This window comes from Myotis daubentonii, chromosome 8, assembly GCF_963259705.1.
Source record: "Myotis daubentonii chromosome 8, mMyoDau2.1, whole genome shotgun sequence".
In the NCBI taxonomy this organism is placed as follows: domain Eukaryota; kingdom Metazoa; phylum Chordata; class Mammalia; order Chiroptera; family Vespertilionidae; genus Myotis; species Myotis daubentonii.
In genome coordinates this window covers 86,209,980-86,269,746 of record NC_081847.1, presented here as the reverse complement: position 1 = coordinate 86,269,746, position 59,767 = coordinate 86,209,980, and the positions used below count along the sequence as shown (strand labels likewise).

Here is a 59,767-nt window from a genome sequence, read left to right as displayed (position 1 = left end):
GGCAGATTCCTGAAACCAATCTGCCCCAGTGATGGCAGTTGGTGGTTCTGGGAAGATGACCAAATCAAAAGATGCTAGTGACCTGGCTACGGAGAATGTTGTAATTTATCATATTCACAACCACATCTTTTATGTTACTGTGCAATACCTAAAGTGCTGAAGACTAATGTTTACACTGTATTTGAGTTATAAATGGGAACAAAGTAAAAATCAAATGAACTGGTAAAGTGCATTAAAAAGGACCTAAGACTAATCTTATAAGATTAGGCTGGTTGCACAGTGGTTAGTGTTGGCCCTCAGACTGAAGGGTTGTAGGTTTGATCCCCGATCCTGGTCAGGATGTGTGTGGGAGGCAACCAGACACATCAATGTTTCTCTCTCTCTGTCTCTCCCCCTCCCTTCCACTCTCTCTGAAAATCAATGGGATAAAATATCCTCTGGTGAGGATTAACAGTAAAATAAAATACATAAAAAGAATAGGTGACGATTGTCATCTGAAAGAACAATTCTTGAAGATGAGGTATTTAAGATTCAGGTAACATCATCTAGCACAGAGGCCCGTCTTCCCTGAGAAGGGCTAAGGCTAGGAGCCTGTGCTCTGAGAGCCTGGCCTGCAGGCCTTCTCTCTAGAACAGGTGGGGCGACAAAAGTGATTGTGAAGATTAGACATAATGATGCATGTAGGATACTTAGAACAATGCCCGGCACAGAGTAGGTGCTGTTCATAAAATGTATTTATCATTACTCACTAACTGCTTACCTAACATGTTGGTGATATTGCAATGATTACGTAGGAATCAAAGATTTGCTAGAATAAACACTTAAAATTAGGAAAGGGAAAACAATTTTTCTACAACATACTGAACACTGGGGAATAGATTTCTCCTTAGTCTTAAAACTTTAGAAAGTATGTTGCATGTGGGGAAAGCTTCCCAAACAGTGAAGTGGCAAGTATTTATTTGAAAAAAGCAAGATTAAATAACCATATGAAAGTTTATTGGCAAAAGATGCAAAGCATCCCAGTCATTTACCTTCATTTGTATATTTTATGCAATTGAACTCGGAACACCTTTTGTATCATACACGGGCTTACTTTTCTCTTTGAGAAGCATAATTTTCCTTGTCCAAGAAAGGAAAATAATTATTGTTTTAAAATCTAATCACTAGTTTATCTGAGTAACTCCTGGCAAGGATTAAAGGAATTAGGCACTAAGAGTCATGTCCTAATTAGTCCCGGTTGAATTTATTAAAATTTTGAAACAAAAGCATTTTTTTTCTTTGTTTAATGGAAACATCTTATGCTCACTTCTGATGAGCGGTAAATTTTCTGCAGTTGAATTATCTTGACTATTTTAAATATTAAGGATGTTACTTTAGCTTGTCTGTAGAGGATTTCTTTCATTTTAATGTTTAGATGCACATCAAATTGCAAATTGCAAATCACAAATCAGTCGAGAGCCGGATAGAATGTGACTGTCTATGGAGTCACAGTGTGCCTGCACCGGAACAGGTGTGATCCTGCCTGGGAAGGAAATATGACATTGGTTCTACTTCATTCATTAAGACAGTCCCTTCATCAGCGGTTCTCAACCTGTGGGTTGCGACCCCTTTGGCCCTTGAATGACCCTTTCACAGGGGTCGCCTAAGACCATCCTGCATATCAGATATTTACATTACGATTCATCACAGTAGCAACATTACAGTTATGAAGTAGCAACGAAAGTAATTTTATGGTTGGGTCACAACATGAGGAACTGTATTTAAAGGGCCAGAAGGTTGAGAACCACTGCTTTAAGTGGAACCCTAACAGAGAGCATTGGGATTTATATTAATGTTCTCATGTATTATGTATGCTCAACAGAGATGATTCCACTTTGGTGACTTCAACAGAACACTAGAGCTGTTCAACTGTATGAAGAAATTATCTTTGAGGGATACTGAATGGGTTTAGGAAAAAAGCTAGAGAAGCATTTGGATGAAGTATTTTTTTCTAAAGAAAGGCTTTTCCTATTCCCTTATCATCCCCTTTGGGCTTTCTTAGTTATCTCTCAGCAGTAAATAATGCCCCACACCCCTTAATAATGATTATGTGTTGCTATTAATTTGCTAGTAACTCCTTTGCAAAGGAGAATGCAAAATCTTATTTCTCCAATGCTGATAATTTAGAGAAAGAAAAGACAAAGGATAGGGTTAAGTCATAGCATGAGACAACCAAAAATAGAGAATAAACAAAGATTCATTTGATGGCTAATCTTTTATAAATGAAAACTGGTTGCTAGGTTTTAATAAGTACATTTAAAATCAATAATTTGAAATTAGCCGAAACCGGTTTGGCTCAGTGGATAGAGCGTCGGCCTGCGGACTGAAAGGTCCCGGGTTCGATTCCGGTCAAGGGCATGTACCTGGGTTGCGGGCATATCCCCAGTAGGGGGTGTGCAGGAGGCAGCTGATCGATGTTTCTCTCTCATCGATGTTTCTGGCTCTCTATCTCTCTCCCTTCCTCTCTGTAAAAAATCAATAAAATATATTTAAAAAAAAAAAAAAAAAAAAAAAAAAAAAAAAAAAAAATAATTTGAAATTAAACAGTATTCAAGGTATGCCTTTTCAGAAAAATGTTTAAAAGTTCTGTATTAATTTTTGCTCTTATAAACATCCTTTAAAAACTATACGTAACAGAAATAGGTGGACCCAATTCTTTGTAAGAACATAATTTGTCATCTTTTTCATGTGCAGTACATACTCTATGAGCACTGAACTCAAAACGCACACCACCTAGGACTCTGGAGCAATGCCATTCGGGCCTTCTCTGTACCAGCAGCACGGGCATCACCGGGCATCACCAGGGAGCTCGTCAGAAGTGCAGAATCTTGGGTCCCACCCCAGACCCAGGGCGTCCACAGGAGGAATGGGCCAGCTCTCCAGGAGACTCAGACAACCTGCTTTAAGGCAGTGACAGGGAGGGCAGGGGAAGCGTGCGCTGAGAACATACCTGCCAAGACCCTGCCCAGAGGCCCAGAGGAAAGGGACAGAGGCCTCCGCATTTTAAAGAAGCTTCACGGGGATTCTGAGGCAACTTTCTGGGTAAGAATCCATCCTTTAGAAAGGTTTTAATCAAAATCTTTAACACTTTCCCCATTTATCGTCAATAAACCTTACCCTCACTATTTATCCAATTTGTTTCACACCACAGGTGGTGCTGCCAGGTTAGAAAAATGTGTCATCACTTTTTCCTATTTAGTCATTTCTGACAGGCTAATCTACAGAATTTCTTTACTCAAAAGAATTAAAATGACTCTCCATTCCTGTTTTTCAAAACAATCACCTCCTTTCTAGGTAAATGTTTCCATAGAAATCAAATGTTTCAGCTTATTTTCTAATTTGATGCCATTATGCCACCCCCCCTCCCACCATGATGAGAATTCTTGCCTGTATTTTCTTAGCTTTAATATTAAAAATGGTTTCATTACTTTACACCCAATACTTATTTAAAAATACTGGTTGGTAAATAATACATAATGAGAATTAAGTAGCTTAGAAATATATACATATAAGATTTCTTATTTAAAAAAACAATATGCTATTTGGCCTTGTTTTTTTCCCCTTGAAATATTGATAATTCCCATGAGACCTGTACTAGAGATATTAATAAGTGAACATCTTAGTCAAATTACTAAGTAAAATTCAGCATGTGTTCCTACCTTCAGTAAGCACAAATCAGGTTTGTAATATTTATGTTAAACTAAAATCAAGATTTCAGAGAATATTTTTGGGAGTGATTGTGTTTTGACAAAGGTAGTATGAAAAACATAAACCTTTCATATTTAATTAAAGAAACAAATTGTGACCTAGTTGCTTATTTTATGAAACAGATTTATCTAACAGACTTCTGACTGTTAAACAAATTAACAGATTTTCACTTCCCCATATTTTAAATGGCAATGACATTTTGAGCATTAAAATGAAGAATTTACTCAAAATTATTGTGAATTAATCTCTGGCTATAGGTAGAGGAAAATATGAAAATAAATACAACGCCCTTTTTTTCTCTACAGAATGTTATATTTACCATATCAAGGACTGTGGAGAGAAATGTCAAATAATGTGCATGCTAAGTAGTTGTGAATACTTTTTTGTAGTAATATTGTAGAATGAGCATTTAAAAATTTAGTTCCTTCAAAGCATCCGTATTAGGCACATAGATAGCCATACTACTACTTCTTAAAATGATTCTGGATTTTCCTTTAGAACTCTCCAGTTTGTAAGCCATACAAAAAACTGGTCTCACTAGTCAATTATTATCCATTTTACTGGGTTGAAAATGGCATGAAAATGGACTATTAAAAACGGTCTGAACACCTACCTTATTTATCCCACTTGGCTCTAAATTAATTTTGATGGCTTTAAAAAATTAAATTCATTTTTAATGGAGAAAGAATTGTCACTAATGATATTCAAAGGAATGTCTCGTAGGAATGAATATTCCAAAATTATCTCAAGTACAGCATCACTATTGGAAGAGGGGTATGACCTCTTCAGTTAAATATGACTCAATTTAGATGTGAAACATCTGACTAATTTGTTAAAAGTCATGATGTTAATCATAATTTATGCATCTTATACCTCCCTCCTTAGAATCATCTCGAAATTAAGATGATGAAAATGTGTTTTTCATAAGCAAAGTTAAATTTCTACCTGAGCAATAAAATAGCATAATTGAAGCAATTAAATTGAAGTTATTATCTTTATTAAATAAAAAGTTACACTATGATTTTTATACACTGTTAAAAACAATGACTTTTTAAATGTTTTAATGTTGACATTATTACAGGCTCAATGACTATTTTTTTAATTTGTCTAAAGGCAGCAGTAGTTTCCATTTCTCTCTTACAATGTTATAGTAAAGCCTTAATTTAGTTTTAGGAAATAAATAATAGGGTATATTTTTCATATTTCTCTAACTCTATATACTGGAGAGGAATTTCAGAGCATGAAGAAGAAATAAATAAAAACATTTTAGATAGACAATTTATCCTTAGAATTTGGTTAAATTTGGCTTTTTCCTCATACTGTGTGTTCATCTCCACAGAAGTCAGTTAGTATATTAGTCACCCTCAAAAGAGCTCAGTGAAAGATTATTACCTACTTGAGGTCCAGTGCACAAATTCATGCACAGGTGCGGTCCCTTGGCCTGGCTGGCGATTGGGGCCTATCGAGCTGTAGGAGGTTGGCCGGCCAAGGGGAAGGGCCATGGGATGTTGGCTGGCTGCAGGAGATTGGCTGTGGGAGTGCACTGACGACCAGGGGGCAGCTCCTGTGTTGAGCATCTGCCTCCTGGTGGTCAGTGCACATCATAGCAACTGGTCAACTTGTCATTCGGTCGCGTAGGCTTTGATATATGTAGATAATAGTAAATAGCAAATTCTTGGGCAAGTGTGATCAAGAGCACAGGTGAAGACATTCAAAATATATTTTTAACATCTCTTTGATGTGGTATGAGCTACAAATCAGAATGAATGCATTATGGCCATTTGGTGGCAGGGTGCCAGTGGGCATTAACAATGTAGTCGACACATCTACCCACACAGAAGTGTAGATTCATGGGAAAAATAAGTCTGGCAAAGCAGTGGGGGACAATAAAACACAGAAAAAAAACCCCATAAATTTGAGAACATTATATTTTTGTCTGAGAAGAGGGGTTCCCTGAAGCACGGACAATATTTATTTGTGGGCGCTTCTATTCTGGTAGCACGGGAGGGCTTTGTCCAGATTCTGGCCATTCATACATATCTGGCAGCATGGAGTCATATTCACTTCGCCATATTCTTTCTCTAACATACTTGGCCTTGTCCTCAGGTTCTGGGTATCGGAAAGCCATTTTATTAGCATACAGGTATTCTGTAACCTGAAAAGTAAATAAGATTATATAACAGAAATGACCAGCGAGGAATCTTATTTAGAAAAAAATTTAAATATCTAGGAAAATAATGAGAGACATGCCACATTTGAGGTGAAGAAAACAACAGAATTATATTGAAAGACTTAAACCCAAAAAACCTTGAGTGGAGAGAGAGACTGAATGGGGATTTCTCAACACTGAAAGACTCAATTTTACCTATTTAATTTATAAATATGAAATAGTTGTATACATAGTTGCAGGGTTTTCTTTAAACTCAAAGAACTGATATAAAAATTCATCCAAAAGAATAAACAGTTGAGAACAGACAATACTGAAAAACCATAATGACAGAAAATATATAGTATCAAAGAATATACTTTATACATATTATAATAATTAAAACAGTGCATAATGATAGATAAATACGGTTAGGAACAGATTCCTAGTAACAGATTAAAAAATTTTATACTAATAAAAGCAGTAGTCTCGATCAACTGGTGGTGAAACAACTGGTTACCTACTCAAAGAAAAAGTTTCTGTCTCATAATATACACTAAAATAAACCTGTGTGATTAAAAAGTCTTATGTTATTAGAAAACACAGGTAGATATTTATATAATTTTGGAGTGGGAGAAGGCATTAACACTCACAAAAGATGAGAAACAACCTATAAATTAACAGATAATTTCATGAAAAAGCTTTTGAAAAATGGTACATAAAACAATTCTAAGTTTAGAATAATGACAATGGGACAACACCTGCACCACAGCAAACAGAAGGATCACTATCCTCTACAATAAAGAGCTAATATGCTAATTAAATGAACAGCACAATGACCATCCAGAAGACCTTCCGGACGGAGCTGGGGCTGCGAGAGCCGGCCGGGGCAGCTGGGACTGTGAGGGCTGAGCCCCCTGCCTGAATTTCATGCATCCGACCTCTAATCCTTAATAAAGAGCTCTCATAAGTCAGTATCAGCAAGTGGAAAGAGCTGGCTGGCATGGCTCAGTGGTGAGTGTAGACCTAAGAAGCAGGTTGTGATTTGATTCCCGGTCAGGGCAGGTGCCCGGGTTTTGGGCTTGATCCTCAGTGTGGGGCGTGCAGGAGGCAGCCGATCAATGATTCTCTCTCATCATTGATATTTCTATCTCTCTCTCTCTCCTCCTTCCTTCCTCTCTGAAATCAATAAAAATATATTTTTTAAAAAGGCAGAAAGGCATATAACATACAAACAAGCACAGGCCATGAATAGGCAGTTCACAAAAAAGTATGATTGCTCAATAAACACAAAATATTCTTCAATCTAATAATAAAATAAGTGCTTTAAATAAAAATAAGATAATTTTCATCTATTAAATATATAAGATTTAAAAATAATAATTCTAAGTATGGGCAAAGGTGTGGGAAAACAAATACACTCATATCTAATAGGTACTATGTAAATCAGTACTTTTTTCTGAAGAAATATTTGGCAATATGAATCAGTAGCCTTAGTGTGTTAACACTGTTCGTCCTTTTTTTTTTTTTTTTTAAATATATTTTATTGATTTTTTACAGAGAGGAAGGGAGAGAGATAGAGAGTTAGAAACATCGATGAGAGAGAAACATCGATCAGCTGCCTCCTGCACATCTCCTACTGGGGATGTGCCCGCAACCCAGGTACATGCCCTTGACCAGAATCGAACCTGGGACCTTTCAGTCCGCAGGCCAACGCTCTATCCACTGAGCCAAACCGGTTTCGGCTGTTCGTCCTTATGATTAGAAATTTATCTTAAGGAAAAACAATCACAAATGCACATAAAGACTTATCTGAGGATTTCACTACAGTATTATTTCTACCAAAATGAAAAACACTTAAATGTCCAAAGAGAAATGGTTAAACTAATTATGACATAACAAAAAAGAGAATTATTATTGATTAACAAGGGAAAAGACTTATAATACATTAAGTGGGAAAAAGTGCAGTGACAACCCAATTATAAAAATAGGCACTGGTGACTGAGCATGTGTGTGCTTAAAAAGACTAGAAGGCAACAAACTCAAAATAACAATGTGGGTTATATTCTGGTAGAATATCGGTGAACTAAAATTTCTTCTTTGCACTAAATGTTTTAAACTTTTCTTTAATAAACTTGTGTTACTTACATAAGAAAATTCTATTAAAATTTATGTGCAGAGGTATAAACTATTACTTACTTTAATAGCAATGTTAATGGAAACTTCCTGAATATTGGAAAAAGGGGGATAAAGTCTCCCTTGAGCTAGCTCTTTATCCGTCAACTGACTTGTCAATGCCTAAAGAGAAAAAGAGAACTTTACGTTTGTTTGTTTAAATAACACAGAATAATAAAGACCTACTGGAACATAGAAAGGGTTGAGGAGCAGAAATGCAGATAATATAATTCTCCTATTTCTAGCAGGAATACACTTAAACTACTGCAGAAATTAAAACTGTTCACTACTGAACAATAAAGAAATAACCAGATTTAAAGACTTATTAATATATTCTACTTAACATACAGAGTTTGGTATAATTACAACAGCTACTATGAAAATAGACATTAATATTTGTATTACTGTGAGTTCTTCAAAACTCATACTGCCAAGTTTGGAGTTGCAATTATTCCAAATAAATCTGTAATTGTCATGAAAAACTCACAAGGAGTTATATTTTATCTATGCTGTCAGAATATGTTACTTTCAGATACATATAATACAGGTATAGATGTGTTATAAATACAAAAGGATTCATAGCTTACCATCACACATTTGAAAAATCATGCTAAAAAATAATTTTATGCAAAAGTAGATGGGCAAATCAAAAGAGCAATGGGTGAGTAACTTCCTTTACATTCATAAGGCAGATTTAACCCCTTCTCTTTTCCTTTCTGCTTTTAATCTTTATAATTCATCCTTTATAAAATAACTATACAATATTAAAAATAATTACCTTTGCAGCTTCTAGGAAAACATGGTCACTAATATGCCGGGTGTGACAGAGAATAACAGCTAAAGCCACTCCTAGAATACAGTTTAAACAGTTTATTTAGTAAGGTCACTTTTCAAATTGTGAAAGGAGCCAAATAAATTCCCAAATTTAAAGCAAGTGAATGGCAAGCCATCCCCACTCCGAATACCCTCTCCAAAAAACCCCCAAGCAGCCAAGAAAATAAACACAAAAATCTGAGAGTTAAAATCCAATGATCTTTATTAACCACTATAATTCTTATTTACTAGAAAAAATACTTCAGAAAATATCAAAAAGCTTTCCCCAATATTGTTTTTACATTTATCAAAATTACAAATGCATACAATTTATCGACACTTGCTACAGAAAACACTATTCCCACACACCTCCAACCCTCCGTTTCTTGCTCTACAGAGACAACTACTTGCAATTCTTTTAGCTGATTGTTTCAATATTCATTTCTCACTCTTACATAGCTTGCTTAGAGTTCTGACTGACTTCTGAGTTTTAAATATCACTGCTTCCTTCCTGTGGGAAATAAGTAGTTAGCTTTCTGTCACATTTCCAGCCTTTTTTCTTCTTCCCATCATTTTGATTGAATGAACATTCAGTGTTTATTATGACTTCATAAATGCTATTCACAGCTGACTATCCACTAACACTGTATCATGATTTTTCCTCTTCTGTATAACTTTGTTTTCCCTGAAGTTACTATCCTATTTTTTTCTTGACTTTAGTGTTTTTTTTTGAATTTGAAATAACTTCATGACAAAACATTCATTCACTTGTCTAATTTTCTTCTAATATTTCAGCTACCTCATGTAGTCTCTCATTTCATCCTCTAGAATAAATGTGATCTGGCTGCAATCCACTTCAGATATGGAGTTGTCATGCTGGAAAATCCCTCTATCATCGGGATTCCCTTTGCTTCTAAGTTGAGTTTATTTCCTAAATCCCACTTCTTCCTAGTTTTTTGTTACTACCTCTTCCTGTTAGCATATATTCTCCTGTAGTTTCCTGAAAAACAGTATGTGGGAGGTATATTTTTTGAAATCTTACATTCCTCAACCATCTTTTTCTTTTTCTTCTTTTCCTACTTTCCATTTTGATAGTTTGAGTTTAGAATTCTAGTTTAGAAATAAGCTTCCAGCATTACTGGTGATGATCCAGTGTCAATGTGATCCCAGGTACTTTTTCAGTGATTATCGTTTTACCTCCTCTCTGGAGGTATGTAGGCTATGTTTGTGTGTGTGGCTAATGTTCTGTAATTTCATGATCTGCCCTGAGGTGCATCATTTTCACTGAGGTGTTTGGCACACAGTAGGCAGGCCTTTCCTATCTGGAAACTTGAGTCTTTCCATTTGGGGAAATGTTAATAAAGCTTTTGATAATGCCCTTCCGCCCGTGTTCCTGTGCTCTCTTCCTGAAATTTCTATTTCCTGCTATTGTACCTCGTGGACTATTCCTCTAATCCTCTCCTCTATTTCTATCTCTGTTCTTTGCTCTATTTCTAGGTGACTTCCTCAACTTTTTCATCTAATCCTTCTGCTACTAAAACTTTCATTTTCAAAACTTTATTTTTGTTTTATAATTTTAAAAAATAAGTCTTGTTTCAGAGATGCAATCATTTGTCTCCATGATGATTTTAATAGTTTTTAATTTTCCTTCTTCCCACATAGGACTAGTAATCTTTTAAAATATATATATATATTTTATTGATTTCATAGAGAGAGGAAGGGAGAGGGAGAGAGAGATAGAAACATCAATGATGAGAATCACTGACTGGTTGCCTCCTGCATGCCCTGACTGGGGATGGAGCCCACAACCCGGGCATGTGCCCTGACCGGGAATTGAACAATGACCTCCGGGTTCATAGGTCGATGCTCAATCACTGAGCCATGCCAGCTGGGCAGTAATCTTTGACCGTTTTTCATATGCAAGGGTTCGGAACTAAAAAATGATTGGTAGCTATGAACACAAGGATGGGGCTTGCCTACTCTGTCACTATTGAGTGATCTGGCTTTTAATCTCCCACTTTCTGGCACCTCTGTCCTCAACTATGTCTGTTGTCTCAAAGTCTAGAAATTTTGTTTTAAACTATTCAAAGACTATCCCAATAGAGTGGGGAGGACGGGAAGATCAGATGGTTAATAGCTTCCTTATTTTAATCCAGCCTCTGGAAAATATAGAAAATTTTAAAGAAGAGTAACCGGTCCATCTACATTTAATGCAGTTATTTAAATGTCTGGGGCAAAAATGACGTCTTCTTACATGGGTGGGACAAAAGTAGGTTTACAGTTGCTTATATGGAAAATAATAAAATAATTAAATAATAATACAAGAATAAACTATGTTTCGCACACTCACAACTGTAATTGTTGAATTATTCATCTGTTGAATTACAACTGTAAACCTACTTTTGCCCACCCCTGTATGAATAAATACATTTTCAGAGGAAATAGAGCAAGTTGGATCTGCTGAATTTCTTGAGTTTCCCTGTGCATTCATACCAAAATCCTGTAAATTCCATCGTTCATTTTAATCTTAAACTCTAAAGAATTTCATTAATGATTACTCTGAAACACACATAATGGTGACAATTACCTGGGAAAATATATGCATTGTTGCCTTGGCCTGGCGTGAACACTCGCCCATCACTTAGTTTCACCGGCTCGAATGGACTGCCACTGGCAAACAAACACCTTCCCTGCGAAGAAATGAAATGGCCTTGATTCTGTTACTTGATGTGCCTTAGAAAATCAAGGTAACCTCAAACAAGATTAAATCCTATAGTAAAGCAGACCAACATATTATTTGCAAACAGGAATAATTTACTATATAACATAATCTTGTCACTTAACTTTTATTGGAATGAAGTTTGTTTTATGCATACATTCTAAAGTTGAAAAATGTCCATTAATCATTTTTCAAAAACCTTACACCTTCCATTTCCTTTGAAAAATTTTAAAGATGTAGATGGCCAATAAATACCATCCTAAAATATTAAAGATTGATGTAAACATCTGTGAATGAAGGGGAAAACATCAAAAATTAAACTGCTACCATTTACTGTACATTTGCTGTCTCATACCAGGGGCTCTCTGTGTTAACTCAGTGAACTCAGCCTGCATGAAAACCTTAGAGGTTATCACTATCTTGATTTTACTGATAAAATAAAAAGAGAAAACTAAGGCTTAGATATTCCCAAGTACTCTATAAAACAAGCTTGTCAAACTTGCAGCCCATAGACGCATGTCGCCCACAACGAATATTTTTGCGGCCCAGCCAATATAATGATATGTAAGAAATGTTGATAAAAATGTTGTAACTGAAGTTTTACAATATCCTGTTATACATAACTAGGGGCCCGGTGCACGAAATTCGTGCACTGGGTGTGTGTGTGGGGGAGTGTCCCTCAGCCCAGCCTGCCCCCTCTCACATACTGAGAGCCCTCAGGCGTTGACCCCCATCACCCTCCAATCGCAGGATTGGCCCCTTGCCCAGGCCTGACTCCTCTGGCTGAGGCGTCCGGCCCGGGCAGCGGGGACCCGCAGCTGCAGCGACCCGCGATCGTGGGCTTCGCTTTAGGCCCAGGCAAGGGACCCCTAGCTCCCGGGACTGCCAGCTTCGACCGTGCCCAGCTCCCATCACTGGCTCCACCCCTACTTCCTGCCATCACTGGCCAGGGCGGAAAAGGCACCTGATTCTCTGATCATGGCTGGGGGGCAGGGCCAGCTCTTAGCTCCCCCCTGGGTTTCCGATCACTGTGAGTGGCAGGGGGCTTCTTCCTGCTTTCCCTTTCGCCTCCCTGCATTGTGCCTACATATGCAAATTAACCGCCATCTTGTTGGTAGTTACCTGCCAATCTTAGTTGGCAGTTAACTGCCAATCTTAGTTGGCAGTTAATTTGCATATAGCCCTGATTAGCCAATGAAAAGGGTAGCTCGTACGCCAATTACCATTTTTCTCTTTTATTAGTGTTGATTATTAATAATGAACTACAACGTTTGCTAATGACTGATGACTATAATCATGTTGCACTCATTTCCCTTACGTGCCTTATGCGCAGGCGCACCATTCTCTCCACTAAAACTAGCAGCGAATATTTTAGCAGCCGATCACCACATCACTAGTCTTGGACTGACTTGTTTGGTGTGTGCAACAGGAAATATATCACTTTCAGAACAAGAAAAATAGGTTTATTTGAGTTACGCTTGTTAATTTGTGTAATTATTCAGTGTCTGGTAAGTTAATGTTCAAGAAAAAATATTAAATTTTATTAAAATGTTCTATTATTGGGGAGAACCAAGATGGCGGCATAGGTTAACGCCGGAGTTTGCTGCTTTGAACAACTACTTCAAAAGTGAAACCAAAAAACGGAAGGGACATCACCCAGAACCACAGGAATGCTGGCTGAGTGGAAGTCCTACAACTAGGAGGAAAGAGAAACGCACACGGACACTCAGAGGAGGCGCGGTGCTGAGGTCAAGTTCTGAGGTGCGGAGTGCGCGGAGCGGGCTGGTGGCGGAGGGCGCGGTTGGCGTTTTCAATCGGGAGGGAGTCGCAGACTCTGAGCTCCAGATACAGGCGAGTCTCTAGGGACCCAGACTCAAACGGGAGAAGCGGGACTGTCTGGCTTCGGTCAGAGCTAGTGCAGCTTTCTCTCCCAGCTTTGCAGCGGGTGCTGGGACTCAGAGAGGCAGAGCCCCTGGGGACAGGACTGAGAGCCGCCATAACTGCTCTCTCCGGCCCACCCTGTTGATCCTGTGCGACCTGCCCCGCCCAAGCCCTGCACAGAGGCATTTGCTGGATAGCCTCAGGCAAAGGCTAGATTAGCACCTCCCTAGAGGACAGAAGTTCTCTCACTGCTGACACAGCTGATTCTCATAGCCACTTGGCTTGGAGGTCAAACCCTCCCTGGAATTAGCTACAACAATCAAGATTTAACTATAAGACTGCGCACAAAGACCACTAGGGGGTGCACCAAGGAAGCATAACAAAATGCGGAGACAAAGAAACAGGACAAAATTGTCAAAGGAAGATATAGAGTTCAGAACCACACTTTTAAGGTCTCTCAAGAACTGTTTAGAAGCTGCCGATAAACTTAATGAGATCTACACGAAAACTAATAAGACCCTCGATCTTATATTGGGGAACCAACTAGAAATTAAGCATACACGGACTGAAATAACGAATATTATACAGACGCCCGACAGCAGACCAGAGGAGCGCAAGAATCAAGTCAATGATTTGAAATGTGAGGAAGCAAAAAACATCCAACCGGAAAAGCAAAATGAAAAAAGAATCCAAAAATACGAAGATAGTGTAAGGAGCCTCTGGGACAGCTTCAAGCGTACCAACATCAGAATTTATAGGGGTGCCAGAAGATGAGAGAGAGCAAGATATTGAAAACCTATTTGAAGAAATAATGACAGAAAACTTCCCCCACCTGGTGAAAGAAATGGACTTACAGGTCCAAGAAGCGCGGAGAACCCCAAACAAAAGGAATCCAAAGAGGACCACACCAAGACACATCATAATTAAAATGCCAAGAGCAAAAGATAAAGAGAGAATCTTAAAAACAGCAAGAGAAAGAAACTCAGTTACCTACAAGGGAATACCCATACGACTGTCAGCTGATTTCTCAACAGAAACTTTGCAGGCCAGAAGGGAGTGGCAAGAAATATTCAAAGTGATGAATACCAAGAACCTACAACCAAGATTACTTTATCCAGCAAAGCTATCATTCAGAATTGAAGGTCAGATAAAGAGCTTCACAGATAAGGAAAAGCTAAAGGAGTTCATCACCACCAAACCAGGATTATATGAAATGCTGAAAGGTACCCTTTAAGAAGAGGAAGAGGAAGAAAAAGGTAAAGATACAAATTATGAACAACAAATATGCATCTATCAACAAGTGAATCTAAGAATCAAGTGAATAAATAATCTGATGAACAGAATGAACTGTTGATTATAATAGAATCAGGGACATAGAAAGGGAATGGACTGACTATTCTTGGGGGGGAAAGGGGTATGGGAGATGTGGGAAGAGACTGGACAAAAATCGTGCACCTATGGATGAGGACAGTGGGTGGGGAGTGAGGGCGGAGGGTGGGGCGGGAACTGGGAGGAGGGGAGTTATGGGGGGGAAAAAAAAGAGGAACAAATGTAATAATCTGAACAATAAAGATTTAATTAAAAAAATGTTCTATTATTTTATGTTAATGATTACTCATTTATTTCAGCCTTTTGCATTCAGCATGTCTCTATAGAAATAAGCCGACGTTTCTAAGAAAATTGAAGCTTTTGTTTTTTTGCGGTCCACATAAACTTAAACCTTGTTTATTTGGCCCGTGTTAGCCTTTGAGTTTGACAAGCTTGCTGTAAAAGGTCAACTGGAATCCAGGTATTTAAAACTCTGAAGCCCACAGTCTCTTTCTGTTATGCCATAATGCCCCCTAGTGAGGCAGTTTAGAAAAGAGGCATCGATACAACCACACTATCAATCCCAGAAAAAAATGGCATGTTGCCTTGTTAAAAAAAAAGTCTCCAAATTTGTCATAGTCATCCAGTCCAGTACTATGCTCTATAATAGCACATAACAAATGTTACGGGTACATTCTGTATTTCTAAGAGAAGAAAATGCCTGTGAAATTGAAAAGTATCTGAACATTAATTTATAAAATGAAGTCCTTTATATATAAAATCCCTCAAATACCACCACCCCCACCTTTCCTTGGAAAAAAAATAAGACAAAGAGCAAGAAGAAAACAATGGTTCTCTAGCAGGATAACCTATCTCGCAATAACCAAGGCATAACATATATATGTCCTGTTTTAAACAGCTCCTTGGATTAAGTTAAAAAGTAATTTACAGAAAACTGAACTATGTCCACATGGTAGGATGGACAAACTGCCACGAGTACTTGAACATTCAAAAGAATTATGTCTAATAACCTAAAATCCAAATTGTAACAAGAGTGTAATATCCAAGTGTTATTCTTTGAAGTATAGCAGATCCTTTGCATTAGTGGTTTAAACACAAGAATTTGACCTGAAGGTCCATGAAGTACAGTAATTACTACTTTTACAAGATATACTTTCAATTTCAAAAATGATACAAGGTTTATGGTAAGTGTTGAAGCAAGTCAGCGACAGGCTTAGTGGTAGGCTCGGGTGACTAGCTTGGACCTACAACTACATACAACATTTTCTACAGATAGCTATTATCATTCTCAACCTATTTTAGGTATAGCTACGTATAACAAAAGTTGTATTTGTTTGAACATTAACATTAGTTCCTGGCTAATGCCATACATGTTACCATAATAATAATCTATACTAATAATAGAGGAATATGCAAATTGTCTGAGACACTGTCACAGTAACAGTAATGACCAACAGCAGGCTGCGTGGGGCAATCAGGCCGGCAGGGGGGTTAGTGAGGGACGACCAAATGACTGAACAGCAAGCTGTGTGGGGCGACCAGGCTGGCAGGGGGGTTTATGAGGGATGACCAAACGACTGAACAGCAGGCTGCATGGGGTGACCAGGTCGGCGGGGGGGGGGGGGGGGGGGCGGAATTAAAAGTAACCAGGAAGACATGGGGGCAGTTGGGGGCGACCAGGCCAGCAGGGGGGCAGTTAGGGACAATCAGGCTGGCAAGCAGAGGCGGTTAGAGGTGATCAGGCTGGCGGGGGGGGGGGGGGCAGTTACGGGCGATAAGGCAGGCAGGTAGTGAGCAGTTAGGAGCCAGCAGTCCCAGGGATCAGGCCTAAACCAGCAGTCAGACATCCCCCGAGGGGGTCCCGGATTGGAGAGGGTGCAGCCTGGGCTGAGGGGACCCCCCTCTCGTGTACTAATTTGGTGCACCGGGCCTCTAGTCCATTTTTATATAAAAAGCCTGTGGCCGTAATGCCCAAAGATCGGTCACCAGGAGGTGCATGGAGCACCTCTCGTTCCTGCGGCCCACAGGCTCGGCTCTGATCACAGCAAGGCGGGTGGGTGGGGCAAGCGCAGCCAAGAGGGTGCGGGGGATGGGTGCCCGGCAGGTGGGGGCAGGGAGTGCAGCATGGGTCCCCAGGTGGCGAGTAGAGGTGCTCCTGCTGTGTGGGGGGGGGGCGTACATGGCTGGCGGCAGAGGTAGGCGGCGCATGGGGGAAGGGTGAAAGCTGGGGGAGGAACTGAGGCAGAAGGTAAAAGCTGTTACTAAGGGAAAGAGCCAAACAGTTCAGAGCAGCCAATGGCTCAGACACTCAACACTGGGGAGAGAGGAATGGGGACTAGCAAGGCACAAATGAGCTCGCGAGGCCCGTGGTGGTGGTGGTGGTGGTGGCGGCGGAGGGAGTCTGGGGTCCCGCCAGTGCGGCAGGTCTGGGGTCCTGCCTGCGGCGGCACGGCAGAGGGAGTCTGGGTCCCACGGTGCGGGGAGGTCTGGGTCCAGTGGCACAGGGGTCTGGGTCTTGCGCGATTTCGCATGCTAGGCCTCTAGTGTGTATAATAATAAATATTATGGGGGCACCATTAATTTTAATAGCTCCATAAAGTGGATTATACAATACTAGGGGCCCGGTGCACGAAATTCGTGCACTGGGTGTGTGTGTGGGGGAGTGTCCCTCAGCCCAGCCTGCCCCCTCTCACATACTGGGAGCCCTCAGGCGTTGACCCCCATCACCCTCCAATCGCAGGATTGGCCCCTTGCCCAGGCCTGACGCCTCTGACAGAGGTGTCAGGCCTGGGCAGAGGACCCTCATTTCCCCCCATCACTGATTCTGCCCCCAGCCCAGGCCTGATGCCTCTGGCCCAGGCATCAGGCCTGGGCAGGGGACCCCCCGACCCCTCCAATTGCTGGCTCTGCCCCTTGCCCAGGCCTGATGCCTCGGCCAGAGGCGTAGACCCCCATCACCCTCCGATCGCCTGATCGGCCCCTTGCCCAGGCCTGACGCCTCCGCCAGAGGTGTCAGGCTTGGACAGGGGACCCCCATCTCCCCCCGATCACTGGCTCTGGCCCCCGCCCAGGCCTGAGGCCTCTGGCCCAGCAATCATGCCTGGGCAGGGGACCCCCATCTCCCTCTGATCGCTTGCTCCACCCCCCGCCCAAGCCTGAGGCCTCTGACCCAGGCTTCAGGCCTGGGCAAGGGGACCATCATATCCCCCCAATCCCCGGCTCAGCCCCCCACCCAGGCCTGATGCCTCGGCCAGAGGAGTTGACCCTCATCACCCTCCGATCACTAATCACTGGATTGGCCCCTTGACCAGGCCTGAGGCCTCCGGCAGAGGTGTCAGGCCTGGGCAGGGGACCCCCAGTTCCCCGTGGTTGCAGGCTCCGCCCCTGCCCAGGCCTAACGCCTCTGGCTGAGGCATCCGGCTCGGGCGGCGGGGACCCGCAGCTGCAGCGGCCCCGTGATCGTGGGCTTTGCTTTAGGCCCAGGCAAGGGACCCCTAGCTCCCGGGACTGCCAGCTTCGACCCAGTTCTTAGCTCCCCCCTGGGTTTCCGATCACTGTCAGTGGCAGGGGGCTTCTTCCTGCTTTCCCTTTCACCTCCCTGCATTGTGCCTACATATGCAAATTAACTGTCAATCTTAGTTGGCAGTTAACTGCCAATCATAGTTGGCAGTTAATTTGCATATAGCCCTGATTAGCCAATGAAAAGGGTATCGTCGTACGCCAATTACCATTTTTCTCTTTTATTAGTGTAGATAGTTCTTTATGGGGAATGTGTTATATTCACATGACACCAGTAAATTTGGAGATTTAGAAAGATCTTGGGAATGTTCTCTAGAATGGTGAGATTCTACAGCAGTTCATCTTCTCCAAACCATCTGTTCTTCCTCCGTCATATTCTACCTATTGCTTAAGTGTGGCCAGATCTTAATGGTAACAGTACTGTCACATTCTGAGGCCCAAGCTGGCCTATTCTCTGTTTTACAAGAAACTGCTGCTTTCTCACTAAACATCGAGGGTGTTAGAGTAACACTAAGACATCTCTCCACTGAAAACAAAGGAACTAAAAATTTAAGAGGTAACTGCAAATACATAAATATGTCATTATTTTATGTAACACTAACAAATTACATAAAATTAAACTATAATGAAATGCTTTTTAAAAAATCATTTTAAAAAAAGAGATAGCAGTTTCAAAGTTATAAAAATTGTGAAAAATGTTTTATCTCATCTGGCTAGTGGGTGAGCATCGATCTATGAACCAGGAGGTTATAGTTCAATTGCCGGTCAGGGCAACATGGCTGGGTTGCAGGCTCATGGGTACGTGCAGAAGATAGCTGATCAATGATTCTCTCTCATCAATGATGTTTTTATCTCTCTCTCCCTCTCCCTTCCTCTCTGAAATCAATAAAAATATATTTAAAAAAATGTAAAACAGCACAAATGGCATAAAGGTATTAAAAAATAGAATTATGAGGTAATTACTTTCTAGAATTGTTGCAAGCAATAATTAATACCAGAATTTGATGATCCATGGATGAATGTTGTAATCTCCAGAGTAACCATGAAAATTATGCAAGAATGTATAACCAACAGGCTAATAGAGGGAAAATAAGACATAACTAATTCATTAAACTATTATTGATTAATACCTCTGTAAGTGTATATGCTTCTTCAGCTGTACACTCAGCCATTGCTGTAGGATTACTTAATGCAAAGATTATAGGCCTTTCGTTGATATCAGCCATGGTTTTGATTACTCCAGGAGTGAAAAGTCGACCAGCTCCTGCAACTCCTAAAATAAATAAGGGGAAAAACAGCCAACTTCATTACAGGTAAAATAAAGCAATTCTTTTTTTAAAAAAATAGTTTCATTGATTTGAGAGAGAGAAAGGGAGAGGGAGAGATAGAAACATGAGTGATGAGAGAGAATCACTGATTGGCTGCCTCCTGCATGCCCCACACTGGGGATGAGCCCACAACCCGGGCACATGACCTGACCGGGAATTGAACAGTGACTTGCCGGTTCATAGGTTGATGCTCAACTGTTAAGCCACACTGGCTGGGCTAAAAGCAATTCTTATAAACAGCATTTCTACAACAGGTTTAACATAACAAAAGCGTAGGTGAACGCTATTACAAAGATGGATTTTGCATTGCTGAAATAATGTTATACGAACACAATTTCAAATGTGAAAAGAAAAACAATAAAATGCTAAGTTTTCACTTAAAATATTTATTGTCCACCCCAGTCATAGTAAAGTGTGGGGGGGGGGGGTAAGGAGGAGAAGAGTATAAGATTATCTACATCACTATGTCTAATTAAAATTGCTACAACATGGATGACCCTTGAGGATATTATGCTAAGTGAAATAAGCCAGTCACAAAAAGACATTCTGTGTGATTTCACTTCTATGAGTTCTAATCAATGAAGAAGCTAAAAAGATGTACTTTTCCTGATCATAGACACTTACTGTTTGTGACTATTCTGCTATTTGGCATTCAATAGGGCTTGTACATGAAACAGATACAATTAAAAGAAAATGATAGATTAAAAATCTTATAGCTACATTGGAAAGAAAATAGCTCCCCTTTTAAAGACTGTTACATTTTCTGCTGTGAACTTTGTGCCATGTTGTCATAGTCTCATGTCAGCTATGCAATACCTGACTCAAAAGGTACCAAACACTTTCAGCTTTGTTGCTAGTGAAAATCTTGGACTCTGCATAGGATTTTCCTGGTACAGTGTGTCAAATGACCTTGGTCTTTTTAGGTTTTGAGCCCAACAGTCATACCAACTCTAAAAATAAAGTGTGATAAATCCCACAGCTTCTACACTTAAAAATACAAGCAATATACATTAACTGAACTTTCATTGCATGCTGTAATAAAAAAGCTATTATGAAAAATATCATATATGCTGAAAGCTAGATAAAATCTACCATTTCTTTTTTAGTAATCCTGATGTAAGTTATGATTGGCAAAATACAGTTAAGTAAGAGAATAACCTGCAACAACTTTACTTACCAATTATAGCTGAAGGTTTAAGTATCTTTACTGCATCTTCAAAAGTATCAGGTATGCTCTCTGGGGCTGAGTGAGCAAAGGATTCCTGATGACTGTCTATTTTAGCTTCCCGCCCCTGAATTATTACATAAAAATACAGTATTTTGGTAAATGCTTATTGAGGATTGAGTGAAAAGACATCATTGAGTCACAAATTGTTTCTACAATAGGAATGTATTTTCATTTACTTTTCTCTTCAATCCGTATCTTCTAATTCTATCTTCATAGTGTCCATAAACCCCAATATAAAATATAAATCAAATCTCCTTACAACCAGAAACTGTAATCCCTCTCAAAAACTCATTTACTCTGTGAAGTCCTCCTAAATTCAATATGGTACAAGTCCTACAATCCCTTTTCTGGGCTAGATGCAGTTTGGAAATCAGAATTTTTCATATTTTAGAAATGTATTATGGCAATATATAAAATATTACAGATGCCTCCCAATGGGTACTGCACAACTGAACAAAATTTATGACCAGTGTGGTTTTGCAGGTTCGATTCCCAGTCAAGGGCACATACATGGGTTGCAGGTTCGATTCCCACCCCTGGTTGGGGCAGTGTAGGAGATAACCAATCCATGTGTCTCTCCCACATCGATGTTTCGCTCTCTGTCTCTCCTTCCCCAGCTCCCTTCCTTCTACCCCCTCTAAAAGTCAATGGAAAAAATACCCTCACTCCTTGGGTGAGGATTAAAAAAGAAAAGTCACACCAAGCACAAAAGGTGAAGACTACAAATGACCTCTCTGGTTTTGTTACCAGAGAAGTTCAGGTCAGTCAGATGCGTTACTAACTGGATGCAGAACTTTTAGAATTACAGAATTGTACCTGGACTCCCAAGACTTCTGAAACAAGAGGAACAGAGACTTCTGGCTCAAGTTGGCTGACTGAAGAAACGTGCTTTCCTCCCCAAGTCCCCAGTCAAAATGCTTAGTAGTGTCAAATTCTTAGTAGTGTCACAAAGCCAGGAGAGGTACCAGTGACAGGAAAACAATGAAACGTTTCTCAATGATTTAAAACAGGCAAAACATGGATGAAAACTTAACCAGGCTGAGAAATCCATACCTTGACTTTGGCAAAAGAGAAGACATCCCCTGCAAATGTTTCCATCAGAGCTCCAGAATAACCCAGATAAAAACGAGCAGGGCTGGGAAAATTTGCACAGCACCGCTGGCTGGGAAGTGAACTAAAGGACCGAGATACAGCCTCACCAGGTGGAGGCTCTCAGAATAATGGCTTCGTATGCTATGTTTGTCTCCAAGAGAATTACAGCTCTCCACTACGATGGTTCAACAGGGCAGTCTCAAAAAGGAGGGCAGCGTTAGGGACACCAGGAGAGACTGGAAGCCTAAATTCATTAGGTCAAGCTACTTAGACTAAAAGGAAAATACACTCAGAAGCTGCAGATGAACAGGGAGGGGCTTCTCACTGTGCTAACCAATACTATATGCATTCTAGAGCTGACTTATCCTATATAATAAAAGCCTAATATGCTAAGTATCCAGTCGACCACTTGGCCATTCAACCAATCAAAACGTAATATGCTAATGATATGCTAAGGCCACTCAACCACTCAGTATGATGTGCACTGATCACCAGGGGGCAGATGCTCCAACCGGTAGGTTAGTTTGCTGCTGGGATCCAGCCAATCGGGACTGAGCAAGATGGGCCAGACATGCCCTGGAGCCCTCCTGCAGTCCCTCCCCGGCTGGTCAACCTCCCGTGTGCCTCCCCCACCCCGATCATGCACCAGTGGGGTCCCTCAGCCTGACCTGCGCCCTCTCGCAATCCGGGACCCCTCAGGTGATGTCAGAGAGCCAGTTTCAGCCCGATCTCGCAGGCCAGGCTGAGGGACCCCACTGGTGCACGAATTCGTGCACTGGGCCTCTAGTCTGTATATAAAGTGTCTGTCCGGGTAATGATGTCACAGAGCAACGCCCCGCTTCCTCTCCCTAGCGACTAGCCTCTTTGCAGTTTCTTTAGCCCAGGAACATGACTTGCTTTATAGCCAGATGCAAACATTTCACACTTTAACCAAATGTCTGTGAGGAGTTTTCCCATGCCTCATCTCATTTGATCCTCACAGAAGTCCTGGAGTACGTAGAGAGAAGACTTGGTGGAATCCTATTTTCATTAGCCAGGAAATGAAGGTTTAGAAAGTTTACAAACCTGACCTGACTGAAAAGAAGAAATGGTGGACCTTGAAAATGACTTCAGGTTTTCTCACTGCGCAGAATATAGTCAAACACTGCCGCAGCTAAATATTTTACCCTTTGTTCTCCCTGCATGATCTACAATAACAATCTGCTTCGTGTTGATATTTACTGCTGTGTTGCTGACAATTCCCTGAAAGAGAAGTTGGGGTGCTTCACTGGGCTGGAAAAAGTTTAGCTACATCAGAAAGCAGGTCTAATTAAGCAAGTTTATTCTATATCTATAGAAGGCTAAAAGTTGACTCGCGCATGCACGATTCAGATAAAGTTCCCGCTGGTGCCAATCGCACTCCTCGGTTTCGATCTGTCACTGTCAATCGTGAATTTGGTTGACACTTCTATTATAGAGAAAGGACGAATAGCAATACTAAAATATTTCTTCTAATTAATTTCCTTTCAACAAGGGCCACTAGTTACAAATACGATGAAGAATCACATTTGTGAAAACCAATATCACAAAAAGAAACACCCATCTACTGTGTACCAGTAAAAGTACATATCCTCCCAATAGCTTTCCAAAAGTATGTCTTATAATCCTTGCATCTTATATACAAGTTAACATAGCAGTTATAGTTTACTTGAGAGGGAACTTATTGAATGGTTAAGGGCACAGGCTTCATAGGCTACCGGGGTATGAATCCTAACTCCATCACTTCTAAGCTGATGTCCTTGAAAAAGTCACCTGACCTTTCTAACCCTCAGTTTCCTCGTTTGTAAAATTCCATAGGTTTGTGGGGTTTTTTGTTAATTCTCACTGGAGGATATTTTTCCATTTATTTCTAGAGAGACATCAATGGAAAAATGGAAGGGAGGGGGAGAGACAGAGATAAATATCGGTGTGAGAGAGACACATCGATTGGTTGCCACCCACACACACCCTGAAGAGGGCCAGGGATCAAGCTTGCAACCGAGGTACATGCCCTTGACTGGGAAAAACCCAGGGATCCTTCAGTCCGTGGGCCAACGCTCTATCCACTGAGCCAAACTGGCAAGGGCAGTGTTGTTGTTTTTGTTTGTTTGTTTGTTTTTAAATATATAGTTTAATTCAGTTCAGAGAGGAAGAGAATGGGAGAGATAGAAACATCAATGATGGGAGAGAATCATCAATCAGCGGCCTCACTCACAGCCCCCACTGGGGATTGAGCTGCAACCGGGCATGTGCCCTGACTGGGAATCTAACTGTGACCTCCTGGTTCATAGGTCGATGCTCAACCACTGAGCCACATAGGCTGGGCTCCATACAGTTTTTGAGATTAAATAAAATAATAAATGTAAAATTTTAGCACAATGTCTGGTATATTTTTAAAACAACTATTATTTTATTATGTATAATTAAACCACTCAAGACTTTTTACTCACACACTTTTTCATTTTATCTTTTGATAAAATGTACTAATAGAATATTGGTACTAGTTAAGAAGAAAAGATTACAGAATTGGAGCAAAGTACATTGAGATAAGCTTGCTCCAAAGATGTAAATGACAAGTAACTGCTATATCATTATACAAGGCAAAAGTACAACACTGTGTAGGGATAGGTTCAATTATGATATAGTTTACCTACATTTCAATGTGTTATAGATCTAAGCTATAAGGCATTTCTTAAACTAATAAAATGACAATCAACGCTAGGAAGGCAGGCATGTCAAAGGACACTAAGTCAATCTCAGATAGAAGCTCTTTATTATCCATGAATTGGCCTTAAGAATATATATAACTTGCCCTGGCTGAGTAGCCAGTTGGTTAGAGCGTCACCCTGACATGCCAAGATTATGTGCGGGTTGGATCCCCAGTCAGGGCACATATAAGAAACAACCAAGGAATGCATTAATAAGTGGAACAACAAACTGATGCCCCCCCCCAAAAAAAAAACAATTAAAAATTACTTGTTTTTTAAGTAGTAAAAAAAAAATGTGCCTTTTTCTGGGGAGAGGATCCATAGATTTCTATTAGATTGCTAAGGGGATTATGACCACCAAAGGGTTAACGAATTTTGTTCAAATAGCAGATGTTCTGCTAACAATTTAATTAGAATAGTCTGAGTTCCAATTAAAAACCTAGTCTTAGAGGGGTCAAGTACAATATTATTTGCATGATTATTTGGTCTCTTAAGAGTCTGGAAATCGAGAAAGGAGTAAGTCTGATGCCAACACAGACACTGATCTGAATACAAAGCAAGAGTCTTTATAAAAGACAAAGGTTTTAGACTGGAGGATTTCTGTTGAGAACATACTGTAAGATCCCCAACTAGTATAATTTGGATAGTCGAGATATAAATTTTTAAAAATTGATGTTTTAAAAACCAAACTAAAAATATCATTATAACAACATCGTTTTGCTTCTCCAAGTTTTAAATACCTTACCTTATATAATAAACCAAACTTGTCAACCATCCAAATTTTCTTTTGTGCCTCTTCTTCTGGGAGGCCACTTTCTACCATAGCCATAACTATAAGATTTGCAATTCCAAGAGCAGCCTGTCAAACAGAACAAAAATTTAAAAAGTAAACACAAGAATATGATGCAATGCTTGAATTATAATGTTTTGTTATGAGGAATATTTGGTTTATTCTTCCCTTACAAATCACACACAAGCTGATTCTTTGTAATATTCTCTAAGCATATTTTAAATTATCTACTTTACAACAGAAATTTTAAATTACAAAGATCTCCTTATCTATCTCAAAATTATAAGCTCATTATGCCCCATTTTCCAATTCTAAAGATGAGTGTTGGTTTTAAATTCAAAACAGCTTACAGAAACTTACCTCTCCTGCTCCAAGAAATAAGATTTTGTGTTCTGAGAGTGATTTACCAACAACTTTTTGTGCTGCAAGAAGACCTGCGAGAGCTACTGAAGCTGTCCCTACAAGAAAAACAAAGATTTTTAAAAATAAAAAAGTGGTCACATAAAAAGGGTTTAAGAAATAGAAATTAAAATCCTGAAGTTCTCTTTTTGCTTTACCTTGAATATCATCATTGAAGGTACAGTATTTTTCTCGATATTTTCTCAAGAACCTGAATGCATTATGATTTCCAAAGTCTTCAAACTGAATAAGTGTGTTCCGTCCATACCTAAAAAACAGCAAAACCCATAATGGTTGTGTTGAAAAGCCACTACTAAACAGCTTTCCTGTCTAATATTCCTTATGATAGCATTACAAAATATGTTGTTAGTTCATTTAATGCCATGTGGCAATTTTCAGAGTCTATGAAAGACTAGACTCAAAATGTAGAAATCCATCTCTCATTCAGAAAATTTACAGGGTGCTTCAAATGAATGTAGTACCAGGGTGAGCCTATGGAATATCAACCTGCATAAACTATTTCCAAGTGCCTATAAGGGTGCCCAGCACATAAATGCACCAAATAACTTCTTAAAAAAAGAGAGAGATTTTGTTTCTGAATCTCAAATGTATAATATTAGCTATGTATACTCATTACATTAACAGTTAAACAGCAATACAGGAAGTATATACATAAAAGGTTAAAAAATAGTCGAGAAGATTAAATGAAATAACAAATGTAAAGTTTTAGCATAATGTCTGCTATATTTTAAACAACTATTATTTTAAATTATGTATAATGGAAGCACTCAAGATTAGGAGGCTACTATAGCATGAGTTCATGAGCATTCAGAAAAAGATGCCAATCATCTTGGTGAAATGGGGTAATAAGGGAAGATTTACAAAGGAGGTGAGACTTTATTTGGGCCCTGAAAGAAGAACAGAAAGTCAAAAGGTAGGAAGAAGAGCAAGATATATTTTGGTGACTCTAAATTTTCAACAGTCTGTCTTTATATGAAAAGATAAGGGAGAAATTGGTTAAGGTGAGTTGGGCCAGATAAAGGATCTTGCATGGCAATTAGGGAATGGGGACTTCATTCTGTATCTGGTGCAGAATCAGTGAAGGCTTCAGGGAAGGAAAGAATTCATGTACAACTCCCTTTAGGAATGATGCACCTGCCATTAATATGCAGCACAGATTGGTGTGGGGAGAAAGGAGAAAGCCAGGAGACGCAGCTAGGAGGCTGCTCTAGCACGAGGACCAAAAGATTGGAAGCAGAAGCCATAGGAAGTAAAAAGGACGATTATGAGACATTAGAATAAACAAACAGAATTTGATGAGGAGGCCAACTGGGAAGTAAGGAGGAAGTTTGTTAAAATACTAAAGTAACCTGGATCACTTTGACTGTATAAGATAAAAAGTAGGGGAGATGGCAATTTCTAGGATAATGAAAAGTTTAGTTTTTTTAGATGTGTCAACTTTGACTGAAAAAATTTTAAATATCTCCTATGTACCAGTAATTTAAAAGGCAGGGCAGGGTTAGGTCATAAATGTAAAGAATTTGGACTTTGTCATAAAAGTAAAGAGTTTAGACTTTACCCTATGTCAATAGAAAGGCAATTAGAGATTTCAAGCAAAAGAATGACATAATGAAGTACATGTTTTAAAAAAATTTAATCTGGTGGTAACGTGGAGAAGAGCTGGAAAGGAGAGAAATTGGAAAATGGTTTAGAAAAACCCAGAAGAGAGATGAGAATGTGCAGAAAGACTGTAGCAATGGGAGAGAGGGGATCTATTTCTGAGGCATTTGAGTGGTACCACCAACTGGATTTGAGGATTGGAGAAGGAGAAGAGTCAAGGATAACACCAAGTTTAAAGGTTTGGCAATAGAGTGAAGGTTACTGCCATTAATAGAGGCTGAATACACAGAAGATAATAAGCAGTTTGGAATGGGAAGGCATTGTTTTAGACACGAATATGAAAGAGCAACAAAATGTCTGGTGGAGAATTCCAGGTGTTAGAAATACAGGCCTCAGAAGGAGGTGGGACTGCATAGATGGGTTTTCATGGGGGGAGGAGTCACATGCATAAAGGTTATAGCTTACCATGTACTCATTCACATGTAATAAAAATGAGCAAGAACCCATGAAGACAACTAAAGAAAGAAAAAGGTGGGTGAAAGACCAAGTTAGGAAAATCTTGGTAGTCAAGAGAAGAGGGAATTTAGAGGATTTCAAAACCTGGTGAGATGCTGCAGACAGATGGAGAGAGAAGAGGACCAAATGGTCAGGAAATTTAAAACATGAAAGCGGCACAAGAGTTTCACCAGAATGGGGAAATGAGCGTGATGCCAAGGGCTGAAAGAACTGGACAGTGAGGTTCTGATAGGAGCAGTGAGTGCAGACTTCCCTCAAGATGTCGGACAACTTTCCCTGGCCAATGTTGCTCAGTGGTTAGTGGTTAGAGTACTGGCCTGCACAACGAAGGGTCACGGGTTCGATTCCCAGTCAAGGGGTCATACCTGGATTGTAGGTTCAATCCCAGGCCCCAGTTGGGCCGTGTGTGTCTCTCTCACACCGATGTTTCTCTCTCCCCCATCTCTTTTCCCCTCCCTCCCTCTCTTCCACTCTCTAAAAATTAATGGAAAAATATTCTCAAGTGAGGATTAACAACAACAGCAAAATATATTGGGCAACTCAGGGAAAGCAAGGCAGAGTGGGTAGGTTATCACCATGTATCAGCACATCTGATCAGCAGGAAAGAACCAAAGTTCTCAAAATTTAATCTCCTACCTACCTTTATAAGAGGTGAACAAAACAAAACAAAACTGTGATTTTTTTCTTTAATTAAAGATGCTTTTATATACTCAAACTTAAAAAATACCTGTCAGTAATGGCCTTCATAAACTCATCAATTAGATCATCATAACGTTGTGATCGGTCTCGTTTCTGATATAAGCCCATGTAAAATGGATCTTTTAACAGTGCCTATAAAATAGACCAAATGTAAAAATAAAATTATTTTGTTACATAACCAGTTTAAACATATTTTTAAAACAATAATCACAAAATAAATTATTAATATAGTTTTTTAAACCTTACTGCCCTGCCCTACTTCAAGACACTTTTAATAGGCTAATTTACTATTATTTGCATAGATATTAAAAGTGGAGTTTGAGACAAAGACTAACATCTAATCACAAAATTTTCCTTCTTATATTATCTTCAAAAGAGGAATGAAATAAAAAATATCTAATATGGAAGGAGGGTCAGAGGGGGAAAATGGTTTTACTCACTGGGTTATCAGTTCCTACATCAATGCACACAGGCAGGCACTTGTCAGGCCGTATCCCTGCACAAGCTGTATACAAGCAAAGTTTTCCTACTGGAATTCCCATTCCATAGACGCCCAGATCGCCAAGACCCAGAATTCTCTCGCCATCAGTCACCACAACAGCCTTAATTACAAAAAAAGAATAATAATAATTAATTAGAAATGGTAAAAAAAAGAAAGGGACATTATAGAAAAGCATTTAAAAAAAATTTCTTGATATTTGTACACTCACTTTAAAAAATAAAATTGCTTCTTGACTATCTTCCAAAGTAAACCAACCAAGCATATTTAAAATTCTAGTATTTCTAGAATGTAGACGTCAAAAAGAGAACTAACTAGATTTGACTTCCTATCTTTAGGAACATAATGCTTCTGACTGGAGGATTAACCAAATGCCTCACAAAGACTAAACAGGGAAAGAGAATAAACTTCTGGTAAAGAGATTAACCATAACAGAAAAATTAGAGTTTAGAAATAAGAAACATGCTACTCCAACAAAATAATCTAGGCCAAACAAGAAAAACCTTAGCAATGATGAAAGAGAAAAAGATCTAGAGTAAAAACTATACCTACCTACAAGATTTTAAGATAATATAGTGAATTTAATGATCTGACCAAATTTTCTTTAGATCATTAGAACTAATGATTATTCATCAAAGGTTATTTTGGTGAAGAAAAGGTACTAAAGGCAAGTAAGATTATTGCATGTAGTAAATACTAAAACCTAACAGAAGATCTAAGTCATTAGATTTTATTATTTTATGAAAGGCAGCCAGGCATTTGCTAAATTTGAAACTTTAAGAGTTTTATATTTGCGTAAGGATCTAAATCTACCTTAGATTTAGAAGAAAAAAGGCATAATGAATCCTCTCCATTACTCACCAAATAAAAGTTTTATGTTATTTTAATAATATGGTATTATTACTTGGTTAATATTAAATAAAATAGGAAACATTAATACTAATTGAAATAGAAAAGAAATAAAGAGAAGGCAGGATACACCAGTGGTATCGATAGTGAGCAAGCTCACTTTGTGTACTAGTTTCAAATTCTTTCCCAAAGTCTAAGTCTATACCAGTTACCCATTTTGTAGCTATTACTATCATGATCTCCTCAGAGCACTAAATCTGCATGTATATATAAGTGCAAAATAAATCAGAGCAACAATGAAAAACTGTTCTTGGAAATTTAGAGGTAAGTTACAAGGAAAGAAATAACATGGGGAAAAGGAAGGTTGTGCTATTAGTACCTTAACATGATTTTCTGGCCAGTTATCCACAATTGATCTAACATGACCTCTGTCTGAGATTGAAATAAATAATCCCCTGCAACAGAACAAAAACACCTTTGCATTTCACAACAGTTTTTTGTTTTTTTCTAAGTCTTTGTTCATAACTGGAATATTTAGGTATTTTAATAAAACATCAAGACACAGTATAATTTCCAAGCAGAATTAGCTAAATCACACTGGTTTATTTTCAAACATTTTCAACTACATCTTCAAACATCTTCAAACTGTAATTACATTGCTCACATAGTAGTTGCCACAAAGATTATTATTAAATGATGTGATCATTTTACCCAAGAAGAAATGCATCCACATATCATTTTCAAATAAACCCAATATACCTCCAGTAAAAAGCAATTTAAAAATAAACCACCAATTCAGAAGAGCATAATATACTACTGCTAAAACTCACTGAGCTGAAAAAATTGAAATGTGAAGAACAGGAAGGAAGAGAAGAAAAGTACGGTAGTTTCATATAAAAGACATTACCTTGAGGCATTAGGAAAAAGTGAAATTATTTTAAACACACAGTATACTGCTATCCAACTGAGATAATGAATCCAGACTTCAAAAAAGGAAGAGGGGAGGGAAGGGGCGAAGAGGAGGGGAAGGGAAGGAAGGAAACCCAAACCAAAACACAGGTTCTAGAAAATAGGGCAGGCAGAGATGAGGTCCAACAGGTATCAAGTGCCCTTAAACCAGTGGTTCTCAACCTTCTGGCCCTTTAAATACAGTTTCTCATGTTGTGACCCAACCATAACATTATTTTCGTTGCTACTTCCTAACTGTAATGTTGCTACTGTTGTGAATCGTCATGTAAATATCTGATATGCAGGATGGTCTTAGGCGACCCCTGTCAAAGGGTCTTTCGACCACCAAAGAGGTCGCGACCCACAGGTTGAGAACCGCTGCCTTAAACTGATTCTTATAACTAACTTTCTCATTGGTATCTTAACTTTGGCTTTACTATCCTAGCTCAAATCAGTTTAGTTCAAGTGTTTCTCAACCATGACTGCATGATAGAATCATTTGATGAGCTTTTTAAAAATGCCCCCATGAATTCTGATTTAACTGGCTTGGAGTTTAGATCAGATTTACTGACCATCCTTTATGTAAAAAGCAAACAAAAAACCACTGCAGCAGTACACCACATAAATGACACAGTATCTGCCCTCATCCAGAAGCCACGCTCCTTATGTTTCACATCAGCTCTCATCTCTGGTGCACATAAGAATCACACCAGGAGCTTTTATGAAACACCGACACTTGGGTCCAACTCTAGACTAAATGAATCAGGATCTCCACAAGGGGAGCCCAAGAATCAGTATTTTTTATGTTTCCCTTTGTTCTTTAATCTGGATTGAGAACCACTGTTCTACATGAAAAAGAAACTATAAAAGAGCTGAAAAGCTGGGTAATATCACAGAAATGTTTCATGTTTCAGACCCACTAACTGAAGGCAGCACACAGAACAGGGTTCTCAGAGTCTTCCAGTGATACCTGACCACCACCACCCATGGCGCTCATTAAATTCACACTTCCAGACCTTTCTCTTTGTCTTCAGACTCTTGGGAATTAAAAGGAGAAGAGTTGGCAGGGATTAACATTTCAAGTGAGTCCCACAGGTGTGTCATGCACATTTAATGCTGAAAGCCCCTAGACTAGATGAGGGGAGATTGAAGAGAAATGCTATCACATTTTGTTTGGATTTCTACATTTGTGTCAATATGCAAGTAAGACATGGGAAACATACAAGGATTGAGGAAAATAATAGAAGAACAAGACAAGAAAACTCAAATGAAGTAAAAATAGCATTTATATAATGCTTAGAAGTTTACAAACAACTGGCAGTCACACCAGTTTCCTCATCTGACCTTCTCAGCAGCTCTTTGGCAGGTACTGGTATCACTATTTTATGATGAGAAAACAGATTCAGAGGGATAAGGTCACTTATTCAAAGACCTGAGTCAAGACCCATTCCAGTCTTTTTCCACTTAAAATAACCGAAGTGCTGGAACTATGTGAAATTAAAACTTTATAAACATCCATAAAAACAACAAATGACAAAAATGAATGCTGACAAAAAAATGAGAATCAATCTTTTAATTTGGCCAGATTGTCAAAAACATTAATGATAATTCTGGAGAATCTGCTACCATGAAAAAAAAAAGAGAGTACCTTTTCTTTTGGTATGAAAATGCACAGTCCCTCTAACGATAATAATTTAAAGAAAGTTAAGAAAGAATGATACTATTTCTACAAAAATGAAAGAAACGAATGTGTTGGGTTTTTACTAATCCCTTTTTGTCCAAATTAAGCTTTTGTGAGGTGAGAAATGTGGTTGAGATAAGACTGCAACAAATAAAACAGAAATGTAATAAGTGTCACAGAGTGATATTTCTCCTACATAATAATAATTTTCAAATATATATTTTTTAAAATAAGCCTTACTTAGGTCTTCTAAAGATGTGTCCATATTGGGAGCAGGCAAGACCAACTGTTGGTGTATATACAATTGGCAACAGATTTTCGATATCATCTTGCAGTATTCTATAAAACAACTTTTCATTTCTTTCTTGTATTCCCATTATATAGATGTATCTGAAATTAAGCACAGTAAATAATATCTACATCAGCCAGTAATACATTCCAAGTTTTGTCCTCTGAAAGGTAAATGTAGCCATCCAAAATAGAGGGCCAATTCCCTCCCAGAAAGCAAATCCCTAAATTATCATTATTTAACACCCAGGAGTAAAAATCAACAAAAATTAAATAGGCTTAAGCTCCAAAAATGATTAAATAGGCGTAAGCTCCTAAAATAGTTATCAAGACTTCTAACTACTTCTCACCCTTATCTTCATAATGAATTTACTTCAGTTCCTCAATGCATCACAACTCTTACCTTGGAGTTGCTACTTACGGGGAACCCTTTGCCTGGAAAACCCTATACTCATGCTCTCCGAAAGCAGCTCAGGGTGGAAGGCTCTCTCGGTTCCTGTTCTGCCTCTTCCCAATCCCCATGACACATATAGTCACATTAGGTTTCCTGTTTTTAGGTCCCAAAACAACCTACTTCTCTTCTGTAACTCACTCCACTTTCTGTCTCCCCTCCAGCCTATATGAGATAATGAGTTAGGGACTATCACCTTATAAACTTCCACAATTCCAGGAACTAGCAAAGTATGTAGAATATAACTGATGTGCTAATTTTCAGGGAATAAATAGGGAGGGCAGATTCCATTTAGAAGAGGAAAAATTGCCCTAACCGGTTTGGCTCAGTGGATAGAGCAACGGCCTGCAGACTCAAGGGTCCCAGGTTCGATTCTGGTCAAGGGCATGTATCTTGGTTGCGGGCACATCCCCAGCGGGGAGTGTGCAGGAGGCAGCTGATCGATGTTTCTCTCTCATCAATGTTTCTAACTCTCTATCCCTCTCCCTTACTCTCTGTAAAAAAATCAATAAAATATATTTTAAAAAATAAGAAAAATAAACATGCTCTCTCTCTCTCTCTCTCTTGAGCAAGCCCATGCCTTTCCCCACCCTCTTCTTTCCCCAGGGCAAGCTCTCTCTCTTTGGAGCACACCCACCCCTCTCCTCTTCTTCCCCCAGGTATATTCTCTCTGCCTTTCCTTTTCCTAAGCTCCAAGGGCCCATTTTTTTGTTTCTGTAAATCCTTTCTGAGCCCACGCAGCCCAGCTGGCTCACCTTTTTTTTTTTTTTTAACCTCTGTGACTTTCTAAATAAATTTTCTCTTATAATTTGAGTTTCTTGCAGACAAGGCAAAGAAAAAAAAAAGAAGAGGAGTAATATTTTCTATATAGTTACCATGGGCAGAAATAATACCAATAGGTAGATATTAAAGGGAAGGAGATTTCTTCTCAACACAGGGAAGAAAACAAATAATTGGGCTATAATGACTGAATAGCTTTATGAAATAAAAGGCAGAAATATTGCCCGTCTGGCATGGTTCAGACATAAACACAACTATCTACTGATGAGCTCCTAGAAGGGTTGTGCATTATTGTAGAGGACATATATTTCGTTTGCCTCAGCCAGGTTCAGTTACTCCTCTTTTCTACTCCCTAAAGTGTCCTGGATTGAATATTACCAACTTTATATCCTCAGTGGCCAGTATAGTGGCACACACAAAGTAGATGGCCAATAAAAGTTATTGAACAGACTGGATGAAAATTAGATGATAGCTTTGCTTCTAATATTCCATTCGAACTTGAAATGCTCTGTTATTTTGAGCATAAAAAACTGATTTCTGCTACTTTTTTTTAAAGGATATTTCGGGGTTATTTATTTTTTATTAAATTTATTGGGGTGACATTGGTTAACATGAACATATAGGTTTCAGGTGTGGGTTTCTATGTTACAAGATTTGTATATTGCACCGTGTGCCCACCACCCCAAATAAAATCTTCTCCTGCCACCATATATTAGGACCCCCTTCTCCCTAAATTTTACAATAGGGAAAACAAGTGAAGCATTCACTGCAATGAAAAATACATGATCATTATAAAAATAACAGGAATGGACTACAACACAAACTTCATTATAAGACTGTATGTTTCTCATGCCATAATAACCACAATATTCCCAATTTTTTTGGTCATAACATCAATAAAAACTAAACATCTAAGCAATTCTTACTTTTCCAAAGGGCAATTTAATTTTTTCACATTTCTATGGAATCTTAAGGCTTGAATATCTTGTGTCTCTATTTTGGGAGGTAGAAGTCCTTGAAGACCAAGCATTTGTCGTTCTCGTAATGTAAATGCCATTCCCTAAAAAAAAGGAGTAAAAAAATATTAAAAATTATTACTTATTGGGGTAGCAGTAGTGATGTCCCAGAATATATAATTTAAACATATTTATATATTTTAAAATAAGTGAGATATTTTTGCCCAGATTGTCAAAAATGTGTAAGATTGGTCATATCTAGTATTGGAGATGGTGTGATAAAACAGATACTCTCACATACATGCTGGAAATGTAAACTCATTTAGGCTTTTGGGAAGAAAATGATAAAGTAATTTTACCATTTTAAATACACATACTCTACAATAATGCAATTCTACTTCTGGACAGCCATCCTAGATAAATATTCATACATAAAGAGGCATATACAAAGAGATTTGTTCTAGCACTATTTCAAGCTCTCTTGTCTATTACAAACTAAAACACCATCAATTATGGAACAGTTAGGGAACCCATGGTATTTCGATATCATGAAATACCATCACACTTAAATGTATATCTCTGTGTGTCATAGAAAGATCTCCCAACATGCAGTGAAGAGGGAAAAAAAAAAGGCAAGTTGCACATCAAAACACACTTACTGTAAACTATAATGTTTAGAAAACCCCCATAAAGTACATACACACAGATGCATCATACATTAGAAATGAAATCAACAAAATATGGTTTGAAAGAACATAAAACAAGCTGGTAAGATAGGCTACCCCAACTAGAAAGGAGTGAGGCTGAGTAGAAGGAGGAAGGAAGAAATGATACTTAAGAAAAAATTAACCCATGTTCTAAGAAAATCTTTTGCAATTTCTGGTATTCAGGTATGGGTTAAACTCCTTGAATCAAAGTGATGCTAGTGAAAACGCCAGACTAAGGACTTCCAAAAATCATTTCCTCCATAAAAAGCAATAAGAACATTGGCCAGCTGATCAGAATAAACTTTTTCAGAATTCTAGAAATAAACCAAAGACTTTAACAATAGGGAGCATTTATTCAAGAAAAACTGCTGAATTTCATCAAGAATAGCAAGCTTTGTGCCTTTTAACTTGCCTCATTCACTCTCTCCTCACCAACGCCACAGCAGCCTTGAAAATAGCAATCACCGTCTGGCCAATGTGGCTCAGTGGTTGAGCACCGACCCAGGAACCAAGAGGTCACCAGTTGGACTCCCAATCAGGGCTCATGCCCCGGTTGCAGGCTCCATCCCCAGTAGGGGGTGTGCAGGAGGCAGCCGATCAATGATGTTTCTCATCGATGTTTCTATCTCTCTCCCTTCCCCTCTCTCTAAAAATCAATAAAAACATATATATTTTTAAAAGAAATAATCTTTAAAAAAAGAAAATAGCAATCACTGTGTAATAATCACTTTGAAAACCAGAGCATGACAGCCACTGGAGAGGGTGGAAGGGGTTAGAGATTCTTCTAAAACTCCAGGGCTCTGTCATTCTTCGACCTGTCGGGTGGTTCCCTGGAAGAACCCTTTTGCAAGACTGTCTTTATGTGACCTGATTTGGAGCTCACCCAGAGTGAATAGCCTTTTCCTCAGAAGAGCTTGTTAAAAACAATAAGAGGCAATTATATAACATGGCAACTCCCTACCTTGGGGAGTAACAAATGAAGCAAACAACAGACTAACCAAAAAGTGGAAAAGGAAAAGTTGAGGAACTAATGTCTATGGAGGAGCTTTGAAAACCTTGGACTTATTCCTGAGAATCTAGAAGTCATGTGCATGAACTGTTTTCATACTCAGGAAAGACTTGAGAAGGCTCTAAACTCCACCTCTGGCTAACCTTGAGGCTCTGCATACACAGAAAGTGAGGGCTGAGACATAGTTGTAAACTACTTGGCTAAGTACTAAAGCCAATGTCCCAACATGTTACACAGAGCCACTTGGCAAATAATGGAAGACTTATTGGGAATGTCAGTAAAGAGACAAAAAATATAAAAAAGGAACTAAACAGAAATTCTGGAGTTGAAAGTACAATAACTGAAATTTAAAAATTTACTAGAGGGCCCGGCCGGTATGGCTCAGTGGTTGAGCATCGACCTCTGAACCAGGTGGTCATGGTTAGATTCCCAGTTAGGGCACATGCCCAGGTTGGGGCTCGATCCCCAGTAGGGAGCACACAGGAGGCAGCTGATCAATGATTCTCTCTCATATTGATTGGTTTTTATCTCTCTCTTCCTCTCCCTTCCTCTCTGAAATCAATAAAAAATATATTTTTTAATTCACTAGAGGGGCTAGATTCTAACAGATGAAAGAATCAACAAATTTTAAGACAGATCTGAGATTATCCAGTCTGAGAAAAAACACACACAATGATTAAATATGAACAGAGCCTCAGAGACCTGTGGGATACTATCAAGAGCACCAACATTTGAAAAACACGAGTCCCAGAAAGCCAGGGGAGAAAAAGAATATCTAAGAAATAATGGGCTAAAAACTTTTCAAATCTGATCAGAAACATTAACCCACACATCCAAGGATGCAACATCTCCAATGAGAATAAAATTCAGAGATCTACACCTAGACACATCAAACTGTCAAAAGACAAACACAAAAGGAGAAAATTGAAAGCAGAAAAGACTCAATAGGCAAACAGGGAATTCTTAGGAAGAGAAACAGCTAGTTTCTTTTTTTTTCTTTATTAAGGTGTTACATATGTGTCCTTACCCCCAAGTGCCCACCCCCCCCTACTCATGCCCTCACCCCACTGGTGTCTGTGTCCATTGGTTATGCTTATATGCATGCATACAAGCTAGTTTCTTACCAGAAATCATGACAGCCATAAGGCAGTGGGCTGACATGTTCAAAGTGCTGGAAAATGGCTTGTAAAACTGCAAACTACAGTTTTAAAAGCAATTTTAAGAGGACCATGGCAAAATAAAAAAAGATGATATATTAGCATGGTAAAATATGATTTTCCTTTTTTTATCTGTCATAACACTATTTGTGTAAATAGTATGAATCACAAGAAATATTTAGTTTTTCTCAGAGAACTAGCTTGGGAAATTAAAAACAAACAAAAACCCTCAAAACTGAGAACCATAAAACCAGAGCTCCAGAAACAAATTAAGAAGTGAAAACTTCCCACAGGAAAAGATGAAGAGCTCAATTTCAAAAAATAATAGGAAGGTCAGTCAAATGAGCACGGGGAGAGAAGGAGAAATCCAACCTTACACTTGTACAGCCCTTTAAATGTTTCAAAATGCTATTATTACTACATTATTTAGGTAAGAAAACTGAAACTTAGGTTTAAATGACTTTCCTAAGTTTCTTGGCTAGTAAATGGCAGAGCTCAAATTAGCATCTAGTCTGCACCATAATGATGTCCAATCCTTTAAAGTAGAAGGACTTCTAAAAAATATTAAAAATTTCATATTCAAATTCATACAAACAGAAAATAAGTAGTGGTTGCCAGAGCTAAGGAGGGAAGGGGGAGTGGGGGAGAGACTGCTTAATGTGTACTGGGTTTCCATTTCGGTAGTAAAAAGTTTTGGAAATTGATAGTGGTAACATATGCACAATACTGAATGTACTTAATGTTACTGAATTGCATATTTTTACATCATGTTCAATTTACCATAATAAAAAAGTTTTACAGAACTAATAACAGGTATACCTTAAGTAGAGAGTGATTGCAGATATACATTTGGTGGAGGGGGCAAAAAGGGGAGAAAACAGGGGACATCAGTAATACTCTCAACAACAAAATAATAATAAAAAGGATTAAGAATTCAGTATTGCTTTTAATTACTAGCTTCTTAATCACAGCAGCAACATACTCTTAAAACAGTACTTATAAACATTTAAAAAGTCATTTAGTCTACAAGGTTTGACGCACGAACCTGCCTTCTTTACGTGGTAAGTCCCCAAGGAGTTCATGACCCTCAAAATGGGAATCACTAGTCTATGTTCCTCCTTAAATCTACAACCACAACAAAAAACTCTTCCTGATGCTTAAGAGATTTCCAGAAGTGGTTCTTCAATGAGGTAACCGTATAGATCAGGGGTGGGCAAACTTTTTGACTCGAGGGCCACAATGGGTTCTTAAACTGGACCGGAGGGCCGGGACAAAAGCATGGATGGAGTGTTTGTGTGAACTAATATAAATTCAAAGTAAACATCATTACATAAAAGGGTACGGTCTTTTTTCTCAATAGTTTTATTCATTTCAAATGGGCCGGATACGGCCCGCGGGCCGTAGTTTGCCCACGGCTGGTATAGATGCTATTCCACCACAGAGATTTCAGAAGGCCAGAGTATTAGAATTTCTTTTCTTTATAGAGGTACTGTAATGCATTTAGACTATCTTCCTCCTTAAAATTCATTCCCTGCAACATACTTTATAAATTTCTTAAAACCCCCACAAAGTAGGTTTATATAGTTTCTATAATAAAAGAAAACCAACATATTTATCAAATGTTTACTATGCCCATGGAGTTATAAAAGATACGAAGAAATTTTGAATGGTCCCTGCTCAAGAAGAACCTGGAATATAGTTAAAAAATACAAAGTCATGAAAATGTTAATACTATCAATTATTTCAACAGCAGCTTATGACATGAAAAGAAGCACAAAGCCAACATCCAGATGACGTGCCACAGAAGAGGAAGACAGACACTGCTACAGGGTTTAGAGAAGGGAGCAGTTATCCCAGGCTACGGGGAGTGCAAAGGCTCTACAGAGCGGGATTCTCAATGAGTTGCATCTTGAAGAGCAAGTAAGATGTGTGGAGAGGCGGCAGAAAGAAAGGGTTAGAATATGCCTCATTAAGCTTCATTTACTTCACTAACTGCTTGCTCAATTTTTATGCTAGCCAGGTACCAAAAACGCAGAGATAAAGTGCTCTGTGTGACCCTTAGTCAAATTTCCCTTTGTAGGCCCCAAACCCCTCAAAATATATCATACTATCCAATTATTGTCCCCGTACCCCATAAGAGAAAACATATGGGACTGGCAAATTTCTTACTGTTGTTTTAAAATAAACCACACCTTAATACGAATGCACCATTCTCAAAAGGTAAATTTCATATATTGCAATAAACCTATGTATCCTTTTGCAAGCTTCCTGTAAAAAAAATCTCATTCCAGAATTATTTACTTACTATTTCATTTACTTACAATTGTTCCTGAAATTTGGAGAGGGGATGCCCCCTGAACCCAGCATGGATAAGGAATAAAGTCACAACTAGATCTCAATATTGCCATAATCTCTGCCCCAAGAATGTAAAGAGAGTGAGAGGTCTCTGTTTTTGAAGCAAGAGTGTGATTAATGGGCACAATCACTTGCTTGTAATGATTTGTGTGCAAAAAGCTGTGCGAAGGTGGGGCAGATGCTACATAAAAATTTCATTTTACAATTCTGACCCCATCTTACAAGGGCCCAACTGATTGGTCCAGGATGAGTGCTTGATCTAAACTGGGTAAATCTAAATATCCCACATCAAAAGTCCTGGTCAGACTGCTATTCTGTGGGTTTTTCTGAGCTAGGACTAGGAAATAGTCAGTCTTTCCTGGTGGTAGAAGTTGTGAGTTGAGAGATATAAAGCAGCCATGATTCTTGCCATATGGAGAAACGTGAAAAGTTCATGCAGAAAAAGCGAATATCTCCGAATAGTTTTATTGTAAAGCTACAAAACAGAAAAGTTTCACTTATCCGTCTAAAATATATAAATCAAACTGTCATTGGGACAAGAGAAAAGGTACGTCACTAGTCGTGTTACTAACCTTGTTTGTTCTTGGGTTCAACATGAGGGGCTTGCCTTTCTCTTTTGTGTGTACACGCCGGCATGCCAGAGAACAAGGAGTGGCAACTACTCTTAACCGGGACAACATCTTTTCTTTCACCTGCGAAACACAAAGCAAATACAGTCAGACTTCAGTTCTCAGACATCTCCCATCTCAAATAATTCAGTTCTCGACCAATTTGTTCATGGAAACAATGTCTCAGTTGTCAAACAAAACTTCGGTTCTCAACTTAATAACCTGTAATAACCTTTAGTATTCCTGCTGATAAGTCATGCATCACGCAGGTGACAAAGGAGATAATTTAAGAATATGAATCAGTTTACTGCTAAATCTTGCGTTGTTAGCATCTCAGGGAATTGTGCTGTGAATATTTTCTAATGGGGAAAATGATTCGGTTTTCAAACAAATTGCTTCTCAAGCAGCATCTGGAACGAATTAAGTTTGAGAACTGAGGTTCCACTATACACCATGGCTGAGATGCCGGGGTCCAACCCCAGCGGGTCCAGGGGTCCCCAAAGGTGTGGACGGAGTCGGCGAAGAAGGAATGACACGGAGACAGCGTTCAGTTGATCAGCAGCCTAGCCAGGATCTCCAGCCAGGATCTCCAGCCAAGTTCTGGTCTCGATCTCCAGAGAGGTTCTGCTTTGGATCTCCAGGGAAGTTCTGTAGCCATGTTCCCTCGATAGGTTCTCCAGCCAGGTTCTGTCCAGGTTCTCCAGTCAGGTTCAGTGTCCAGGTTCCAGTCAGGTTCTCCTGCCAATCTCTGTAGTCAGGTTCAGTCCAGGATCCCTTGCCATGTTCTCCCGCTAGGCTCTGTCTCTAGGCTCCGAGGCCAGTCCCTCTCCAGGATCCTCCGGCATGCTCTCTCCAGCGAAGTTCTTCTGTCTCTAGGCTCCGTGTAGGCTCTGTCTTCTTGATTCTGTTCTAAGTTCTGCGTGTTTCTGTCTTGTTACAACTGTATTTATACCAGTTGATTCAATCCTATCAATCTCTATTACAAAGGTTAGGGAGTTTCTTAACTCCATTCCAGGGAGAAAAGATTATGTAGTTTAAGCATGATTGTTCGTAGTTAAAGGGATTAATTACCCGCCTGGCACTTAGTTGAGGGGTTTTATTCCCTCCCTAACTTCAGGGGAAAATCCCTACCTGGGGATTCAACCTTTCTCGGAGAGGTGACTTTGGTTAAAACACAGCGCCAAGAAGGTGAGCAACCATATTAAGAACTGTATGCCATATATGCCAGGTCCCTTGAAACAGCAAGGATGGACCGGCTCCCGGCACTGAGAGACATATTATAGAACTGCATGTACATCAGTTTTCAAAAACAGAGTTAGAAAGCTTAACTTTATACGTGTGAAAAATATTTTTCAAAATACATTTATGTTTCTATAGACTGTAATGGTTGCAAAAGAGTAACATTACAGTAAGCCAAGACTTACTTTTCCTGACAATACTCTTAAATCCTTGGATAATCATCATTGCTACTCTTAGGTATCTATTATAGTGTGCTAAACATTTGCCCGTCTTCTAATCCACACAAGTGTGGCAAGGTATGTATCTCCCACTTATGAGAGAAAGGAATTGAGAGGTTAAGAAACAAGGTAGCACTGGCCAGGTGGCTCAGTGAGTTGGAGCATCATCTGTATACAAAATGGTTGTTAGATTCCTGGTCAGAGCACATACCTAGGTTGTGGGTTTGATCCTCAGTTGGGGCACGTACAGGAGGTAACCAATTGAGGTTTCTTTCTCTCTCTCCCCGCCCCCTCTCTCTCTCTTTGAGTCTCATCAATAAAAATACATCCTCAGGTGAGAATTAAAAATAAACTTTTTTTAAAAAAGGAAAGAAACAAGGTCACATCTAGTAAACAGTGAAGTGAGTTCCATGTGGGAGTTTAGCTTGAAGGTAAAAAGTAAATAATAGGAAAACCTGGACTACACATATTCAGGGGAAGAGAAGCGATCCAGATTCTTACCTCGACTTAGAATTTTAACCTACTGTAGTTAATGTTTAAATGTAATGAACTAAATTTTTTGTTCTTAGAAAAACTGTTATTTAATATTAAAAATTCATTCAAATTGGATTGTTGTCTTTTCACATCCATCCCAAACATGGGAATTTTTCAAAGTGCAAAATTGTACATAATACATTAAACTTTAAATATTTAATGATGGGAATATAATAGATTCTTCTGCATATCAATTCTGCCACCAAAAATCATTTTGTAATTCCTATTTATTATTTTAATTATTAGAAATCACTGCAATTATCATGCAGTATGTTTTTTAATGGAATTTCTATTTGCTGAGAAATCTGTGGTCTGTATATGGGAGCACAGCAAAACCACTTACACACTGGGATTTTTTAAAGTTAATTTTTAGGTGAAATTCACATAACATAAAAATAACCATTTTGAAGTGAACGATTCAAAGGGATCTAGAAAATCTATAATGTTGTACAACCACCACTTCTATCTAGTTCCAAAACATTTTCATCATCCCAGAAGGAAACACATAGTCATTTACGCAGTTTTCCTCCCTCCTCCAGTGCCTGCAACACCAATCTGCTTTCTGTCTTCATGGACTTAACTATTCTGCATACTTCACATAAATGTGGTACCTAAATAAGGCCACAAAAACAAGAAATCATAAGCACATCAAGAATAACAAGAAACGGGGATGGGGGTGTGGTTTAAGGGTACAAACTTGCAACAAGTAGCAAGTAAGTCATAGAGATCTAGCACAGAGTATAGTGAATATAGACAATAATATTGTAGTACCATCGTCAAACTTGCTAAGAGACTACAACTTAATTATGCCAACCACCAAAATGAAATGATAATTATGCAGTGACAGAGGAGCTAATTATTGCTACAATGGCAATCATATTATATGTAAGTGTATTAAATTAACATGTACACCTTAAATTTACAGTGTTATATGTCAAATATATTTCATGAGCCATAACTGCTTTTCTTAAAAAAATGTTAATGTCATGAAGGACATGTTAAAAAAACACAAAAATTCAACTGAGTAAAATTGAAGACTCTAATTGACTTTATTAAATGATTCACCAATCAGGCAGCGTCCCACCCAGCAAACAGAAAAGATCTCTGAGGAGCTGTGGGAAGCACAAAGTTTCTAACGGCTAGAAGGGGGTGGGACAAGCAAGCCACCTTCCTTTGGGGAAAGGGCAGGGGGTCTATCATGCAAATCACCTCAGTAGTGCTAATCAGGAAATGCCATATTGACTGGTTAAAGGTCAGGAACCTGGGAGAGGTGGAATCTACAATAAAATCTTGATTTACTGTTCTGGGGACAAGTGACTCTATTTTGTGTCTGTCTGTTTGTTTATTTATTTATTTAAACAATTTCACCCATTTTGCTCAGAGTCTCAGCCTGAGAGATGTGGTTAAAACTTAAGGCATTTGCACACTCTCAGCGACCACTATTCTGTAGTTCTCACAACTTTTACTGATCCTCTGTGTGATTTTTCTTCTTCTTCTGATTCTCTTTGGTATTCGCAGATCATGACTTCAGGTTCATTTTTGTTTTTTGTTTTTTTGTTTCTGTTTTATTCTTCAATGGATTCCCATTAGTCAGATTTATTCCAATGGATACAGATCAAGATCTTGAACAAGGACCACAAAAACCTTTTGTGACCTAGCTCTGACCTACCTCTCTAGCCTTATATGGTAACATAATTTGATGCCATATTGTCATTGTTTCAGTTCCTTTACTTAATCTTCAAACCAGCCAAAGGCCTTTTCACGTCTTTTATTTGCAGGGAACACCCCTTAACCCTCTCCTCTTCCTCTCCACCCACCTAATCTTTAAATCTTGCTTCTGCTTTCACTTCTCCAGGACACCTTACCTAACCTCCTACTTCAAATTTTCATAGAAAACTATTTTATTATAAATAATTATACTTTTTATATTTTTGTATCATTACTTAATATCTGGCTTTAAAATTAGACTACACTTCATAAAGATAGGAATTTGTCTACTTTTGTTTTTCAGTACATCCCTTGCTTTTCTTTTTTTTCAGGTTCATTTTTAAGTTGGTTATTCTCTTCATTTCTTTTCTGATGTTCCAGGCTTAGGAAGATCATCTGCTTGGTGGTGAGCCACTGAGAACATGCACTTAAAGCCTCTGAGAGACTACAGTGTGCTAGGATGATTACTATGATTACTGGGGGCAGGATAATTCCACTGTCTGGAGTGCACTTGGGAGCCAGTCATAGCCAGATCTTTGAGGAGAGAAGTCAGGATCCAGTCCAGTTTACAGTATATGACAAAACCTCAGAGACAGTCAATAGGACTAGAAACTAGTATCTACAAAGGTACTAACATTATTTTTTCTCTACAATTCTTTTTTTTTTAAACCAAAGATAATCATAGTAAAACTAATTTGTTTGCATTAAACTTGTTTTCACTCATTAATATAAGTGCAGAAAAAATAGTGACTGATCATATCATCTCTTTCTAACACTGCTTTCTGGACCCTTTCATGAGGAATCTCAGACTAAACTCTCAAAGCCAATGACTGGCCATCAGATTGGACCTGCAATACCATTTCAGTCAAAGCCTTGGTAATACAGCTATTCTTTCGGACTTCAAGTAAATGTTGATGTTCAGAGCTAGTTTTCTTGAATTTTTTGGTGACTTGAGACTTTTTAAAAAGTGTTATTGTTGAAAGTATTACAGGAGGCAACCAATGGATGATCTCTCTTACATCAATGTTTCTCTTTCCCCCCACCCCCCATTCATTCTTTCTCTCTCTCTCTCATAAATAAATAAATAAATAAATAAATAAATAAATAAATAAATAAATAAAATATCCTCGGGTGAGGTTAAAAAAATACTAAGAATAATAAGGGAAAGTAGAATACATGTTTTCAGTTATAGAACGTAAATATGGAAATGCATATATAGGGAATCACGAGGAAAGCTGTAGGTATGTGAAAATAAATCTTTTTTTTTTTAAAGCCTTGACCAGCCAGGGTTGATTTCAGAGAGGAAGGAAGAGGGAGAGAGAGATAGAAACATCCATGATGAGAGAGAATCATGGATCGACTGCCTCCTGCAAGTCCCCCATTGTGGGAAGGGATTGAGCCCACAACCCAGGCATGTGCCCTTGACCTGAATCGAACCTGGGACCTTTCAGTTCACAGGCCGATGCTCTATCCACTGAGCCAAACCAGCTAGGGCTGTGAAAAGAAATCTTGAGAAAGAAAATTTTGTGTATGATCAAGCTGGAATGTATTATAAGCTTTAATATCAACTGTGTACTTACATAAAATTAAAACTCAATGTTATTTCATCTGCTAAAAAGACAGTCTTCCTGTACAACTAGTATGTTATTGCTCTCTATCATCAGATCTTTGATTGCTTAGGTAAACCAAGTCTTAATATTAAAAAAAGCAAAATTTGCCCTAGCTGGTTTGGCTCAGTGGATAGATTGGCTCATGGACTAAACTAAAGGGTCCTGGGTTCCATTCCAGTCAAGGGCATGTTCCTTGATTGTGGGCTCGATCCCCAGTAGAGGGCGTGCAGGAGGCAGCCGATTGATGATTCTCTCTCATTACTGATGTTTCTCTTTCTCTCTCTCTCAATAAAAATATATTTTTTAAAAAAGCAAAATTTTGCTAACAACTACTTAACTTTCTGTATTGTCTGTAGTCTTTGCCATCATGATAATTAAGTATTATTTCACAGTAACCTATGATCCTACTTGACCAAATGTTTTAAAACTTGTATGTTTAACAAATTCAAAACTTAAAGTCTTTTTCTTAACCAGAACAAACTTTTTCAGAAGGATCCCTGTGCCATTTCAAATAAGATCTATCTGTCTCCCTCTCCCCACTCTCTCCCCCTGTCCTTCTTCCCTCCCTCCCTGTTTTTTACTCAGGGGAAATTATTGTTATTAAAATAAATGTTATGTTCTAGAAATTATACAAAATGTCTAAAAATCCAAAATTTCCTGATACAACTTTTTCATTTATAATTCTAGCTGGTATCTTATATGGTGTATTGCAGAGAAAAGCAAATTGTTTTGTCAATTCAGATCATACTTTCAAACTGGGTGAGGACTGTAGAACACTAAGGAAAAACTGGATTCATAAAACTGCTAACAAAAAGATCAAGATCAATAAGAACATGGGACTGAATGAACTTAAGGATAATTAAAATATCCATGACTTTATTTGAAATTATTACTTTTTTTTAAAATCTTTGTTTTCCAGATATAAATAAATTTTTTTCTCCTAAACTACCTAAGACATACAGTAATTTAGTAAATTATATTTTACTAGAGGCCCAGTGCACGAATTCATGCACCTATGGGGTCCCTTGGCCTGGCCTGCGGGATCAGGCCGAAACTGGCTCTCCGATATCCCCCCAGGGGTCCTGGATTGCGAGAGGGCACAGGCCAGGCCGAGGGACCCCACCAGTGCATGATAGGGGCCGGAGAGGGATGCAGGAGGTTGGCCAGCTGGGGAGGGACTGTGGGAAGGCTCCAGGGTGTGTCCAGCCTGTCTCACTCAGTCCCAATCAGCCGGACCCCAGCAGCAAGCTAACCTACCGGTCAGAGAGTGCCCCCTGGTGGTCAGTGCACATCATAGCGAGTAGTTGAACAGCCTTAGCATATCATTAGCATATTACGCTTTGATTGGTTGAACAGACGACTGGATGACTGGACACTTAGCATAGTAGGCTTTTACTATATAGGATAAGCAGAATTGAAACATTTTTCTTTTCCTCCCTACCTGATCCCTCCAATATTGGGAAATTCTTCGTAAATGTGTATTCCCACTGTCATAGTTCAATACATAAGCTCATAAGCTCATTAAGAATCTGTTCTCCTTGCAACAGGACACAACTGGAAACAATGGATATATTACCAAGGCTCATGGTATTTTTTTTTAGAAAAACATGAATACTTCCAGACATGATTAGATAGCCTTAAGGAACAAAGACTGACTTAGGGAAGCCTAATTGGGAAAAACCGGTCTAGTACCTTATTTACAGAATTCACAAAAGCCTTACCACATCAACTTTTGCAATCAGCATTCTCTGCTTTTGATATCCATTTAACTGAAGGAAATGAAATTAAACACGATATTTTACAACTGGAAAAGGCACCTTCATAGGACTCTACCAGCAAGATGGAAAGGACCACATTAGGTGCTCTCCTAACTACTCTGTGTGAGGCCAGGTCTACAGGGGTTGACTCTTGGATTCACATTTCCCATGGAAAGAAAGCCCTTGCAGCCCAACCAGTTGGTTGAGCACACCCTACACACTCCAAAGGCTGCTGGTTCAATTCCCAGTCAGGGCACATACCTGGGTTACAGTGGGGTTCAATCCCGGTCAGAGTAACGTATGGAAGGCAACCGATCAATGTTTCTCTCTCCCTTCCTCTAAGTATGTCCTTGGGTGAGGATTAAAAACAAACAAAAGAAAGCCCTTGTACCTAATTGGACTGTTGAACCAACAGAAGATTTGAAATTAAAAATTACTAGGAAGTGAAGGAGACAGTATCTGTTGTGGCAGCTAACCCAAAATTCTGGATCTATACCTTCATTTTCCCTTACTTTAGTTCCTCTCTATCTTACAAATAATACGAAAGGCAAAGCATACTAGTATACGATAATAGTTATTATTTCCTTTTTTCCCTTATACTTCTGCCTGCAAAGATAACTCAACATTGGGCATTACCTTTAAACCTAGTTAACAAGTAAAAACATGCAGAGGTGGTAAACATTGTCAAGGGTGTTCAATGGCTGGCAGTGTCAACCCCAGGAAGGGTGCCAGACTGGGAAGAAAATTTTTTCTTTAGGCAAGCATTACAATAAATGAGTACATAATTAGAAACTTTATCACAAACCTTAGGGGAAATTGCTGGAGCTACCACCAAAGTAAAAACCAACTAGAAATATCATTAAATTTTCTTACAACAACTTGTGTTAGATAACAGAATTGCTCTTGACCATATCCCAGCTGAACAAGGTGGGGTTTGCTTTGTTGTTAATACCTCTTAGAGTACTTGGATAAACATCTGATGAAATACAGATGGAACTAGATAAAATCCGGCACAAGTCAAATGATAAATACAGAACCTCATGATCTTTTGATATCCTTAGCTGGCTGCCTTTAGGTATTGCCTCCTGGCCTAACATTTCATTTTTCATTATAGGAATTTTTTTTGTTATAAAACTTTGTTTTGTATAGCTTGATGCACCACTCAGATAATGGTTTGCTCAACGTTTTGAGATGATCACTAAGACCTATGAGACATTATATGAGAAACCTCAAGAAATGATAGATATTTGGCCTGAAAGGAACATGACAGTAAAGCCTTCAGTTCTGGTGCTCTGACTGCGCAGATGTGGCCCCAGGCTCCTAAGAAAACCACCTTCCCTCCTATGTAGAACATGACATACTAGGAATGAGCCTTCCGGCAATGAGGGACCAACAATGCTTTTAATAACTAATCAGTGTTGCTTTCCAATGACTGATCAATGATGCTTTCAAGGAAAGAACTGATCAAAAGGGGAAAATGTGAAAAATATAAATGGAACCACTTTAAAAATGGAGTCAGTGCTGCCACCCCAGAGGAACTGCCTTGCATGTCTTACTCCTCAAACCATCAGTGTTAAAACTGGGCAAAATAACCTTTAGACTGAGCCTAAAGCAGCACTGTATCCCAAACAACTGTTTGTAAAGATAACAAGAGCAAACTTTATGAGCAATGGACTGAAAATTAAAGACATTCTTTAGGATTAGCGTCACTATGTTAGCTTACCTGCATCAACAGAAAGTCCTTCCTTCTTTATGTAATCGTTGCCCTTCCCTTTCTCACAAATACTCCTTGCCTTCACCTCCTAATTGGAACACTATCTTGGTTTCTACCTGAATCAGTGCTTCCTAAATAACTAGTCTTTTGGATCTCAAATAAATGTTTGTTGCCTTTCACTTTGGCCTTTTGTTTTTAGGTTAACAGTTATACCCTTTTATAATAAACTGGTAAACATAAGTAAAGTGTATCCCTGAGTTCTGTGAGCCATTTTAGCAAATTATCCAATCTGAGGAGGGGGTTGTGGGAAGTCCTGGTTTATAAGTGGCTGGTCAGAAGTATAGATCACAACCTGGGACTTGGGAATGGCATCTGCAGTGCGGGCAATCTTTTGGGACTGAGCCCTTAACCTGTACAATGTGAGGCTATCTCCAGACAGACAGTGTCAGAATGCAGTTAAATTGTAGCACACCCTGTCAGTGTCTGCTGAGAACTGGAGAATTGCTGGATGTGGGGAAAACAAATCTGGTGGCCAGAAGAATTGCATTTGTGAATAGGGAGAAGCAGTTTTTTCTTTAAGTAGTTAAGATCAACATTCTGATATATGAAATCTTCTATTTTCAGCTCTACTTAAAAATTTGCTTGTATCAAATACTGAATTTAGCCTGTATGATAAAGATAACACTACCTGTCAAATCTACCTCATAATTGTGATGATCAAATGAAAGATATGCAAAAAAATATTATAAAGACATAAAGAGTAATGTTATATCACTTAAATTATTATTTTATTACTAAGTTATAGACAGTAAAATATAAAAGTATAGTTGATGCTTGAACAATGCACCTAAACCCGCAATGGATTTACATCTGTGTATAAGTGGACCCACATAGTTCAAACCTACGTTGTTCAAGGGTCAACTGTATTTCTGACTCATGGTTGAGAACCTGTTTATGTGGAGGGCCAACTTGAGTTATACGTGGATATTGACTGTGTGGCTAGTCAGCTCCCTTAACCCTCAAGTTATTCAAGGATCATCTATAAGTTTAATAGTGCCTTTAGAACAAGCAGGCATAAAAATAAATAAATAACTTAAGGAAAAAAACCTGCCAAAATTCGATCCAAGGGCCGAAAGACAGACAGACAGGTGGGCTTAGGACCAGCTGGAGACAAGATAAAATGGGAGAGAGGGGAATCACACCTAACTCTTATGTTATATAGATACTAGTGGCCCGGTGCACGAATTTGTGCACATTGAAAGGAAATTAATTAGAAGAAATATTTTAATATCGCTATTCACCCTTTCTCTATAATAGAAGTGTCAACCAAATTCACGATAGACAATGACAGATGGAAACACATGTGTGCGATTGGCACCAGCGAGAGCTTTATATGTCCTGTGCATGCGCGAGTCAACTTAGCCTTCTATAGATATAGAATAAATTTGCTTAACTAGACCTGCTTTCTGATGTAGCTAACTTTTTCTAGCCCAGCGAAGCACTCCAACTTCTCTTTCAGGTAATTATCAACAACACAGCAGTAAATATCAACACGAAGCAGATTATTATTGTAGATCATGCAGGGAGAACAAAGGGTAAAATATTTAGCTGCGGCAGTGTTTGACTATATTCTGTGCAGTGAGAAAACCTGAAGTCATTTTCATGGTCCACCATTTCTTACTTCTTTTCAGTCGGGTCAAGTTTCTAAGCTTTCTAAATCTCCATTTTCTGGCTAATGAAAACAGAATTCCATCGAGTCTCTTACCTACCTACTCCAAGACTTCAGTGAGGATCAAATGAGATGAGGCACAGGAAAACGCTTCACAGCCATTTGGTTAAAGTGTAAAATGTTTGCACCTGGCTATAAAGTAAGTCGTGTTCCTGGGCTGAAGAAACTGCAAGAAGGCTAGTCTCTCTAGGGAGAGGAAGCTGGGTGTTGCTCTGTGATGTCATTACCCAGACAGACACTTAGCATATTAGCCTTTTATATATATAGAAAGATGATGGAAAGAGAACTGTAAAAATGAGTGAAGTAAAAATGAAACCAAAACAGGTGGAACTTCTCATTCTGAATAAATATGTAAAATCAAGCTGCTTACTTGAGAGTTTTTTGGATATTGAGATATACCTGGAGTTTCTTCCCTGATGTGTCATTCCCAGTGTCTTGCCCTGGGGAGCAGTAGAACTCACTCTCTGAGTGCTGTTTATAAATTGGACTGGGACCGAAACTGCTAGGCCACTGGCTGCTGGAGACTACTCCCCTGGCCCCCTCCCTACCTGAGGGGAGAAAGGAGAAGGTCAATGCACTGGAGATGCAAATTAGAGAGAGGTCATGAATTGCTGCAGTGAGCACAAACTCTGCAGTCAGACAGAGCTGAATCTGAATCTGGACTCAGCAAATAACCAGTTTGGAATCAGCTGTGTCACTCGGGCAATCCCAGATGCTCTCTGAATTGGTCTGTGACCAAATAAGAAAAACTAGGACAATGTAATATAGTTTTTCATAACACTAAATTTGTCTTTGTTTTCATGCTGTAATTATGATGTTCCTACCTTTTTTGGTGGTAACAATGTCCTTTATTTTATGAAAGGATGGGGATGATAGCTTGTAGTTAGCATTTAAATAGGTTCTTACCCTTAACAGAATTAGGTTTGCGATCTTATGTCTGGTCCTAATAGCCCCCTATACAGACTGTCCTTTTTTTTTTTTTTTTGACTTGCCCACAAAGTCCAAAAGTCTGGGAACTACTGACTTAGAAGTCTCACTGTCTCATCAATAAAATAGATGGAAAACTCTTTTGCAGAGTTGGTGTGCAGCGATGATGACATATATAAAGCGTCATCAGATAATAAAGCACCTTCAGAGCTTCACTATCTTAAATAGCTTGACTACTTGACCTGAAGGTTTATTCAATAATATTCATATCCAGGCAGTGTAGCACAATCATCAAAAGCAAGCTCTGGGATCAAACAGCTGGATTTAAATCCTGGCTTTGCCACTGCTAGCTCTGTGATCTTGAGGAAGTTAGAGTAAGTTACAATCTCATCACTCAAGTGGGGTTGATAACAGGACTTACCAAATAGGGCTTTTATAAGATTTAAATTAGATAATCCATGTAATATCCTTATCACAGTGCCCTCTAAGTGCTCTATACTTCTTAACTAAGCATCATTGTTAATATTACTACAGTGGGGCCCTGACTTACGAGTGTCCCGACTAACGAGTTTTTTGAGATACCAGCTGTCTCTAGGATGATTTTTTGCATTGAGTTGATAGAGTAATTTGAGTTAACAAGCTCCTTAATGAGCTCCTTAATGAGCTTGGTCTCCGAACGAATTAAACTCGTAAGTCAAGGCCCCACTGTAATAGGTGGACAGAAGTGCTTTCTAAATGCTTGTTAGTTTCTGCATCAACATATTCTAATGTGATGTTTTTATTAAGAGGCTATGAGGATAATCAGGGTTAATATTTATTTAAACTATTTCAAACTAAATCTCCAGGTCAAGAATGTGAATTTGGATGACATACAGATGCAAGCATCATCAAATGTCATCCTAAACAATATCTAGAAAATCAGTATTTTTATTGCTTTTGAAATTTGTTTATATTGATCAAAGGAGATATAATATACAGTCATATAATGAAAATGGTGATTTTCAAATAAAATAGCTTTTAATAAATAGTTACTTTTTTATAAAATCAAATGTAATTTTTATATTTAGTATGAATTTATTCTTCTAATATTATCCTTAGTAAACTATAGATTTTAGTGTTATTTATATTTCAAAATATGGCTAAGTTTTTCTGAAATTCACCAACATAAATTAGAATTTATTTTAGTTTATATAAGAGTTAACTTATAAAAGAAATTCTGAAATGATACATGGGTTTTTTCCTTTATGAAATTTTAATGTGTTTTCTTATATTTAAAAAGACAAAAACATTATACACAAACACCTTCTAAGGGAGAAATCCATTAGCAGTTCTTTCACAGGAGTAACTATTGAGTGAGAGTCTGTTTTAATTCTCAAGAGAATGAAGAATGTCAACAAAAGCATAGCCCAACATTTCCTATTAATGCACGGTAAAAGTTATAACAGAATTTCTGGTCTCTATGTCTAACTTTAAGTCTTTATAACTACCATAAAAATGTCAGATATAGGTTACAAAATTAGAGCTCACAGTTGATTATTTAAATGTCCAATATTAGAAGATATAAACTGTTTTTTTTCTGTATTTCTGCAAACGATGTAACATAGCAACATGTAACAACTAGTTATAGTAGTTATACAATAGATTATATATTTATCTATCTTTTTTAAAATATATATATTTATTGATTTTTTACAAAGAAGGGAGAGGGATAGAGAGTTAGAAACATCGATGAGAGAGAGAGAAACATCGATGAGCTGCCTCCTGCACACCCCCTACTGGGGATGTGCCCACAACCAAGGTACATGCCCTTGACCGGAATAGAACCTGGGACCCTTCTGTCCGCAGGCCGATGCTCTATCCACTGAGCCAAACCGGCTAGGGCTATCTATCTTTTGTGTAACTTCTATAACTAGCATGTGTATATATGTATGTATATGTACATACGTAATTACACAATAGATTAAATATTTATATTTTGTGTAACTACTATTACTGACATGTATGTGTAGATGCATGAGTGTATTTATATATATACACACACGAAACTATATATATATATGAAACAACTGTATCTTCTCTAACTTCCAAAATGCTTAGCAACTGAAGAGAAAAACTTTTGAGTAAAACATTGCCATTAGCTTTACATGGTTATGAAGGGACTGGAGCGATTATGTTAGATTACCGGGTTTGAATGCAGGTTTTGCCCTTTAAAACCTGTAATCTTTGTAAACTGGACAGAATAACAGTACTATCTCAAAGTGCAATTTGGAGACAATTCATGTAGCGGACAATACGTGCTTCTATCGTTACCATCATCAATTGCAAACCTGAAAGAAACAATGCTATGAAATGCTTTGCTTAGAAGTGATCGCCGCAAGTGTTAGGAAGGTAAGTCAGATATGAAATAGCTTCAGCAGGGAAGCACTTCTGTTGCGATTTATTATTTTGGTTAGCCTCTCCTGAAAGGGCAACACATATTTTCTAGAATTATCTTCGGAATCAAGGAAGTCAAATCCAAGACCACGAGTGGAACCACACACAAGCAGCGATGGTTATCACCGGCTTGAGTCAAACACCTGCCAATCGTGGTCGACAGATGCAATTTCCTATGAATGGGCGGAACCGGCCCGATCTTAGAACTTTCTAGCCCGCAACAAACTTCCTTCCAGAGAAGAACACACACACACACACACACACACACACGCACCCGCCTAACTCATCATGAACTCACCCCTGCAGAAAAAGAGGCCAAGTTGCCAAAGAGGTTCGGAGCCTCAAAATCGGTCTGTAAAGGGCGCGGGAGGAGAGAGATGCTCGCGTTGGGGAGGCCACAGGGCCTCGCTCCGCGCGGGAAAAGGGTCGCCCCGGGACCAGCGAGTCAAGAAACGGGGAAGTCACGCCCCCAAACAGGGCGCCGGGGAAGAGCGGTGGCCGGCCGAACTGGGGTTCCGCGACCTGGCCGCTCCCCCCAGCCCTCAGCGAACCCCTTCCCTTCACCCCGCCGCCCCAACCGCCAAGCGGGGACCTCGCCGGCCGCACGCGCGGAAGCCGGCGGCGGGTCAGGCTCGGCTTCCCGGGCCAGGCGGCAGGAGGCCGACGCCCGCTCGCCTCCCGGAGCCCCCGTCCGGCCCCGCCGCGGCTCGCCAGGCCGCCCGCAGCCGCGTGCCGCACGGAGCCTTACCCGACGTCTCGCTCCGCGACAGGTGGTGCTGCCGGCAAAGAGGCCGCGGCCCTGCCCCCGCCCGGGCGATGATCAGCTCCGGCCCGCCCCTCCCCTTCGCCGGGTCTCCCCGAGGCAGTGCCAGCTCAGGTGCGCGGCGGCGGAGCGGCCAGTCCCGGAGCCGGCTGGCACTGAAGTAACGTAGAGAGAGGGCGGGATCCGGGAGCCGGGGGGACCCGGAGGAGGGCCGGCGGGCCCCATGGGCGGAGACTGACGGGCACGCGGGCCAATGCGGAGGCAGGAAGTCGGTCCCGGGGGGCGGGGCTCCGCTCGGGGCTCGGCGGCCGCGCGTTCCGTTCCTGCCCCGCAGCACCTTCCTGCGTGGGGACCCTCCAAGTTACTGTTTTGAGGCCCAATGCGCGCCCTGTGGACTCGGTCCCGAGGAATGTGAGGGGGGTCGTGTAGGGTAGGAGGAGTCCGGAGATAGTGGCGACGCCCGTCGCTCGACCACAGAGTCCGAGGCTGGCTGGCTGCGGACCTCGCATCCCTGGGCGGGCGGGGTGGGGCTGTCGCTGGTGATGGCTGCGCGGTCGCGCGAGAAGAGGCTCTGCGCGTGCGCGGGCGTGGCCGGCGCGGTCGGTGGGTACCAGCCTCCCAGCCCCGCTGGCGGAGGCGAGAGGAAGGCTGGGAGTTCGGGGCACCCTGGGCAGCCGGTGGAAGTTGGGCGAGGAGGGAGGGTGGAGGAGGTGGACACAGGTCAGGGATGGAGAGGCGCAGGAGCGGGGACCCAGGAAATGCGGAGCTTCCGCCCTGTAGGAACGCTGTCTGTTCCTGAGCGGTTCTTGTGGGTCTAGGACTCACTCTTCGCCAGACGCCACTGCTGCTGGCACCGTTATTGGCCGGTAGGGAATTTACAAATGATTCCTAGCATCACCGTCACCGTAACAGATAGTCACTGTTCTCGCTCAGGACAGCAACAGAACACTAAACTGCCTTCTTGAAATGGGCCCTGTCCAGGTAGCTCAGTTGGTTGGAGCATCCCCCCCACCCCCAATATGCCAGGGTTGTGGGTTTCCTGTCAGGGCACATACAAAAATTCACCAATGAATGCATCCATAAGTAGAACAACAAGTCTCTCTCTCTCTCTCTCTCTCTCTCTCTCTCTCTCTCTCTCTCTCTCTCTCTCTCAATTAAAATGAAAAAAGAAGCAGGGACCATAACTTAATACACCTATACCCAACCACAGTTAGGATATTGGAAGATATTTCTATACTCTTCACTCCTTTTTTCAGAAAATGTTATCAAAAATCCTTTGACTTTGTGTACTCTTAAAGTATAGTGATGATAATTTAAAAATAAACGTGTAATGGATAAACAAAGAGGCAAGGCAAATGGAATAAGAAATTTGGAAGTGATGGAAATGTAAAACAAAATTGAATGGCGTTAGAGAAAAGTGACTTGTCCCGTCCTGAAGACTTTGGCAATTATGTACATCTGCAGCAACACTGCCAGTCGGAGGATGGAAGGGTGGGGCACGTTTGTGAACACTGTAGTTAGATGATAAATGATAGGTATGGCTGCTATAACCACTGCAGTTGAAGAGGGACTATAAATTAGCATGACCTACAATAACCTTGCATGCCAGAAATGGTCAAGATGCAGCAAGCTGAATGAGGGAACTTCAAATATTACATCATAAAGGCTTCATTGGTAGAGGTACAAGTATATTGTCTTTGAAAGACAGTTTGTTCTACTTTAGAATAATTCCAAGTTGAAGGGTTGTAGAGAGCTATCATGGATGGGAATTATTTTGGTTAAATTGAGGTCAATTCCTTCCTTAAATGAAATACCTGTTAATGTCAAGGAGGTAGACACTGCTATTTGGCTGGTCCACCCCATTCACTTATTTTTTTTTAATTTTTAAAAATATGTTTTTATTGATTTCAGAGAGGAAGGGAGAGATAGAAACATCAATAATGAGGGGGAATCATTGATTGGCTGCCTCCTGCATGCCCCCCACTGGGGACCCAGCTGGAAACCCAGGCATGGGCATGTGCCCTTGACTGGAATCGAACCCAGGACCCTTCAGTCCGCAGGCCAACGCTCTATCCACTGAGCCAAACTAGCTAGGGTTCACTTGTTATTCTTAGTCACTTTGGTGGTTGGTCTGATGTGTTCAGTGACCAAGCCTGGTACCTGTTTCCTACCCCCAGTTCTCTGTTGATTTGGACCTTGGCACCTTGTTTTACATGACCCCCTTTTATATGTACATCCTTTCAGGAAGAGCCCGTGTCCTCTTTCTGCCTCAGTCTTGTCTGGATAGCTGTTTTGACAACTCAACGAGGCCTGGTGAGCTACATTCTGGGCCCAGAGGAGGGCACCAAGGAAGAAGCCTATAAGGAAATCATTGGATCCACAGCTATTTCAGGGGCATTTACTGCAAAAGAAACAGCCGTGCACAATGCAGATGGATCCTTGTATGTATTAATTCAGCAGTGAGGTATATAAAATACTTCACTCTAGCTTAATGAAGTTTTACATATGTAAACACCTGTGTAGACAGTGTTCAAATTGAGATACAGAAAATTCCTTGTGCCTCTTTTTATCGCCTCCTCCCCCCTTAAAGCTAACGCCTTTACTGACTAATACTGGAAGCTCTAAGGGAAGGACATGGGTATGGGGCAGTTGGTATGCGTCCTGCATCACTGGGAGTTGAGGCTGCTGTCTCAGGCTTTGTCTACAGTTTGGCTGGTTCATCTGTGAAGTGGGAGGGGCCTCGAAGGGCAGGCTGCTGAGGCATACCTGGCCACGTGACTTCCCTGTAAAACTCTTTAATGAGCAGAGTTTAAAGTAGCATATATGCCAGTTAATCTCAAGATGGGAACACATTCACTTACCTTTCTCAAACTCAAAGGAAGATGTGTGGAAACCTTCCATATCAATTACCATAAAAATAGAGCAGTGTTTTGTTTTGTTTTTAATCCAAACATCACAGTGTGTTTCCTTGGGGAAAATCCATATTATTGAGTTTCAGAGAATTATGGAAGGTCATTCTCTTTGTGAGGAGAGTGTATGTGAATAGGATTGTTGGCTTTAGGTTGACACATCATTTATAGCAAAAACAGAGTGTGCTAATCACATGTTTAGATTTACACAACTCCATCTGCCTCAGAATAGAAAACATTAATAATGAATGCTGACTGCGCCACGGGGAATTGTCCTCCAATAAACTAGGGCCATTAAAAATGCAAACTCTTTAAAAATACAAGAGAAAGTAAACAGTATATCTAAAGGCATTTGTGCTAAATACTGCAGAAGCAAAACTCCTGTCTGCCTAGTGTGGAAGTGAGACATAAAAGCATTTGGTGTAGGTTAGTACTATCATTAAAAAACAATAATGTTTTTGTTATTCCCAAAATGCAATGAAGTGTTAATGATGATAATCGCCTCCAAAAAGTACTAAAAATTCTTTATATAATTAAAATAAATATAACTTCTCAGGCTATCTAAAAGTGTAAACTAATACCATAATAAGCAGTGTCTTCCTTAACAAAACATTTTAAGGAAAGTCCTAGATATTTTTGTGAAGAGCAAAGAATTTAATATCATAGGTTTATTAATAATAGAACTTTAACTCCTCAAGGAAAAATAACACTTTGATATTTATAGATAATACTAGAGGCCCGGTGCATGAATTTTCGTGCACCGGGCAGGGGCGGGGGGTCCCTCAGCCTGGCCTGCCCCCTCTCACAGTCTGGGAGGCCTCAGGGGATGTCCTACTGATGGCTTAGGCCCAGGAGAGCAGGCCTAAGCCACAGTCTGGCCTCCCTCTGCAGGAGGCAACTGGCCAATCAGGGGAAGGCGCTGCCCCCATCATGCCTCTGCTGCTGCCACTGCTGGCCACCAAGGCTGCCTGAGCCTCGGCCCTCGCAGCCACTGCGGCTTCCCTGAGCCTCAACCTGGCTCTCGTTGCCTGAGCCTCAGGCCCTCCAAGCAGCAGCCGCCATCCACAGCCTGCCTGAGCCTCGGGCCGGCCCTGGAAGCAGCAGCCGCCATCCGCAGCTTGCCTGAGCCCTGGGCAGCTGCTGCGGCTTTGTCCGGAAGGACATCTGGAAGACGTCCACCCTAATTAGCATATTACCCTTTTATCAGTATAG

General features: G+C 39.6%; 1 protein-coding gene across 1 annotated transcript; it reads right to left on the bottom strand.

The window, feature by feature from the left end:
* Positions 1-4,727: 4,727 nt before the first annotated feature.
* Positions 4,728-55,816, bottom strand: ME2 (malic enzyme 2). Its single transcript, XM_059707323.1, has 16 exons — positions 55,632-55,816; positions 40,980-41,099; positions 35,150-35,283; positions 32,945-33,094; positions 30,455-30,530; positions 29,168-29,329; positions 28,756-28,859; positions 26,051-26,160; positions 25,854-25,951; positions 25,449-25,562; positions 20,835-20,949; positions 19,460-19,602; positions 11,469-11,571; positions 8,847-8,917; positions 8,093-8,191; positions 4,728-5,902 (listed from the first exon to the last, which is right to left on the bottom strand). Exons 2-16 carry the CDS (start codon positions 41,085-41,087, stop codon positions 5,735-5,737), a joined length of 1,755 nt encoding a protein of 584 aa, XP_059563306.1. The 5' UTR covers positions 41,088-41,099; positions 55,632-55,816; the 3' UTR covers positions 4,728-5,734.
* Positions 55,817-59,767: the final 3,951 nt, after the last annotated feature.

Coding starts and splice junctions, on each gene's coding strand:
- ME2 (XM_059707323.1), bottom strand. CDS start 41,087: ATGTTGTCCCGGTTAAGAGTAGTTGCCACTCCTTGTTCTCTGGCATGC. Junction 30,531..32,944: donor CACATCTTTAGAAGACCTAA/GTAAGGCTTATT, acceptor GTTCTGTTGCAG/GGGATTATTTATTTCAATCT. Junction 28,860..29,167: donor ATGTAGGAACTGATAACCCA/GTGAGTAAAACC, acceptor TCTATTTTATAG/GCACTGTTAAAAGATCCATT.